At 38.9% G+C, this 62,213-nt stretch overlaps 2 protein-coding genes, 2 long non-coding RNA genes and 2 other non-coding genes across 7 annotated transcripts; 5 read left to right on the plus strand and 1 right to left on the minus strand.

Annotated features, from left to right (window-relative positions):
* Positions 1-9,258: 9,258 nt before the first annotated feature.
* LOC103708297 (putative polyol transporter 1) lies at positions 9,259-11,348 on the plus strand. Its single transcript, XM_008793144.6, has 2 exons — positions 9,259-9,567; positions 9,671-11,348. The coding sequence occupies exons 1-2, from the start codon at positions 9,294-9,296 to the stop codon at positions 11,104-11,106; spliced, it is 1,710 nt and encodes a 569-aa protein (XP_008791366.5). The 5' UTR covers positions 9,259-9,293; the 3' UTR covers positions 11,107-11,348.
* Positions 11,349-14,002: 2,654 nt separating this feature from the next.
* LOC149753126 (uncharacterized) lies at positions 14,003-15,012 on the plus strand. Its single transcript, XR_016395890.1, has 3 exons — positions 14,003-14,162; positions 14,237-14,537; positions 14,647-15,012. It is a non-coding gene; the product is annotated as an uncharacterized LOC149753126 (long non-coding RNA).
* A 30-nt stretch (positions 15,013-15,042) lies between these two features.
* On the plus strand, positions 15,043-41,645 carry LOC149753127 (L10-interacting MYB domain-containing protein-like). Of its 2 annotated transcripts, none has more exons than XM_089924245.1 (7): positions 15,043-15,412; positions 15,698-15,786; positions 15,872-15,945; positions 16,029-16,079; positions 16,171-16,379; positions 40,454-40,818; positions 40,906-41,645. In XM_089924245.1, the coding sequence occupies exons 1-7, from the start codon at positions 15,256-15,258 to the stop codon at positions 41,536-41,538; spliced, it is 1,578 nt and encodes a 525-aa protein (XP_089780371.1). In that variant the 5' UTR covers positions 15,043-15,255; the 3' UTR covers positions 41,539-41,645. The 2 variants fall into 2 exon arrangements, with proteins under 2 accessions (XP_089780371.1, XP_089780372.1); XM_089924246.1 differs by lacking the exon at positions 15,043-15,412 and adding an exon at positions 15,419-15,572.
* Positions 33,423-33,508, plus strand: LOC120111252 (small nucleolar RNA R16). The gene has a single exon (XR_005512328.2). It is a non-coding gene; the product is annotated as a small nucleolar RNA R16 (small nucleolar RNA).
* On the plus strand, positions 33,613-33,694 carry LOC120111253 (small nucleolar RNA R16). The gene has a single exon (XR_005512329.2). It is a non-coding gene; the product is annotated as a small nucleolar RNA R16 (small nucleolar RNA).
* A 6,959-nt stretch (positions 41,646-48,604) lies between the features above and the next one.
* LOC149753128 (uncharacterized) lies at positions 48,605-49,795 on the minus strand. The gene is made up of 3 exons (XR_016395891.1): positions 49,335-49,795; positions 49,026-49,213; positions 48,605-48,889 (listed from the first exon to the last, which is right to left on the minus strand). It is a non-coding gene; the product is annotated as an uncharacterized LOC149753128 (long non-coding RNA).
* Between the last annotated feature and the right edge of the window lie 12,418 nt (positions 49,796-62,213).

Genomic DNA, 62,213 nt, shown 5'->3' on the forward strand with positions numbered 1-62,213 from the left:
TAATCTATCACCATTGTCACGACCCCCGCCCCGCTTCTGGCGGGCCGCCGCGACGGTCCTAGGGTGCGGGTAGGCATAAGGCCACCAGCCACCACGTAGAACCCTACTACCTATCAATCATCAATAAATCCTGAAAATTTTGGCATGATGCATGCACAAAATGATCACCTTTCCTATATTGACCTGTCAGGATTATCTTAATACATACAACAACTCTACCTGTCAGAGCAGCACATATAACCTGCTACAATATAAACCTGGACAAGATATCACAATACATCATCACAGGCACACAACTGATCTGCACATATATATATATATACCTGTTTCCCAATCCATCCATGGTCAAACCCATATCCACAACATGATCTATGACTATAACTATACACTATATACAACAGAATGTTTATAATACACCAAAAGGTATAAACCTCTATCTACATTATACTATGGAGCGGCACAGCTAGCACGTAATCTCTAACCCTGCTCCTCTCTATAACAATACCTGCCCTGCAATCAAAAACACCAAACTGGGGAGTGAATATATGAATACTCAGTGAGTGAAGTAGAGAGTACTATGCATATGAGACAGAATATAATCATGGCTCGAGATGAAATCTCAAGATCAATAACAAGATGAATATGAACTCAACATAGAGAATATGGAGTAAATCATCAATATCACCATAATCAATATCAACTCATCTGAAGCACATATGGAATAATCAAGTAAACATATATGCTACTCATGAATATGCTCGACAGATCATAACACTGAAATGTGTAAATCAGGTTGTCAATATGCGAAGTCATCACTAGACAGCTGTCGGAAGGTGGGTCATACGCCCCAGGCGAACCACAACAATTTCCTACTGTCACATGCATATGCAGGATAAGACATCACACTGATCATATAAATGCTGGTCAGTATCTAGAACAAAAATCCATAAAAATATCTCACATCTGTATACTAAACGGCACCTCGCGGGAATTCTACATCCGCGGAAAGCCATACTGCACCTCGCGGGGTCTTACTATGTCCGGCGGCAAGCAGATATATAAGTCGCAAGATTGGCCGATCCTACGCCTAGGGCCGTGTCCCTCCTATGAAGGGACTGGGTTCCGCCCACCTAGAAGGCTACTATGTGCACACAGGCCGATGTCTAACCCCATCGACTATAGGTGTTCTGTAGATACTGCCAAGCCATGCATAATGCCATAATGCACCCTCCCAATACTCTACTAAAAAGGAGTATAATTAAGATTACCACTCACTCGACCACGATCCAATCATAAACTAACATCAAGGTTACGAATGAGGGTCAAGGAAGTGCAATGCAACTTAATATACCACTGAAAAGGGCTCTACAAATCTTTGAAATAGAGAAAATAAAATCAATTTACAAAAGAAGTCATTTCACAATTCAGATCCAATTTAACTACTCATAAAGGAGTATAATCAAGACTACCGCTCACAAGTCTTTGAAATAAAGAAAATAAAATCAATTTACAAAAGAAGTCATTTCATAATTTGGAACCAATTTAACTACTCATCTACCCCTAGTAATTCCTCTCAATGTTCCCTCAAATGCATGTACAAAATAATCATGCATGGAGAATCAAGATTATAGAGGAATCTACTACAATATCAATTAATATGCTCAAGTGGAATCAATTCACACTTGGCGACATTCATGAAAATGAATTAAGAATGCTCATGGTGCAAAGTACATGATTTCCACTCACCTGTCAATCTGGCACAGCCCTGATACGCCTCCAAAAATTTACAGTAGGCAGTAGGGGACTTCCTCCTCTCGTTCCCTGGCTTCTTGCCCAACTGATACATGCATTTACAATACATTTAGTCTTGTATCAAGGGCCATAATCTACGTGCCAATCATAAATATAGGAAATTTTAATTGATTCAACTCCTCTCTTTTTTAAATCCTTTCCTTTTTCTTTTTTTTCTATCAATTAATCTTTTCCTTATATGTATTACGATGCAAAAGCATCACACACATACCTTAGGCCACTGCTATAGGGTCAAGGTGCGAGAAAGAGTCAAAATCCTCCTTCACTAAAAATTTCACTGAAGCATGAGTCGACCCCGACTACAGAGCTGCAAAACTTCATTTTCTGGACTCTCAGAGAGAGTCGACCCCCAACCTCGTGAGTCGACCCCAATCTGTCCCGAGTCGACTCCAGTTGACCTCGAGTCGACTCCGGCGCGTTTTGAGGCAACTCCCATTATTTTTCTCACCTTCTTCATCTCAGATGAACAGTAATCCGGACTGACAGCGGGTTACTTCATCCCGATTTTGATCCACTTTCCGAACTTCAATTTTTATGAAATTTATACCCAATGTTCTACACTCATAGAAAATTCCAAAGAGGTAAGATGCATTACTATCGGAGGCCGATTGGACCCCAAAACAATTCGCCGAAGTTGGAACTTCGACACAGTTTTTCCGTAGCCTCGGAAAAATTTGTCGAAATCTGATTTCCTCTCCTTTAACCACTTCTAACACTTCTATCTAACCTCTCTAGACCAAATCCACCCTTTATATAGCCTAATTTCATTAGAAGACTAGGTAGAGACAGGTATTTACCTTTTTCATTTTGGAAAATCGAGGTCTTTGTGTAGAGAGACCTACGCTTTTTCCTTCAGCTGGTAGCGCAACCGGGGCTCCCTTCCACTCGAATCCCCTTTTCTTCTTCTTCTTTTTCTTCTTATCCTCTTTTTTTTTTCTTTCTCTCTGTTTGATTCCACCGCCTGAGACTCCCTCTCCTTCTCTGTTTCATTCCACGGACACAGCACCAACCCCCCAATTAAGTCACATCAAGCACTATTCACCCTTTGTTTAATATTATTGAATTTCCATTTTGTCCCTAACACTTCAACACACCTACTGTTATGCCATTAACTTTTGTTTTCTTCCTATTTTGCCCCTAACACTTCAACGCATCTACTGTTATGTCATTAACTTTTGATTCCTTCCAATTTTACCCCTTATATCAATTTTTAAGGACTATTCTATCATTCTTTATATATATTTAAAAAAATTGGGATTATTACAACCATCATCTCTTCCACCTTTGTTGTGGTCGTCGTTACCGTGTCTAAAAGCTTTGAAGACCCCTATTGTTAATCTATCGATCTCTATTCTCGGGTGAATCAGCACCCGAAAATTCTCTATTTTTTGGTAAATATGCAGATCCTCTATTTTCTAATGAATCAATATTGATCTCATTAGTAGATCTACATATCCTCTATTTCTGGTAGATTAATATCCGAAGATTCTTTGTTTTCTATGAATCCGCAGCTTCTCTTCACTGCTTTTCTCCTCAGCTTCAGATTCCTCCAGCTCTTCTTCTTTAAACAAGCCATATTAGTAACCAACTAGAAATTTTTCTTTAAACTTGATCACAAGATTTACATCACCTATCCTTGCTCACGCCTCCTTTCCTGCCAACTGATGGCCCAGAAGAAATTACTTCTTATTCCGCACATGTCAGTTGCTCATAGCTGGTAAATAATATGACTTTACATTATATGATTCAGGCTCGATGCGTAGAGAAATTATATCCTACACATCCTTTCCTATGTGCATAGCTATGCACTCTGTAGCCGTACCCGTAGATAATCACATCCGCTTGTTTCTATAATGATATACTAAGATGAGCAATTGATATATGGATTTTATAGAAATGAGCGATTGTAATTAGTTGCATGCATGACATGGTGCGTCCAGTGTAAGGTATAATCTCTTTAATTTCTAAGGGGCGGCTGAATCTGTGGCCTGTTGTGGCTTTACTTTTTGGGTCAAAGTAGTAGCTATAAGATAACCTACCAAATTAACTAAACCTAACCCAACTGCCCAAAGGTACCGAAGCTCCCAACCCATGTCTCTGACGACGAGCTCGTTTTGCCGAGAAAATTCAAGAGGAGGACCATCTTTATTTAACAATCGCACTTCTGTAGATCTTTTGCCGCCAGGTGTGGCTGTTTTTATCCGGCATGTTCCCATCAGTGAATGAAAGTACGAGCCATTCGACAATGGCATGGGCACTAGGTTCCAATTATGGAGACGCTCTTTGTCGAGTCAACTAAATTTGTGTAGCTAGTCCAATTTGAAATCAATTTGGAGTTGGATTGTAGCCCTAGAGGGTGATGCAAGAGGGCCATAATTTAACATCTAGATAGCGCTGCCTGAGACTATAAACTCTCTCTCTCTTTTTTTATTTAAATAAATTACAAATTTTTTTTTGAGATTAGAGATAAATTACACTTACATTCAATTGTTTAAAAAAGTTTATGCTTATCCCCTTAAAGCTTATTTTTTATGCAACATTTTAATCTATAACTTAATAGAACATTAGTCAAACTGCTAATCTTAAATAAGATCCAAATACCATATTAGAATTTTTTTTAAAATGAACAAAATAACTAACAGTCACCCATAAGAAATATTCATTCATCTCATTTCCATCCAAAAGCAATTTCAATTTTTTACATAAAATAAATAGTTTCATTAATTTTCTTAATTTAACTGGATGTAAGTGTAGGTTTTACAAACTATTGGATGTAATTATAATAAATATAAATCTCAATGAGATTTTTGTAATTTGTTTTTTATTTTATACTTCGGAAGATAAAATAAAAAAGTTTGCTCTCTGAATCCATGTTTGGAGAGGATATACTGATAGAATGATGCAGCATTTTATTGTGTGCGTGCGGTATTGTAACGAGGATAAAATACGTAAAACTTATTATCACGTCTATGTGATTTGAGTATTAGCTAAGTTTACAATTTATTTGGGAGGCTTATAACTAAAAAAATTGGTACGAGATCTTTAATGAAACATATGACTCGTCATCTCTAATCTTTGCTTTCTAGAAGAAACAAATGACTATTATAACTAGGTGCAAGCATGGCATTAATGTAGTGTTTTCCTGACCCTACTCCTTGGTAAAATAGATAGTGATGTCCTGCATTACTAAATGCTTCTCGCTTTCATGGCATTATTGATGTTGAGACCTAGACATGAAAAAAAAAATTGTTGTCCAAATTAGTCGCTATATGGGACCACCAGTGCCGCTATTTTGGACCACCAATATTTCACTTGATTGGCTCACATTGTTATGCCGATTAAAGCTTCTTTTTGGTTAATGAAAGGACAACATGTGATTGCTGGTATCGAAATCCTAAAGACACATAATTTAGACAGAATCAGCTGTAGTTGTATTCCATGATTAATATTCGTAGTGAATATAAGAATTTCGTAAATGCTCTCTTGGCAGCATAAAAATTTTAAAATAAGCTGTTCTGAAAAAGAATTTTGAAATATGGTCTCTTGGAAACTAAGCGGCCAGATTAATTGGATGTAAGTATGAAAAATAGATATCTAAAATAGGTCGTGCATCAGTGCATGGTAGCCTTTCATTCAAGCTTTATGTCATAGCAAAATTAAGCCACATCTTCTCTACAAAAAAAGTGGGAGTGGAAAAGAAAAGGACAGAAAGCCCTACCAGCCTAGTATCTCTTTAATTAACAACACTGGAAAAAAACATGGTACCAGGAGATTCGTTTGTTGTTTGCAATTTTAGGTGATATGCCTAAGATTCTATATTAAAATGAACCAATAGCAGCTTGCCATATGGCCTCCACCGAAGGCACCATAAAGTCATTTAAAACTATTACAATGGATGACTGTTACAGCTTGCCTATCTATGCACGTTAAGCCCAGCGACGTGCATAACTTGCAGATGAATATTGAGCACTTAGCGTGCATGTCTGTCTTACTAGGTAATAGGCATTACTCTCACTCTATATAATATACATTCAAGTATGCTTGTTTTTATACTCCTATACTATTTTATTTTCTTTCAAGCCTCCGCTGTTTCTCTAAATTTCTATCGGTCTTAGACATCAAAGGATTCTCCATCGGGCTTTTATTTTCACGTCGGTCTTCTATCTCCAAATAGATTATTTCGTCTGAGCATAACCGACCACACTCCATTTGCTAGCTCGTCCAGTCCTCTCAGCCCGAATTTTGGCGGAAACATTAGACAGATCCAACTGATATCGGTGCGTTATTTGGCCGTTATGAGTAAGAAAGGTTTTAAAGTAATGGCCGTAATAAAAAAAAGCTGCTACGTACGATGATTTCGCCCCCTTCATTGCATCACATACACAACGAGAGAAAAGGATAGCAGCTATGTTAGAATGGATTATTAAGTATTTCAGTATCCAGGTATAACACAAAAGGTCTTTGTTATTTACATTGATATTATTAAATTAAATATTAGTTAAATTTCAAATTTTTAACAATTTTTCTCTCAATTAAAGCTTATACCTTCTAAGAAAAAAAGAGAAAACATTAAACAAATAGTTATTTGAAAATACCTTTATCGATCTTTCATTATCTGTTGCATATATTTTATTATAATACCATTGTAAAAATTATATTAATAGTAAAATTTTGATATCACACATTGTTAGACAAATAATAGTTATTATATTATATATAACAATTAGTAGTGGTTTTGATATAATACTGTTATAATCTGTATAACAAAGAGTTAATATAATATATATAATTATTGACGCTCTTTCCATTCCATCTGAACGTGTCGTAGGATCTCCTGGCACAGTTCTGTCCAGATATAGTGGAGAAGAATGATGACAAGCCAGATAGTGCGAGTTAGTGTATGCAAGTATACCACCAACACTGGATTAGCCAGAAAATGATCGAAGTTAAGATAGAAAGTAGCATAGGTCCAAATACCTTGATCTGCATAAATTTTTACTACCGTCATACCACCATTCAATGGAGATGGCTAAGGGATGTAGCGCTACGCTACAATTAAGGGACATAATGTTGAGCTACCATATTGAAAGTTAAGTTACTCCTATTCTTAAGGTAGAAAGTACGACAGACTAAGATAAATAAAATGCATTGAATTGATTATCGAAGAGTCCATTGTAAAGGACAATTTTTACTTATTTATATTAGTAGACAATAAATGCATACTCTAACGGTTGCCACCACGTCTAGCCTCCATGCTAGATGGTTTTAATATATGACACTAGTTATTCTCTACTATTTATGTTTGTCAGCACAGTTATCTAGCGACTGTTAGGCTAATAATCATATTTTTTCAGGTTTGGCTTATTCAGATATCTTACATTGGCTGTCTTTCTTCACTTTGACCTATAACATGTTTTTCTATACTTTGGGAATGTCTTAGAGATTGGTTAAATCACTTGACCTACTCCTACCAACTATTCATCTTTATGATGGCTAGTTCTTAAGCTTTCAATCTGCTTATCAACACCAGGACCGAACCCTCTAATTCCTTCGGACTATGCTTTCTCATTAAGTGAAATTTATCACGATTGGAACTCTATCCAATTCAACAAAAGTCATATGACCCTCCTCTACCTGATCCACATAACGGTTGCTCTCAGCCGCCAACTGGATTAAGATGGGACGCAAATAATGCCTTCGATATCTTCTTGGCTTATAATCAAGAGACTAGGAGGATGTCTGTCATCATATGCTCGATATCTGCAGAGTCATAATCCTAATTCGTTGATCGATTATTATTTTCCTTTGAATGAAGTATCGCTTCAATAATCTGCTCATATTTTTCTATTTCCCCCAAGCTTGATACTTTTTTCATGATGTATTTTCATGTACCAAAAAGGTCCGCACATCGCTCAAAAGATCTTCCACATCCATAAGGATCCGACTATCTTTGTATTAATGGCTTGGGCGCCAGATTCTTCATCGTTTGTCCTACCTCTTGGCAGATCAAGCCGACGATCTTCAATATTAGTCAAAAGAGCCGAATCGTGTCCTTGGACTTAGAGTTGATCGACCTTCGTTAAAAAGTACGATTCTTGGAGAAACCTACGAACTAGCATCCAAAGTTCTCCAAGAGGAGTAGAAAAAACTAAAAAATTATAAAAAGGTTGGTAGCATGGAATCCGTCATAGTGAAATATTATCATCTATACCGACTTATTGGTCGAAACTCTTGTGGAACTTCTTACTAGATAATATGTAATACTATTGTTTATTCTGCCTTTATACTATTATTTTTGATCTTTGAACGGCCTTTTTATATAGCATTGAGAGCCATACTATCTGTAATCTTATATGAAGAACTTTATCATTAGTAATGCCGAGTACCAGGCCAAATCAACCCTTGTGTTGTTCCATTGTCTCTCGGCATATGGCAAACGAATCATATAGAAAAACTCTTAAAGCATCCTTCAAGAAAGTTGCCCTCCAATCATTGTGATGCTTACAGCTAGTTCTATAAAACAGTTATATTCTTACCTTTTACTGTTGGGCGAATGACCATGAATTAATGTCAGCAAGTAATTGTTGTCTTCACCAACGGTTTTCTCTAACTCGCTCTGACTAACAATCTCAAACATCAGCCACGCATTGATTCAAATATCCCCTGATATTTCAGTTTGCTACAACCTTGATGGTGTCACTTTTGTAATGCCTCAGTCAATGGATTCCAGAGCTCCATTATATCGTCTTTGGCTGTTATTTCCTAATGAGTTAAAGCTTCAAATTTTGATTCTTCATATGTTGCAGTATTTTCATGTAGAACCAATTCATTCTCTATTAAGACGGGAGTAAGAGGTACCCAATCTAGTTATTTGATTTTTTTATATTCAAATGTTCATTGGAATGTATGGGGTAAAACACTTTTCCAACAAGAAAAATGGATAATTTTGAAAAATTGGTACATATATAATTTCTCACTTTCTAAATTTATTTATTTTATTTAATTTATAAATAAATGATTTCATTATCTAGGATGGGTCAATTTACTCCTATGGAGTAATTTATTTTGGATTAAACACACACAAAAACAAGTAAGTTAACACATTTATTTCGATTAACTCATTTTGCTTCCAAGTATGAGGATAATTTGATATTTAATATGATGCAAGTTGTACATTATTTCTTTGTACAATGCAACCAATTTATGCAACTTGTAAGAACAGTTCTTTGACGATTTATATTGTCGTCCTCTTTTTTAAAGGGTGATCTTTTTGATCTTCTATTTGGAGAAACACAATGTTGCACAAACAAATCCTATATACGAGATTCATACTTCGTCTTAGTTACGTGAGATATTAATTCTACGAACGGCATTTGAATGCTAATACGGTTTTACCACCCATGTTACTAAGTTCTAACCTTGCGCCAAAAAGTCAGGCCCGTGCGACGACTTTGACGAGTCTTCAAGACTCTCAAACTCACATGGCCTCCATATTCAATTATTTAAGCTATCATGCTCTTGACCGCAACTCCAATCCAGTCCCTCGCTCTACTGGCGCAGTATCTCTTCTCCTCCCTCAAAGAACGCATATCGCCAGCACAGAAATGGATAACCAGAAACCTAGAGCACCAGCAAATTCTGATCCTCCTCCCAACCAAACTCTAGCCATGGAAAAGCCAAAGAAGCCTCCAAGAAACAAATACGCCTTGGCCTGTGCCACGCTTGCTTCCATGACCTCAATCCTCTTGGGTTATGGTACAAATACTAACTCTTTAAGTGTCATGCTTATGAAGTCAGCCGCAGTATTTTGCGGTTTCTAGTACTAGTCTTTTCTAATTCTTCTACTACATGTTTACAGATATCGCGGTGATGAGTGGTGCTTCTGTTTTCATTAAAAAAGACCTGAAAATAAATGACACCCAGATCGAAATCCTCGCCGGCATCATCAACATCTTCTCCCTTGTAGGCTCCATCGCCGCAGGCCGGACCTCCGACTGGATTGGCCGCCGCTACACAATTATATTCGCGGCTGCCATCTTCTTCGCCGGGGCCCTCCTGATGGGCTTCGCCACAAACTACGCCTTCCTAATGGTCGGCCGCTTCATCGCCGGCGTCAGCGTCGGCTACGCTCTCATGATCGCCCCCGTCTACACCGCCGAGGTCGCCCCCACCTCGTCCCGCGGCTTCCTCACGTCCTTCCCGGAGGTATTCATCAACTCCGGCGTTCTCCTCGGCTACGTCTCCAACTTCGCCTTCGCAAAGCTGCCGTATCACCTCAACTGGCGCATTATGTTCTGGGTCGGGGCGGTGCCGCCGATCTTCCTAGCCATCGCTGTCCTCGCCATGCCCGAGTCGCCTCGGTGGCTCGTCATGCAGGGCCGGCTTGGCGCGGCCAAACGTGTCCTCGCCAAGACCTCGGACGCGCCGGAGGAAGCCCAACTCCGGCTCTTGGAGATCAAAGAGGCCGCTGGAATACCCGAAAACTGCAACGACGAAGTCGTCGCAGTATCGAAGAAAAGCCATGGGGAGGGCGTGTGGAAAGAGCTTTTACTCAGACCGACACCGTCGGTGCGCCGTATACTGATCGCCGCAATCGGTCTACAGTTCTTCCAGCAGGCTTCAGGCATCGACTCGGTGGTGTTGTACAGTCCTCGAGTGTTTGAGAAGGCCGGGATCAAGTCGGATTCCAATTCCTTAGGCGCCACGGTGGCCGTCGGGTTCATGAAGACGGCGTCGGTCTTGGTGGCGACATTCTTACTGGACCGTGTCGGGCGGCGGCCGTTGCTCCTAAGCAGCGCCGGAGGGATGGTTATTTCTCTCGTGATTCTTGCTTCCTGTTTGTCAGTTATCGAACATCATCCTCACGAGAAGCTGACATGGGCGGCGGCGATGTCGATCGCGACTGTGCTGACCTTCGTCGGCTCGTTCTCCATCGGCCTCGGGCCGATCGCGTGGGTGTACACCTCGGAGATCTTTCCGCTGAGGCTGAGGGCGCAGGGGGTGAGCTTGGGGACGGGCACCAACAGGATTCTGAGCGGGGTGGTCACCATGACGTTTATATCGCTCTACAAGGCGATTACCATAGCTGGGAGCTTCTTTCTTTACGCCGGGATTGCGGCGGCCGGGTGGCTCTTCTTTTATTTCTTCTTGCCGGAGACGAGAGGAAGGAGTCTGGAGGACATGGGGGCGCTCTTCGGTAAGAAGCCGGAGGGCGGAGAAGAAGAGAAGAAGAAGGGGGAGGCGGAAGGAGTGCACGGAGGTGGAGAAGATAGCAAGGCGAAGACTGAGGTTTAACGCGACTACTCTCTAGTTACTTTGTTACTTGAACATTGTGAACAAGAATCACTAAAGAAAAACAAAATCGTAAAGCACTTGATGCAGGGTGCTTTATGTTCTCGCTTATTAGTTTCCTTTCAGCTGAGGCTAGAAAATGATTGTATAATTAGCTCATCAGGTTCGGCTTGTTTGTTATTGAGCCGAGCTCACAGCAACTCATATAATTATGATAATTAAAATGAAATAATTGCATATACATACATAGCATGCTGAATCTGAGTAAGTTAAATCTAGCTAGTTCCAACTTGGGTCATTTGTTAATTGATCGAGATAAACGTGAGCCATATTTCATGGTGAAGATGAGCTAAGGATCGAGTGGCTTCCTCTGTTTGACGGTGTTCTAGCAAAGGAGCCAAGCATGTGAAGGAGAGATTAGTAAGGAGTCAGCGAAGAAAGAGGACGGTGGTCGATGGGCAGGTTTAGGCTGGCGTGGTTGGGCTTGCAAGTTGATGTGACTTCTGGACAGAGAGACTCGTTGATCATTTAGAGTACTGGACTCACCAAAAAATATGAAACAACAGTGGGAGCACTGGACCATTGATGTTCTTGAACATTTTCCTAATGATTGTGGGCCCTTTTTTTGTCACGTCCTTGGACGCTTTCCTTAACCATAGGGGCGCCTTTTTTCATATCAAAAACGTTGAAAAAATAATAAAAGAACGCCCCCTTCTCTAGAGTAAATCATGTGGCTGGTGGATCCTAGGGAGGGCCGTCCAACCGTCTTGATTTTTTTTTTCGAGTATTGGCCCATGGCCTGACCCCAGATGGTATTCGATATTGTCAATGAGCCAGCGCAATCCCCAAACCTGATTAATAATATTGGCTTAAATAACATATCTTTACCTCATATTAGTGTATATTTCACTGATTTTAAGCTAATTATCTGCGGGAAATATTGAGTTTGAGTAATCTGATGGACGCTTAAGATATTGAGTAATTTGTGTTAATGGAGCAGAATGAGATTGTTTGACTTATGTTTAGGCTAGAGGCGAGTCATCTTTTTTTCATGTAATGCAGGTGCAGGACTAAGATCTTGTTTGGCATTATCATAAGTAGTAGAGCTTTTGTCTCTAGGATTTTAGATAGCGGAGCATTTAATAAAAAGTTATTTATTATTTGGCAACTATATTCGTTAAGTATTATGGAATTTTAATACATATTTGGGTATTCTAAAATTTTGGAATGATTTGAAAATTTGAAGGATTATTTTGAAAATTATTAAAGATGAGAAGATGTATGTGAGAATCTTCCAAACTTAAGGGGTCAAAATATATTTTTTTCTTTTTTTTCTGTTGCAAGATTATTTGCCTGTAACATTTGGTTTCCATGTGATTTTGCCACGTTCCTGAAAGTATCAAAAGATTAGGCCTCCATATTGACAAGAAGATATTAAAAAAAAAAACCGACTCCTAACACTTTGATATCCATTCCTTATTTCCTTCTCAATCTAGCCAACCACGGTTATCATCCTCGACCTTTCCCTTCTTTATCTAATCTTATTCTCACATTATTCCCTTTCAGCTACTCCTGTTCCCAAACCTCCGCTCTATCTTCTTCTACTTCCCTCAATTCCTCGAATGGTCGTGTATCGATCTATCCTTTTTCCCCTAGGATTCTTTGTTTTATCAAGTCTTGCTTTAGTAAAAACTTTGCTAACTAGGATTTCTAAGCTCTAGTAAGAGTTGTGATAGCATAATTTTAGGAATCACGTAACAACCTGCATTGCCCATCATATTTTTTTTATTAACATAATTCTGTATCAACCTATATTATTTTTTTTATTAGCATAAGTTGTTAGAGTGATTTTATGGATCACATAGCAACTTGTATCAGTCAATAATATTTTTCATTGTTAGTGTGATTCTATATCAGTTTATATTATTTTTCTTGTATGGAGTCTATACACAAATATGTATAACCTCGAGATGTACCAAATATGACGGAACAGAAAAATAAAATCACTTTTCTCTCTCATTTTTTCTTTTTTTTTTGTAAATATTTTAATATGGTATCAGAGACACCAATCACCTAATCTATCACCATCATCTCTTTCACCTTTGTTGTGGTCGTCGTTATTGTGTCTAGAAGCTTTGAAGACCCCTATTGTCAATCTATCGATCTCTATTCTTGGATGAATCAACATCCAAAAATTCTCTATTTTTTGGTAAATCTGCAGATCCTCTATTTTCTAATGAATCAATATTGATCTTATTAGTAGATCTGCATATACTCTATTTCTGGTAGATTAATATCCGAAGATCCTTTGTTTTCTATGAATCCGCAGCTCCTCTTCACTGCTTTTCTTCTCAGCTTCAGATCTTTAGTTATCTCTCCTCACCATTGCTCAGCTCCTATCTCTTTATGTCCGATTTTATTTGCTGCCTCCAGTGCCTTCATCATCCAGTTCGGGTCTCTTGCTCCTCTTCCATGGTGCCTCCGTCTACGAGAATCATCGACCTTCGGTTGCTTCTCTCCAAGCTCTGTTCTTGATGCAACTGTCATCTTCTATATGTCTTATTCTGTAATATTATCAGACAAGTCAATCAACTACATCGACAGACATATCAATCTGTTGCCCAAGGTGACAACCCAAGAGGGAGGGTGAGTTGGGTTTTCTAAAAAATTATGTTTCCTATTTAACTTTGAATCACTACAACAATAAAGGGTTTTGGCGACTCTATATTTAACTTTGTAGCGTCGGCAAATTTTTTTCTTGCAACAGTAACTGCCGACGCTTGTAGAAAGCGTGGGTAAAAAACGTTCCGCCGACGCTTTTAAGCGTCGGCGTAGGAAAAAAATACGACGACGCTTATAAGCGTCGTCGGACTTCACTCCTCCCCTCCACAAAACCCCGTCGGATGGAGGTGGGCTGCCTTCTTCTCTTTCGAACCCTCTCCTCTCCTCTCATTCGCCCTCCTCTCCGTCGCCATTCCTGGCCAGTCCCGTCCTCGCCTCTCCTTAGGGCCTCCTCTTCCCCTCCGCCTATTCCCTCTCCTCCCTCGGCTTATCCTCAGGTACGCAGCCGTACCCTCCTCTCTTCTCCTCTCTCATCTCTCTTCTTCTATAACTTGGTTTCTTTGGTGCGAAGGGGGCTTACAGAGGCCCGAAACCCCGGCGGGATTTGGTAGGCGACTGGGTCTCCAACAACGATGGGTTCGTCCGGAGCTTGCCCATCTTCGTGGGCGGCCTCTCCTTGCTCGCTGTCCTCCTTAACCGCGCCTTCTCCGGCATCGCCCCCGAGTTCTTGAACGACGACGGCGACGAGACGAGGGTTCTGAGCTCCACCGCCCCATCCTCCACTCCCTTCCTTCATCGCCGTCTTTTTTCTAGAATCGAATCGAAGCTGCACACGGTCTCTCTTGGCCTCTCTTTCCCCATCTGTTCTTGTTGTAAGTACTCCAGCTCTAATTTCCCTTCCCCTAGTCGCCACGCTTGATTTTTCTCTCGATCTGTTTGCAATGGAAAGAAAACCTGATGCTCGTTTCCTTCTAATCTCAGGGTTTCTCTCTCTCCTTCGGAGGGAAATTACATGTGCCGAATTGTGGTTTTCGTTCGTTCGGGAGTGATTTCTCTGGAGATGGTTCCGTCTATCATCCGGAAAGGTATATCTCAGCAGCCCCCTCCTCCTTACTTCCAGCCATTGCAGGAAGGGATGTGCTCTGTGCTCACAGGCCATGAGATGTATCAACCACCACTGGAAGAGGAACAAATGGGAGGTGGTGGGATTCCGGGATTGAAGAACTGGGTCACCAGGAGCTTCGGCGCTGGCAACAACGGGCTGGGTGAGGAAGGGGGTGTGGGATCTGGTGGTCCTCTTGGTGCAATGGGGTATGGGGACTTGCAGAGATCCATCGATACATTTGGCCAGAGAACATCACAAGGTCAGTATGTAGGAGCTCTTAGTTTCTTCTACAGCTGATGGCTTGTTTTCTTATTGGATCTTGTTCTTTCTTCTATATATTGTTTATTGCTCTAGTACAGTCCTACTTCCTTTGTTCATCTCTCTTCATATTTTTAATGCTCTGTTTATATATAAAAACTCTTGCGTAGCTGTTGTTTATTTCCTATATATGTTTGTAAGTTTTTTGTGCTTATGTGTGATGTGGGATGGCTCTAACCATTTTGTTTTCTTTTAGAAAATTTTTCTATGATCATATAAAGACTCTGGTTTTGTGCATCAGGCATAGGTGGACTGGTAGGTATGAAGCCCATCTGTGGGACAATAGTTGCAAGAAGGAAGGCCAAACAAGGAAAGGAAGACAAGGTTTTTTTTTTCAAACAAACTATATCCACTACCATCTTATGATTTCAACTATCATATTCAGTCTATGGTACAAACTGACTATTTAATCATATTTGGTTTGCCATGTTCTTTCCTGGGAATGTCATGAATGAAATCTATGTTTCTTGTGCAGTTTACTTGGGTGAGCCCCCGCTCTCTTTATCTACCTCTTTTATCTATTTTAATCTTCTTCTTCTTCTTTAGGATATTCTTGTTGTCTCCAAGACATGAAAAATTTTACTCAGCTCTCTCTTCTCTGGATTCCAGGGGGGTATGACATGGAAGAGAAAGCTGCAAGAGCCTATGACTTGGCTGCCCTCAAATACTGGGGACCTTCCACACATATCAACTTCCCGGTATGATTGAATCAGTACAGGCTTTTAGTTACTGAAATTTAAACTCCTTTTTGCTGGAAACACGTCTGAAATCGTTTTCATTCAGTTGGAAGATTATCAACAAGAACTCGAGGAAATGAAGAACATGAGTCGACAAGAATATGTTGCTCATTTGAGAAGGTAAATGTTCTTTCCTTATGTTGTAGGCCACTTCCAATGCTTGGTGCTTGTAATATTTTATTTCATGTTCATCTCTGTTGCAGAAAAAGTAGTGGGTTCTCACGAGGAGCTTCTATGTACCGAGGCGTGACGAGGTTAGTCTTGCCGCTATTCATGATTAAACGACATCATTTTCTTATTTGTTCAAGAATTTTTTATACACTTGCTGCTTCTATTCATCTCCAGGCACCACCAGCATGGAAGATGGCAAGCTCGAATTGGGAGGGTTTCAGGAAACAAAGATCTTTATCTTGGAACCTTCAGTAAGTTTTTGAGGTTAGAAGTCCAACCGCTATGCTGCACCCAATCTAAGATGCTGAAATTTCAGAGGTCCTGTCGAAGAATGTGGTTACTGGCAATGACTCTGGTTTTGTGCATCAGGCATAGGTGGATTGGTAGGTATGAAGCCCATCTGTTCGGGAGTGATTTCTCTGAAAATTTTTTTTAAAAAAAAATAATATTCTAACGACGCTTTAAAGCGTCGTTAAAATCACGAAATTTTTTTTAAAAAAAATAATATTCTAACGACGCTTTAAAGCGTCGTTAAAATCACGAATTTTTTTTAAAAAAAATAATATTCTACGTCGTTAAAATCACGAAATTTTTTTAAAAAAAATAATATTCTAACGACGCTTTAAAGCGTCGTTAAAATCACATTTAACGACGCTTTAAAGCGTCGCTAAAAAGCGTCGCTAATTTCCGACGCTTTTGAAAGCGTCGGAAAATATTTTTCCCACTGTAGCATAGGCGACGCGTCGGGATGGTTTTTACCGACGCTTAAAAGCGTCGCTAAAGGCCAAAAAAAGCGTCGCTAATGCCCAATTTTGTTGTAGTGAATTAAATGCAGCGGAATGATAAGATGTTATCTTTCTTAAGCTCTAGACAATTGCAAGTAAAGCAGTGAAAAATTAAGCATGAGCAACTATACTATGGCTTTAAGGTGCAATTGATCTAAAATTAACTTATAGTTGTATGATCAATTTTTAACTATGTGAATGGTATGAATGGAGTGGAAGCTAAGCAGGCTCTAAACATGTTGGGAACCCTGGTGGTCGCATGCATATATTTTTTAAAAATTTTACAGCGGAAGTATAAATTAAACTATTTAATTCCTATACATGCTAGAGATCATATCTTTACAACAAAAATAGATCCAAGACTTTAAACATTTATCCTAAACAAGTAGATATGATTCTATATCTAACATGTAGTCATGCAGAATTTTAGCAACTTTCTAATCTTAATTTTTAATGAGATCAGATCTCATATCTTTTTGCTTTGAGAACTTTGATGATGCCTTGGTCACCTTGTATAGCCGCACACGCGTCCGTCCTCTACGGATAGTCCACGTGAAGCTCTAGGAAGATCCACAACTGCAGGAGTGCTAGCTCATGCAGAGGTGCTGCAGTGGCTGAACTTTTCTCCCTCGAAGCACTCAACTTTTGATTCTTCTTTGAGAGGATGAAGGATGGAGATGAAGGAGGAGAAGGAGGAGAGAAGATGGCTAGCTCTCATAATTTTTTCAGAATTTAGAACCCTTTCTAAAGACCATCTTATTTGCAAACCCGAGGCATGGGGGTCTTTTTATAGCCAAAAGACCCCCCACGCCTCACACCTCTTTTGATCAACGAATTTGGCTGATAAATTTTTTAAAAAATTTTGATGAATCGGCAGCTAAGAGATGAACAAATTCTCTTTTAATCTTGCGCCAAGAATCCCTAAAAATCAAAGAGTTTTTGCACCCCAAACATCAGCTGCACGCCACCCTGCTTGATGCATCAAGCAGTCCATACAAATTAGGGATTTGATTCCTATCATTTTAGGAAGATTTGAGGCGCCATATTTTTCTGGAAAATAGCCCCACGCCTCCTCTTTCCTCATGCCAAAAATTGGCCAAAAATAAAGAGGATAGGCACCATTACTTTTAGGGATAAGGATGAGGTATCTTTCTTCTCCAAGAAAGAAAGCTAGGATCCTAAATTTTAGAAATTCTTCTCCATAATAAATTCTGATTATTTGGACTCTTAAGCCTCATCAAATAAGGACTCTTAATTGACTTGAGTCAATCCCAATATAATTGGATCAAGTTCGATCAATTAGGTTATGCCCAATCGGCTCGGGTCGAACTCGATTGAATTAGGTCAAACCCTAATTTAGCCCAAATTGAATCTAATTCAATTTGGCTTAATTAAAGTCCAATAATTCAATCAAATTGAATTTATTAGTAATCCAATTACTAATTAACCCTCCAATAATTCAATAATTATTTTAATGCAACTTTTGCTTAGGATAATTTGTCAATCGAATTGACCAAATTACCCCTGAATGATTGTTAATCATCAATCAGCCATTTGATCAACCTAGAAACTTCTATGCGTGTGACCCCATAGGTTCGAACCTAAACCGGTAGCACAAGAATAACTTCTTCTACTAATCGAAATGACCATCTAGCAATGGTATCCGACGTCCGGATAGGCCAAATATATGCGAAGCAAATATTCTGAAACCCTGGACTATGGTTACTGTATAATTCATCCCTTTGATTCCTAATGCCAGGATGACTTCAGAGTTCTGTCAACTCTGTAATAAGTACATCCTCTATATGATCAACTTTAGAAATCCTGTGACTCCTCACAAGGATTACCCTGGCTAAGGTTTTGCTAAATTGAACACAAAGCATTATCTCTTGTTTCCAGGAGGGGTCAATTCCATCTTAACTCACGTACTGATTTCGCAAGTACTTGACTGCACCTAGTAACCTTCCGTCCCAGAATTAGAAATTCTGCTAGTCCGGTACCAAAGTACAATGAGTTACTTGTTAGTCACCGTGGTGATCTCAGGTTTGAGGGATACTTATACCCATATCCACTCGGAACATCTCTCGATAGTAGAGTGTTCCGAAATTGATCACGTTCAGTGAAATATACTCCTACACTTCACCTGTGCGACATATCAGTGTCTCCACACTCCTTAGTAAGAGGACAGCCAACATATATGTCTCACAACGACCTAATCTCGACAATGCTATCGTCCTATTAACAGCAAACCATTTGGTCGCGAACAAGTTTAAGGACTTGAAGATAAATCATTCTTTATTATAAAACAAGTCCTAAGGACTTCATCATATAAGAGTTCATTTGAAGATGTACAATGAAATGATGAACAATGCCAAATAACACTCTATTAATTTGTCAATTCATTTATAAAATTCAATCATCAGCACACTGACGATTGACTCTTAGGATACAATTTTCAATAACTTTCACTTAGCCTAAAGCCAATCGGCACAGTATCTAATTGATAGTTAACTTTAAAGACCACGCAATAGCACGTATCTGGTAGGATAGTGATTACGGATATCGATCCACAAGGATTGGGGTACAGTTATTTTTTTTAAAAAAAATATTTGAAAAAGAGAATTTGTGAAGACTATTGAACTAAATAATTTAATAGGAAATGCAATTAAAATGATATCAGTTGAGAGAACCTTGGGTAAGAAAATCACCACTAACAGAGGGACAAGGATTATTTGTATTTTAATTCGTTCTTGGATTAACATGCAAATTGGCTACAAGCCTTATAAGCATTCAAATAAAATTTCACAAAAGTAATTTAGGAACATCCATCTTTAGTTAGCATGAAATATCTATCCTAAACTAATGTGGCAGGACACTGCATCTTTTCTAAGCATGGATGATCTTATATTAACTTAGTGATCATGAAGAACAATTATATAAATATCATACTTAAAATCACAGAATCTAAATATGAGATGAAAAGATATTCATTATGATCAAAGAAGTTTATACAATTTCAAGAACAGAAGTAAATAAATACAAAAACCGTTGTCGCCTGTGTCAGGGCTTCATCCTGCCCTAGTGAAGAGATCAGCTTTCCATGGTGTCGTGGGTGATAGCAGCAGTGGAGAGTGCTTCAATTTGCATCATGATCGGCTTCTTCCCGTCCTCCCTCCTTCCTTCTGTGACTTCCATGGAAAACTCCCTCCCAGCACTTCATTATTTTTTTTCTATGGGAAGTCATTTCCAAAATACCCAAAGTATTCTCTCCCTCCTTTTACTTCTGTGGGAACTCCACCTGAGAAGAGATGCTCTCCATGGTAGAGGAGTCTTCTCCTTCTATAGCTTCACCAGACCCTCCCCCTGTTTCGTGGCTGTTCCAAATGGGAGGATCATGCGGAAGGATGAAGCTCACTTGTGGATGGAGTCGGATCGCGGAGTACTCGGACGTGTTATAGGTGCTGGCTTCGTTGGGATTTGGAGCTATCCGTGGATACTGGACTCAATCTGGAAGAAAGGAAGCTTGGGAACGGCTGGATCTGTGGACATGAAATGATCCGAAAGTTGTTGGGATTTTGCTGGCTTTGGAAGTTTGAATCATGGAACATCCGGATGCTAGAGACTTGGGAATTGGAAGTAATCCGTGGATGAAGGCTGATCTTGATCGTATCCCGAAATGGTTGCGGCTGCAGCTGGAAGAAGTCGATGCTGCTTCAACGCGGAGGAAGCCATGGATGTTGAGAGGATTTCGGAGGCTGGGAGGAGCTGGACACAGTGGACGATTGTTCCGCTAAGCAGGGGATTCATCCGTGGTCGATGGAGTTAATCGCGAACGGGATGAAGATGCAAGGGATTCTGAGAAGAGGATGGGTTGGTTCAGAAGATGGCTGGGACGTGATCCACGGAATGGGGAGGATGAAGCTGAAATGGAGACGTGAGAGGATCTCGGCTGATGGCTGGGAGGAATCCGTGGGTTTGTTCTGTTCTTTGGACACGGGAGGAGATAATCACGTGGAGGATCATACACTAGGAAGAAGACGAAATGAAGGAGCTTTGGATGCGAAACTGTGAACGACATGCAAACGGGATGGAGATACAATGGGAAGATGAACATGAGATGCTTGATTTTTGGAGAAGATAGACTCTGTTCTGGGATGCAGGGAATCCGGAAGAAGATTGTGAGAATCTTGGTTTGGGATGCAAGGGATGGCATTTGAGAAGAAATCTGGAAAGTTTGAACATGTGGAAAGACCTATTTTTGATGGATGAATCGTGTGAAGAAATTGGATGTGAATGGCTGAGATGTGATGCCGAGGAGTTAGGATGAATGGCTGAATCAGAATCTGAGAGGATCTAATTCGCGGGATGCATGTGATTTGGGTCCAGGGATTATCCTAAATGAGTTTGACTTGACCTGCATAGATTAGACTCGACCTGCATAGATTGGACTCGACCAATAAAATCAATCAAACTTGAATTACTTTTAGTAATTTATTAAAATGTAGTGATAAAGGGGAATGCATTTTCTTATGTTTAAATTTAAAATATGTGCGTAAAAATAATGATAAGTGCTATGAGTAGGAAGTTAATTTATGCATTATTTAGCACTTATCACTAATACCCATCTTCGATTTGTGTTCGTTGAACTCTTTGATGCCGAGGACTTTGGTAAATGGGTCAACCAGATTTTCTTTTATGTCAATCTTCTGAAAATCAATATTACCTCGTTCGACGATCTCACAAACCAGGTGGTAGCGACGTAGAATATGCTTGGTCTGCTGATGTGCTTTGGGTTCTCTTGCTTGAGCTATGGCTCCAGTGTTGTCACAAAATACAGGCACTGGACCATTAATGGAGAGTGTCACTCCAAGCTCGTTGATGAACTTCTACAACTATACAGCTTCCTTGGCGGCATCAGATGCTGCGATGTATTCTGCTTCACATGTAGAATCTGCTACTATATGCTGCTTGGAACTCTTTCAGCAGATGGCCTCACCTTTAAGATTAAAGATATATCCTGACACGCTCTTGCTATCATTTTGATCTGACTGAAAACTTAAATCAATATATCCCTCAAGTTTTAAGTCAGAATCACCGTAGACAAGCCACTAGTCTTTAGTATTTCTCAAAAACTTAAGGATGATTTTTACAACCTTCCAGTGGTTGCTACCTGGATCAGACTGGTATCTGCTCACTACTCCTAGTGAGTATGCCACGTCTGGTCTAGTACATGTCATGGCATACTTATAGATCCCACTGCCGAAGCATATGAAATTCTATTCATACTCTCTCTTTCTTGAGGGGTTGTCGGACAATCCCTCTTAGAGAGGTTAATTTCATGGCCCATCGGAAGATAGCCTTTTTTGGAATTAATCATACTGAACCTCTTCAGTATAGTATCAATGTATGTGGATTGGGATAATTCAAGCAATCTTCTAGATCTATCTCTATAGATCTTCATTCCTAGGATGTAAGATGCTTCTTCCAAATTCTTCATGGCAAATTGAGATGATAGCCAAACCTTTATTCCTTGTAATGCAGGAATGTCGTTCCCGATTAAAAGAATGTCATCCACATACAAAATAAGAAATATAATAACTGAACAATTTGCCCTTTTATAAATGCAAGGTTTCTCTTCATTCTTAATGAAGCCATATGTTTTGATTACCTTATCAAAGCGTATGTTCCAACTCTGTGAAGCTTGCTTTAATCCATAAATGAATTTTTGAAGCTTGCACACCTTAGACTCATCTGCAGATATAAAACCTTCAGGTTGTATCATATACACCTCCTCTTCTAAATCTCTATTTAGAAAAGCGGTCTTTACATCCATTTGTCAGATTTCATAATCTAAATGTGCTGCTATCGCAAGCACAATCCGAATGAAGTTGAGCATTGCCACGGAAGAAAACGTCTCGTCATAGTCAATACCATAACGTTGGTGATATTCCTTGGCAACCAGACGGGCTTTATAGGTCTCAACCTGACCGTCTGCTCCCCATTTTTTTTTGAAAATCCACTTACACCCTATGGGTTTAATCCTTTCGGATGGGTCAACTAATGTCCATACATCATTGACCTTCATGGATTCCATTTCGGATTGCATAGCTCCAAGCCATTTACCAGAGTCATACCTCTGCATTGCATCCATATAGGTGATCGGATCCTCATCATTTTCATCAAGTTCGATAGGATCTCCGTTCTGGACTAAGAAACCGTAGTATCTGTCTGATTGACGTGGTACTCTACCTGATCGTCTTAATGGTGCATCTAAAATAGGTTTTGGATTTGATCTAATCAATTCAGACTCAACTGGTTCAGTGGATGGTGTCGGGTCTTCTACATGTTGAACTTTTCTAAGCTCAACATTAGAGCTTCTACTTCCTTCTCCAAGGAATTTCTTCTCTAAGAATATAGCTCTATTGCTTACGAACAATTTTGTTCTTCAACAAGGTAGAAATAATATCCTTTAGTTTCTTTAGAATAACCGACAAAGAAATATTTGTCGGACTTGGATTCAAGTTTGTCTATTTTTAAACGTTTGACGTACACCGGACACCCCCAAATCCTAAGGTGAGAGAGCATCGGCTTACGTCCAGTCCACATCTTATGTGGTGTTTTATTTACCGACTTATTTGAAACCTTATTTAGAATGTAGCAGGCTGACTCAAGTGCATATCCCCAAAAGAATATGGGCAGACTCGTAAACTCCATCATGGATCGAACCATGTCTAATAGGGTTCGATTTCTCCTTTCTGATACATCGTTATACTGCAGTGTACCAGGAGGAGTCCATTGGGAAAGAATCTCATTCTCTCCCAGATATGTCAAAAACTCATTGGAAAGGTATTCACCCCCTCGATCTGATCGAAGGGTTTTAATACTCTTTTCAGTTTGTTTTTTTACTTCATTACGATACAATTTGAACATTTCAAATGCTTCAAATTTATGTCTCATTGAATAGACATAACCATACATCGAAAGATCGTCTGTAAACGTAATGAAATATGAATACCCACCTCTAGCATCTGTGCTCATTGGCCCACATACATCAGAATGTACAAGGGTCAATAAGTCACTGGCACGTTCACCTTTTTCGGTAAAAGATGATTTGGTCATCTTACCAAGAAGACATGACTCGCAGGTTGTCAATGATTCACAATCATTAACATTGAGGATTCCCTCTTTATTTAATCTGTTCATTCTGTTCTTTTTAATATGACCTAGCCTATGATGCCAAAGGTAGACATCTGTGACATTATCTATTCTAGGGCGCTTGCTTGACTTGTACATTACATTAACACGCTGTGATAATATGTAAATCCCATTACTCAATTGTCCATGCATTACAGTAACACCATTCATAACGATATTACAATAATTTCTTTTTATTGAAATCTCATAACCGTTCATGGCCTACAGAAATTACATTCAATAGAAAAGAAAGATAAAAGTGACAGTCACTTAAGACTATTATTTGAGAATTGAATACAAGTTTCAAAATTCCTAAAGCTAGAACTGGAACTGATCTTCCATCTCCAACAATTAAGAACCTTTCGCTTTCTTCAAATCTCTCACTGACCTGTAATCCCTACAACGAATTACAAATATTAAAAGAACTTCCGATATCCAATATCCAGGTCGAATTATCACAAATTGAGAAATTACAAGGTATTATTATATAAGTACCTTGATCTGCAACTGATTGCATCTTTTTCTTTGGCCTATTCGGATCAGGAGAGGCAATGTACTGAGGACAGATCCTTTTTCAATACCCTTGCTTCTTACAGTAGAAGCGCTCTGCCTTACTCTGATCAGCCTTCTTCTTCTTAGTATGACTTTGCTCAGCACGATGCACCTTTTTCTTTTGATTTTTGTTTTTCTTCTTCCCTTTCTTAAAGGGACCACGATCCTTGGACGAACCTCCCACTAAATTCACCGACCCTTTTAGGAGTTGGTGATCCTTCTCAAAAGTTTGTAGTAAATCCAACAATTGGTGATAATTTACTACAGGTTTCGTCATACGAAAGTTGGTGAGAAATGGGCAGTACGAACCAGGAAGAGAGTTCAGTATAGCATCTTTCCCCAATTGATCATGAAGGGAAAAACCGAGAGTGCTCAGACGCTCGATCAACTCAATCATGTACAATACATGATCAGTCACGGATGCCCCATCTTTCATTCGTGCGCTGAAAATAGCACAACTAGTCTTGTGCCTTTCAACGTCGTCGGGAGTGCCAAAAGATTCGTTCAACACTTGAACAGTTTCTTCGGGCTGGGCATTCTCGAACCGGCGACTGAACTCATCGCTTATTACAGCAAGCATAATGCATCCGATAGTGTTACGGTCACTGAGCCACTTCTGATAAGTTTCTCTGACCGCACCCCGTGCATTAGCAGCAGGCTGCTCAAGTGCTGGATTCGTTATCACATAAAGGATCCGTTCATACTCTAACACAATCTTAAGTTTCTTAAGCCAGTTGTTGAAATTGGGTCCAGTCAACTTGTCATTATCCAACAATGAACAAAGTGACAAACTAGTGGCCATTTCTGCATAAAAAGAAAATCGGCTATCAGTATATGAATTGACAATACCCTTAAGACTGTGACTTTAGTCCAAAGGTCCTTCCACTATTTTATACAAATTTATAGCCTCTACCTCAAATTCGAAGAATTACACTTAACTTTTTAGTGGGTACTAGAACCCAATAGATCGCATATGGACCCAAGTGTGGCTCGGCCAACCCATATGTACCTATTGGTAGGTACACTCAACTCATCATATATTGAATGATAATTCCAATGTCCGATAAGCACCAGGCGTGTGGCGCCTCCAATGATTATTGAAACATTGGATTCATTATCATCCAACTTAACGGAAGGCTATGACCTAGTTAGCCCCATAACTATTTCATTTTAGGAACCTAATAAATTTAGAGATTTTGATTTAATTGAGAATATATGAGAAGAACCAGTTAATCTAGATCCTCCCACTGACTTCATCAAGTCAGATTAATAAGAACTAGATTCAATCCGGTTAAGAAGACACCTAAATCAGTCATACTGATTTTTCTTAAGATATGGGTCAACTCGAATCATTAAGTGATCCAATCAAAATGTGATTGACCATGTCAGCCAAGTAAGTGAGATCGGTGGAAGGGATATGCCATTAACTCGACAAAGATGAATCAGTGCGAGTAGCTCCCAATTAAAAACCACCAGTCAAAACTGCCAAACTTACCTTAGACACCGATTGGTTAATCAATTTTGATTTGATTACTCAAATGACTCGGGCTCTACCTCTGAGCATCAATCAAGTTCCATCTTGGTCTAATCAAAGACATGCAATTGATCAATCAACAAGTATTGTATTTGACCTAGAGTTTTCTTGACCTAATCTAGTTACTATTTAATTAGATTTGATCAATTAACTCTAATTGGACCATGTTTGATTCTAACCCTAGGTCTAACCCAATCTTAAGAACTTGATTTGAGCTAAGCCAAATGCTCCATGAATTATGCAATGTCATTGAATTGAGTTACAATTCTAGATCTAGGTTTTCATATCACTTAATTCTCCATTAAGTGTAAGCTTATGAAAATTCAGATCATTGCATTATTCTTAATGACATAATAATTACAAAGTTTCAGTTCTTAAAACTTATTTTTCAGATCTGAGATTTGTAATTAATCATGTTTAAAATTTGGATTTAATTCATGTTTAAATCTTAGATGATTTATGTTCATATATCACATATACAAACTAATATGAATTAACTTAAACAACATACATCATATGCATTTATTTTCAGATTTGATTTGTCATACAAAATCAGAAAATAAATGAATCATAAATTTTATTTAGATATAATCTAAACAAGTTTATGATTTCAGATTTATTCATGTTCTTTATATTATATATACATCGACATGAATTTACCTAGATCTCATGCATCACATGCAACTAATTTTCAGATCTGATTAATCATGTAAAAACAGCAATTAAATCAATCATAAATCTCTTTTAAATCTGATCTAAACATATCTATGATTTTAGATTTAATTACAAAGATTAAAACTACTTTTAATCTTCGTTTTATGGTCATCTTCAAGGATTGAATAGCAAAAGAGGGTTATAAGCCCTTCTTTCTCCTATGACCAGATGGCCTGGTGATCATTCCAATCAGATTACTTGATTACTAGGATTAGAAAACTTGTTTCAGGCATAAATGTTTAAACTACTTTGAACCTATGACTCTGATACTACTGTTGGGAACCCTGGTGGTCGCATGCATATATTTTTTTAAAATTTTACAGCGGAAGCATGAATTAAACTATTTAATTTCTATACATGCTAGAGATCATATCTTTACAACAAAAATAGATCCAGGACTTTAAACATTTATTCTAAATAAGTAGGCATGATTTTATGTCTAACATGTAGTCATGCAGAATTTCAGCAACCTAGTTGATTTCTAATCTTAATTTTTAATGAGATCAGATCTCATACCTTTTTGCTTTGAGAACTTTGATGATACCTTGATCACCTTGTATAGCCGCACACGCGTCCGGCCTCTACGGATAGTCCACGCGAAGCTCTAGGAAGATCCATAACTGCAGGAGTGCTAGCTCATGCAGAGGTGCTGCAGTGACTGAACTTTTCTCCCTCGAAGCACTCAACTTTTGATTCTTCTTCGAGAGGATGAAGGATGGAGATGAAGCAGAAGAAGGAGTAGAGAAGGTGGCTGGCTCTCAGAATTTTTTCAGAATTTATAACCCTTTCTAAAGACCATCTTATTTGCAAACCCTAGGCATGGGGGTCTTTTTATAGCCAAAAGTAAAAAGACCCCCCACGCCTCACACCTCTTTTGGCCAACGAATTTGGCTGATAAAATTTCCAAAAAATTTTGGTAAATCGGAAGCTAAGAGATGAACAAATTCTATTTTAATCTTGTGCCAAGAATCCCTAAAAATCATAGGGTTTTTGCACCCCAAACTTCAGCTTAATGCCACCCTGCTTGATGCGTCATGCAGTCCCTACAAATTAGGGATTTGATTTCTATCTTTTTAGGAAGATTTGAGGTGCCATATTTTTCTGAAAAATAGCCCCACAGCCTCCTCTTTCCTCATGCCAAAAATTGACCAAAAATAAAGAGGATAGACACCATTGCTTTTAGGGATAAGGATGAGGTGTCTTTCATCTCCAAGAAAGAAAGCTAGGGTCCTAAATTTTAGGAATTCTTCTTCATAATAAATTTTGATTATTTGGACTCTTAATCCTCATAAAATAAGAACTTTTAATTGACTTGAGTCAATTTCAATCCAATTGGGTCAAGTCCGATCAATTAGGTTATGCCCAATCGGCTTGGGTCGAATCCGATCAAATTAGGTCAAACCCTAATTTAGCTCAAATTGAATCTAATTCAATTTGGCTTAATTAAAGTCCAATAATTCAATCAAATTGAATTTATTAGTAATCCAATTACTAATTAACCCTTCAATAATTCAATAATTATTTTAATGCAACTTTTGCTTAGGATAATTTGTCAATCGAATTAACCAAATTATCCCTGAATGATTCTTAATCATCAATCAGCCATTTGATCAATCTAGAAACTTCTATATGTGTGACTCCATAGGTTCGAACCTAAGTCGGTAGCACTAGAACAACTTATTTTACTAATCGAAATGATCATCTAGCAATGGTACCCGACGTCCGGATAGGCGGAATATATGTGAAGCAAATATTCTGGAATCCTGGACTATAATTACTGTATAATTCATCCCTTTGATTCCTAATGCCAGGATGACTTCAGAGTTTTGTCAATGTTATTGACCTAGTCAAAGTTTATCCAAACCGCCTTGCCTATATCTATAACTATTTTTGTTAGAAAATAGTTCACTTGATGTAAAACTGTCTCCTCATTGTGCTTCCATTCTAACCACATGCGGATTGCACGAAAAATTCCATTTTGTGCTTATCTTTTTATATAAGGCATCTATAAATTCTCCTTTTTAATATGGAGAGATTTAAATCCCATCGCTGACATAGTATCAGAATCACGACTAATCCGATTTTGCTCCTATGGCTCTTTTGCGTCTATTCCTTTCTTTTTTCTCCTCAATATATATTCTCATTCTTTGTTGTTTTTGCAATTCTACATGTTTTGCTACTTTTATAGACTACTACATCTGCTTCTCGTGCTCTGCCGTGAGTTCGACTTCTTATCCAAAATAGTGCATCAGCTTCTTTGACTAGATAGATAATGTTGGAACTCCATTGCTTGTCCTACTTATACTAGAATTTATTTCTAGTTTGTATTTATTTCTTGTTCTAATTTTCTAGTTGGAATAGTTTGTCTTTTAGTGCTGTTCTATTTTAGTTAAGTTGAGCCTTAGGCAAAATATTCTTGAGTTTGTTTTTTAGTTGAAGTGGGATAGTGATGTTTTCGAGATCTAATGGGAGATGGTGACGTAGTTGAGGGAGAGTTTAGTGAGATGTCTTTTGTGGTAAGGAAGAGGTTATGAGATCCAAGGCTTGAGGGTCCTTTGCAAGAGTAGCCAAACTCATTGTTTCGGCATTTATTTCTTTTTGAATAAATTTATTTTTTCACTCTATAATTTTTTTTTACTATTGCTGCTTATTTTTTTAGTAATTTTTTCAGATCTTAGGCCGGCATGGCCAACCTACTCCGGATAGCATACTGTTCTATATGGTATCAATAGAAAGAATATGATTTTTTTGAATAAACCAACATGCTTTACACATGCCAATAAAAACCCATATCTGGCTTTAAGCCTGTGTCCATGCCTATTGCTACAAGCTCCCATTTGGCCCTCTATGATGGTGATCCTATAGGTAATCCTATTCGATATTGTAGCACTGTCATAGTACTTTAGTATCTTACGTTAACGCAACGTAACAATATCTTTTCTGTTAATCATATCTATCAATTTATGTATTGCCCTACTACTCTTCACTGAAAAGCTATAAAACATATTCGCCGTTACTTGAAACACGCTATTCACCATGAACTCTTGACCGCTAAGTCTTCTTTCTTACAACTTCATTCCTTTCATCCCAATTGGGCTAGGAACCCAAATGATCGTCACTCTATCAGTGGATTTTCTATGTTTCTTGGTCCTAATCTCATTTTTTGGATTGCCAAGAAATAACACATTATTGCTCGCTCTAATGTTGAATCTAAATACAAAAGGTTAGTCAATGCTACCACCGATCTCATCTAGATCCATCATTTGCTTCCTTAACTTGGTGTCTACTGCCATGATTCGCTATTTCTCTGGTGTGACAATCTTAGTGCCATATTTCTCACCGCTAATCCAACATTCCATGCCTGCAACAAGCATATGAAGATTGATTTTCACTTTGTTCATGAATGTGTGGCTTGCTGACAATTTCGAATTTGTTTCATTTCCAATGCAGATTAGGTTGCTGATATTTTTACATAGGGTCTCTCCGCTTAACGCTTCACTTTTCTTCGATCCAAGCTCCTGGTTCATGAGTTGGCCCATTGACTTGCAAGAGCGTATTAACCTAGTCAAAGTTTATCCCAACAGCGTGTCCCATGCTTGCAACTTTTTTTTGTTGTGAAAAAGCTTACTTATTGTAAACTATCTGGTCATTGTGTTTTCATTTTAACCACATGTAGATTGCACGAGCAATTTCATTTTGTACTTATCTTTTTATATAAGCATCTACAAACTCTCTTTCAATATGGAGAGACTCAAGTCCCATCGTTGTGCAATGTTTTAAAAACTAGACCAATCGGGTTGAACCGGTAGAATTGTCAACCGATTGGCATCTGGCCTAGATAACCACCTAAATCTGGATTGTCATAAAAATCGGTGCATTTTATAATATTTGTTTTAGACCGCCATTGAACCAACGGCTTGTTCAAATCATTTGGGTTCAAGTGAATCAGCCAGTTTCAAACCGAATAAAACTTTATCATATTAGGTAATTAGCATTTGATTGAATACTTTCTGTTTGTCACTTCTCTTTGCCTCTTTCCTCTTTGAACAAGACTCTTCTCTCTAGCGTCGACATGAATTTTTGAATGGTTGATGGTAAGCAACAAGAACCTTGCTTCAATAAACATCACACCTTGAACTAAGGCTTGAACCCACTCTCTTATCCTCTCTTCTCCCTCACTTTCTCTTCCCATCCCCCTTTTCCTTGGTAGATCCTCAAGGATGGCCGATGGCAAGTAGCCACTCCCTTGCTTTCTCTCTTTCTCTCCCTTCATCGTGCTCACCTTGAACCTTAGTGATAGGCAAAAGATAGCAGCAACAGAACCCTCTCTTTTCCTCTTCCCTCGCCTTACTCACCCTCGCCAAACCTTGTGGTATGTCGGCAGGCATCAACAAGTAGGTCTTGCTTGCTCTCTCCTCTCTCTCAGCCCCTCTTACTCCACCATGCTTACTAGATCATGGTAGCAGGCCAACAATCACCAATAATTTGTCCCTTCTCTCCCCCTTTTTCTTTCTCTCTCTCCCTCCCCCCACCTGTCCTTCCTTCTCCTTCCCCACTAGCCACCCTAACTCTCCTCTCAGCCTCCAGCCCCACACAATCAGGGTAGTAACAACCTGATAACTGTAACGATGCAGTCCGCTATCCCTCTTCCCACTCTTTATTTTCAAAGTTTCTCACATCAAAATGAAAGTCTAATTCTCACACTCCCAATGCCCTCCTCTTCCCGAACTCCCTTGCCAATGACGGTGGTAGCGTCATCTCCCACCACTCTTCGCCGCAAGAGGCCTCCCCTCCTTACTCTCATACCTTCTGTCATCAAATGCCAAAAGCCTCTTCCCTCTACTTCCTACTAATCTTCTGTTTGATATTTTGCAATAGGACTGCAGTTTTATGGTGTTTCACTGAACATTATGGTTTGCCTAAAAAGGTCCAATTTTACTCTATAAGAGATTGAGAAGAAGAGGAATCCTAAAACTTTTAGAGTCTATGAGTTGTCTATGAGCAACTAAGTATTTCTAAAAATGACACTAACAAATTCTAATTTATGTAAGACAAGTTTTATGAAAAACTTGAGAAGGTTCCCTTTTACATTACATGAAATATCAATTTTCCAAAATTCATTTGTTAAACAACCTAAAACTATTTCAACAAAGCATGCATATTTTATTTCATATTTTTCTAAAAAATCTATATATATTTATGATTTTAATATTTTACATATAAGTAATTAATAATTAATATATTAGATGGAATGGGTTGACTTAGATTGATCCAACGGTTGATTTAATGATCCTTGACCAAACTTTTTTTCCAAGTTACTGGTCGATCCAATTTTTAAAGTAGTGTGTCAAATATAATAAAAAATATCATAAATGGCTCGAATTGAGTCTTTATTTTTTTTATTAAGACAGTTAACATAAACATATCAATTTTATTCGTCAAGCAATATATGCTGCAGAGACAGAATGATATCTACAGAAAGGCAAAACTAGCTTCCCAATATGTGCAGTGTATGATCTTGTCTCATAAGTAACTAGACGGAGCCTTCTTGAATGATTTTTCTTGTAACTATTTTTATTCACAATGTCTTATCCTATTATTTTTAAGCTTCATATATCGCTAACAATACAATTACCAATTATTTATTTTACAATTTAAAAATTATTTTGCTTGAAATATTTTAGTATAGGTTATTTAGAAGTGTAAAACTTTTTAAAAAATAAAATAAAAAGCTAAACTAAAACCAACCCTACCCAACAAAATTTGGAAATTAAAAAAAAAATCAAAATTGACTTCTGCCCAAGGGGAGAAGGATCATGTGCGCCTTTGGGTGTCGATAAGGCAATACAATCTGGCCCGTTTTGAGCCCAAAAATTTGGAGCATCATACTACAGCCCAGTACTTCTGGTCTTCAGAATGCGGCTGGATACCCTTGCATCGAAACCCTTGTTCGTGTTTTAGGGCTCAAAGGGGGAAGCCCTTTTTAAACCCCTGCCGGACGTTGCAGCCTCCCATTCCTCTCCCTCTCGTTCTTCCTGTGGCTCTTTTTCTTCATCAAAAATCTCTATTCTTCTTTTGTGTATCTATTTCTCTTTCTTCTTCTTCTTCTCCTTCTAATCTTTTGAACTCTCGATGATGAGATTCGAAGCAGACGGGCGGTCAGAAACTGATGCCATGTTGAATGTCTGCAATCTCTGCCTTCCTTGTTTCAAGGAACGCATCTGAGAGATCGGTATTTCCTTATTGTTTCTCTTAACTTATCTTATTTAATTTCATATAAAGTGTTTGTTGATATGGTATGATGAAGATGCCGAAAATTTTCTATGTCTGGACATCTGAGATCTATTTTGTGTCTTTGATTAAATACGCATCTACTGAGCTATCGACTGACCCCACTTTTTAATCTTGTGATAGTTTTTTTTTTTTTTTTTTGGTTATATAAGCTTTGTAGCAAAGGAATTGCACCACTTACTCTCTTCTCAGATGGTTTATTCTTTGTCTGGGGAGATATAACGGGTGCAGAGAGCTAAATGGTTGGCTTACCAGCCCAATGCATAAGACTCGGTTGCTTTGGTGTCAAATGGTCCACTCGAAATTCCTATTTTTTGCAGCAAAAAATTCATGTATTAAGAACAAAAATTTGTTAAGTTGGCAAGTGATGTGATTGTGAAATCTTATCCTACACACCGAAATGTTGTGTGGACTAAAACTCCGCTTATTAGCTGATGCCCCTCTTCTTACTACTGCACTCTTGAGTCATGTTTTCATTAGTTTTACTCGATATGCTAACATTTTTACAAGATTGCAAGCTTTGAAATTTGTTTAGAATTCTGGAGGAATGGCAATTGATGCAATTATCTTATCCTACACACTGAAGTGGTTGTGTGGATTTACACTCCGCTTATTATCTGATGCCATACATGATTGTCCATTTGGACTATTGGATCAAAAGTTCTCTTCTATATTTGTTTTTGCAACGGATTATTCTTTTTTTTTTTTAATTTTTATCGATTTTAGCCTTGTCTTGTTCATTCTCTTGAGTCTTGTTGAGTGTTGCAGAACTGTGTTTCTCCAGAAACAGTCTCCGATGATTAAATTGTTCATTAATGCAGACTTGCGGTTTAGTTATTAGTTGATAAGCATCTCTTGGTTGGCAGATCCTAGCCGCAAGAAAAGGTCCTTTCTCTGCTAAAGATAGAGAGAGATTTGAAGAAAAATTAGTTAGCAGATACCTCTTAGCATCATTTCTACTCTCCTTGTTTAACTATCTAAATTAGACACTGCGACTCTCTCCTTTCTCTGCTAAGGCTTTGGTTCTTGAAGTCTTTCTTGAGGTACCTTGGGGGGACTATGGAGCTCGACCCTGAGGTTGAGGTTGTGTCGCCAATGAGATCGGCTCCTCCGGAAGGGGTTGTCCTCACCCAACCTTCTGCTACCGCTATATCTCCACGCTGGTCTCCCCCCAAGGCTCGTGGCTTGGCTTGGTCAAGTCCGAGCTTGTTAGCTTCCGAGTAGGGCCCTTCAACTCCTGCTCGCTCCTCTAAGACCTACTTTCCAGGATGGTCAATCCAAGAGTCCAATTCAGCTTTGACGACCCTTGGGAGACCTTGTAGAACGTGACCGATGCCTTCAATAAGGGCTTCAACAAATGCTGAGCTCGAGCTCAATGGCTCGTCTCGAGGATGGACTACTACAGCCTCGACGACGACGTCGTCGGCAAAGGCGAGGGCGGGGAAGGCCGCGAAGAAGGCGGGGCTAACAGCAACGGCAACAATAGCTATGGAGATGGCGACGACCTTGAGGAGGGTGAGATCGGCGGTGGCGATGGCAACCTTGGCAGCGGCGAAGGTTGGGAAGGCGAGGAGTGAAATCCTGCCTTTCCATCTTTTTTGTTTTTTCTTCTTTTTGCTTAGGTAAACAAAGCTTAATGTACTCTCTTTTTCGACTTTTGTTGAGATAAGTGTAAAAACTCAAAATTAATGAAAGTAAAGAATTTTTTTAAAGAACATGACTTCAGTTTTTGTTCTTGTTGTTTGTTTTCTTTACTTGAGTTTAGGTCATCGCCCCAAGTTTCGATCTTTTCTTGTAGCTCTTTTTGCTCGCCTTCTAATAAGGTAAATATATATACCAAAAGACAATAAAAGTAAAGAAAATTTTCAAAGTCCCTGACTATCCTTACTTGTTCATTTCTTGGTTTTAGTTCGGGTTGTTGCACTGAACTCTTTCCCTTACGTTTAATTTCATCTAGGAAGGAGCGGTGTAGAGCTCAGCTTCTCAGTCAATCTTCCTGGAGTTCGGCTCCCAAGAAATTGGGAGTTAACTCAGCTTGAGGAGGTCCCAGGTCGGCTCAGATTGTCTCCTCTATTGATATTCTCCGGACTTATGTTTCAAAGGAATTCTGAGTGAGCTCGGCTTGAGGAGGTTTCAGGTCGGCCTGGATTGTCTTTTTTGTTGGTCATACCTGGAGTCTTGCTTTAGAGGGATTCCGAGTGAGCTCGGCTTGAGGACGTCCCAGGTCATCCTGGGGTGTCTCCTTTATTGGTCATTTCTAGAGTCTTGCTCCAGAGGGATTCTGAGTGAGTTCGGCTTCAAGAGGTCCCAGGTCAGCCAAGGGTGTCCCCTTTGTTGGTCATCTATGGAGTTTTGCTCTGGAGAGATTCTGAGTGAGCTTGACTTGAGAAGGTCCTAGGTTGGCTTAGGGTGTCTCTTTTGTTGGTCATATATGGAGCAAGAGAGAGATTCTAAATGAACTCGGCTTGAGGAGGTCCTTGGTCGGCATGGGTTGTCTCCTTTGTTGTTCATCTCTAGACTATGGTCCTAGAGAAATTTCGAGTGGGCTCGGTTGAAAAAAGTTCCGAGTCAGCTCCGGGTGGCCCCTTAGTTGTTCATCTCTGGACTATGAGCCTAGAAGAATTTTGAATAGGCTCGGTCTTAAGAAGGCCCCTGGCGTCCCTGGGGTGTCTCCTTTGGTGGGGCTTAAGCATTCCCGGGGTGTCCCAAGTCGAGTACAGTTGCAATAGTCATCCGATTTCAAAGACAAAGAGAATAAGTGGATTTTTATTAGAAATAAGCTTAGACTACAATGAACCTTACTGATAATAGATGTAAAGGTTGTCGAGTTCGAAGTCTATGGGATCAGAATGCTGTTGAGCTGCTCTAGTCTATACGCTCCCGATCGCATAGCTTCGGCTATTCAGTATGGGTCTTCCCAATTTGGGCTCAACTTTTCAAGCTCTCCTGGTTGGAACGCTTCAGTCTTTCTTAAGACGAGATCACTAGGTTGGAATAGCTTGCCTTTGAGCCTTGAGTTGTAGTACTGAGCTGTTTTTTGCCGGTACACCGCCACATGGATTTGAGCTCATTCTCTAGTTTCTTCCAATATGTCGAGGTTGACCCGGAGCTGATCTAAATTTGTCTAGTCGTCAAAACTTTCTATCCGAAACGATGAAAGTCTGATCTCAAGTGTGATTATTGCCTTTGTTCCAATGGCAAGGTTAAAGGGCATCTCCCTAGTATGAACTTGAGACGTTGTTCGATATGCCAACAAAACATTGTAGAGCTCTTCAGCCCATAACCCTTTCGCTCGATCCAGCCTCACCTTTAGTTCCTGTAGGGTTGTTCGGTTAGTCACTTCGGCCTCTCCATTAAACTGGGGGTGCGCCACCAAAGTAAATCGGTGGTTGATTCCGAGCTCGGTACATTACTTTTTGAATTTAGCATTGTCGAACCAACGCCCGTTATCTGTGATGATTGCCCAGGTGAGCCCGAACCTGCAAATAATGGTCTGCCAGATGAAGTCTCGTGCTTTCACCTAGGTAGTCCGAGCCACTAGTTCAGCTTCTGCCTATTTGGTGAAGTAGTCTACCGTTACAAAGAGGAACTTGTGCTGCCCAATTGCCACCAAAAAAAGTTTAAGGATGTTGGTCCCCCATTGCGCGAACAGGCAAGGGGCGTTGATCGGCGTCAGTGGCACCGCTGGTCATTGTTGGGTATTTGAATGGCGTTGACATTGGTCACACCACTTGATGAACTGACCACGTCCTTTCGCAAGATCGGCCAATAGTATTCCTGCCCTCTTAACAGTTCAACTTCTGCCCATTTGAGTTGGCCATGAGTTGATAGTGGTGTTTGTGATTGGATTTGTCGTACTTGTGAATAGATTTGGACTTTTAGCTTGGTAAGGTTGTTAGCTTAAATGGGGGAAGTATGTAAGGATCTATGCGATCATGTATTTACTCTCTCATCGGCTATGCATTTGGTAAATTTTGAATATTTATATGGGGCCAAAGAACCAAATAATATATTTCGACTAGCTTTTTTGAGTAAGGACCTGTGCTGTTACAGCATTTCAAGGGCAAAGATACAAAAAACTTTGGTGGATTGTAACTTTTTGTGGTACAATAAAAATTGCATCCAGTGCCTTTCAAAAACACAATCTAGTTTCAAAGTTTCTTCTAACTTGTTATAGAGGATTATGTTAAAAGCATCATGAACTCCCAAGATATTAATTAAATAATTCTAACTAATGATCATATTGGTTCATGTTAGTTAGGTTGAGCCTTAGGTTCAATAGACAATCAAACTACAATGGGAAGACTCTTGGATGTCAGCTTTTTTTAATTCAACTTTTGTAAGGGGATAGTAATGTGAGGCTTTTTGTTGAGGAAAATTTCTTGTGTGAGGTGTATTAGAGGGAATCTATATTTTGGTTTTCAAATATTTTCTTTGAATAAAAAATTCTTTCTCCTCTCTCTAATATTTTTTATATTTTTCTTCTATTGTTGTTGGTTCATTTAATTTATCCTTGTTTTGGATCTAGGACCAACATGTCGATTTATATCAAAAAGTATGCAATTCTATATGGTATTAGAGCTATATCCTTTATGACTAGTGATTCGTATATTCGTAGCTCGATATAGTTAAAGAGCTTCTAGTAGTTCACTATACATCAATGTTAGTGTGTACTATCATGTCTCTCATTAGGATCGAAAAATTGAATAGCACGAATTATATCTATTAAAAGTCTTGCATCAAGTATTATATGATTGAGGAAGATTTTTAGGAGATCATGAACAGGAAGACAGTGTGATACAACTAGAAACTCTTAGCAGAGAAAGTGGATATCTTCTCCAAATCAATGTGGACAAAAATAATGATCAGCATATTCAAGATTTAGAGGAGCCAAAAAAAGTATTGAATATTCTTACAGCTATGCACTTAGGCCCTGTTTGGGGGAGCTTTTGGAGGGCCAAAAAGCACTTTCTGGCCCTCCAAAAGTACTTTTAGGGAAAAAAGTGTATTTGGTAAAATTTCCAAGAAGCTGTTTCAGCTTTTGCGGGAAGCTGAAAACAGCTTTTTGGCAGAAGCTCCAATTTGGAGCTTTTGGGAGGAAGCTGTTTCAGCTTTTTCGGAAAGCTCTATTTTTGACAAAAATGCCCACATTAAAATATAATAATTACATAGCTTGCCCCTTTATAAACCTAAAAAATCTGCTTGAGCCAAGAACCCTAGCCGTCAGACTCCTTTCCGTAAGAGAAGGTATTTTTTTTTCAATTTTTGTATGCATCCCTTGAACTACATTTTAGAATAAAAAAAATTTAATCCTTCTCTGCACCTTCCAAAATCAATGTATTGTTTTTTTTTTTTTTTAATCATCAACCTCGCGGCCAGTCCTCCTCGAGCATGGACCACGAAGAACCACCCCTGGACCACGGCATCGCGGTCCAGGCTGTAGCCGCGACACCGTGGACCGCAGCATTGCGGTCCACGATGCCTCCTCTCTCGCGGTCCACGGGTGACCATGATCGCATGTTACAGAGGGAGGATCTCTCTCTGTTACAGAGAGATCCTCGGTCCATGCTCAAGCCGCGACACCGTGGACCGCACCACCACGGTCCACGGTGCCTCCCCTTACAGAGAGAGAGGATCTCTCTCTGTTACAGAGAGAGAGGATCTCTCTCTGTTACAGAGAGAGAGGATCTCTCTCTATAACACAGAGAGATCCTCTCTCTGTACGCTTAATGATCTCGCGGTCCACGGTGGACCGCGAGATCCTCTCTCTGTTGCAGGGAGGGAGTTCTGGTGGACGGCGAGCTCTTTTCCCTCTCTGTTACAAAGGGAGAGAGAGAGAACAGAGAGAGAAATCTCTGTTACAGAGAGAGAGATTTTCCTCTGTGGTTCGGGTGGACCAAATTTTTCCTCTCTCTTCGGGTGGACCAAGTTTTTCCTCTCTCTGTTACAGAGAGAAAGATAGATTTGTATTTAGAATTTTAATGGAGTTTGATAATATTATTGTTGCCTTCTAACTTATGATTGGATCATTTTCTGTCAGGTACTATCACCTAGTGGCTCAGAAATTTGCAATCTCCATTGCACTTTGAAGCTTTAAGAAGTAAGAATACTCCTTTTTATTCTTAATTAGCCAAAATATTTTATGCTTATACTTTTGACTTAAAGTCCAAATTACTACTTACATTGTCATTCTTCAACAAAATTCACTGCTAGTGATTCCAAGAATGGACATTTGATGAATATTGAAGCATGTTTTAATTAAAAGATCTTACACCTTATTGTCATTTTAGTGGTGCATACTATTGTTACTAATACTTCCAATATTGCCAAGAAGATATTGGGTACTCAACATCGTATTTGGCTAATATTGGGAACTTGACAATGTAATATGTTTTGGCCTGAGCGTAGTTAGTGCAAGCAACAAAGTGCAGTTAGGCACAGGTTTATAGTGCAGTTAGGCACAGGTTTTCTAATTTAGTGAAATAGTTTACTGATGCCATCCCTCTCATTCATCTCGATCGTAATTACGAGACATGCCCCCTGGACCTTATTAATCTGACAAATAATGTGCATACAACGTAACCATTACATGATTCAAACTTTAGTCTTCATGATCCGAGCATTGGGAATTTCCAAACAATCTCACAATTTTTTTAAGAGAAATCTCGGTGCGCTATTACTTTTATTCCTTTAGAAATAATCAATTTTCATATTTATTACAGAATCATATGAGCATGTTCTGAGAGCTAAAAGGAAAGAACCTGTAGGTGCTAATGGATTTACAATATAAAATCGAGATACTGGAGATAAATAAGGTAATAAATGTTCCTATTAATCTGATCTTATTTCCAATAGAAAGAGAGTCCTACAAGATCTGGAAGTTGAAATTTAAAAAGAAAGGAGATCATGGTACGTAGGCAAATTTTTCCTGAGATCATGGCAAAAATGCTGCTACCTAGGTAGGAATGGGAAGAGTAAGTTTATACATGGTAATGGCAATTTCTTTATTTAGTATCATAATAGCCATCCATCAAATCCTTGATTCTATCAAATAATTGACATTCATTAGACATAGAGTTCTATTAAGAAGACTAGCTTGACCAAATACAGAGAAAGTATACAATAAAGAGTACATGGGTCTTCTAAGACTAGCCTAAAAATGGTCAAGAACATAGACGAAACCAGTAAAGCCTGAGATCCATTTAAGAACTGTGCAAGCTGGTGAAAATGCTTATAGTTCTATCAAATAATTGCCTCTTATTGCATGCCTTGTCTAATATCTCATTGTTTTTCTAATATGCTTTACAAGGTGTTTTATTCATATGGTTGAAATCATGACTTATGATTGACAAAATGTTTCATGTCTTTGTTGTTGCATTGTAAGAAGAACAAATGTCTAAGAAGAGCCAACATACCCTTGCTGGTCCATCAACCCAAGATGAGAAGAAGAGGAAGGCCATTTGGAATGAAAAATTGATAGAGGAGTTTATCGATATATGTATTAGTAAAGTTGAAGCTGGTAATCGCCCAGGAACACATTTCAATAGGTTAGGGTGGGCCAATATAATTAAGAAATTCAATGAGAAGACTGGAAATCAATATGACTACAAAAAATTTAAAAATAAGTGGGATAACCTGAAAGCAAATTGGAGCATTTGGATGAAATTGGTGGGAAAGGAAACAGGACTTGGATGGGATCCTGTTAGAAATACAATAGATGCACCAGATGCATGGTGGGAAAAAAAATTGCAGGTACACGTGCCACTAGTTTAATATTTGTAAGATTTTTTATACTAACCTATAAACTACTATTGACAACTATATATTGTTAACTTGCAGGAGATTCCTGATGCAGCTAAGTTTCGAGAACGTGGTCTACAACATGCAATAAAATTGGATAGGTTATTTAGAGGTACTAGTGCCACTGGGGAGGGGGCCTGGGCACCAGCTTTACTGGTGCAGGAGGATGTTGAGGACACAATTGAAGTATATGAGAGGTTGGATGGGGTTAATAATGATACATTTGAGGGCTTAGGTGACTCAGATGAGGACCATCATATGATTGCATATAAAATTGATGATGTTCCCACTGATAATTTTAATGTTAACCTTACTCTTGCATCTGATGCTATCCAAGAGAGAGGAAAGAAAAGAGTTAGCTCTACTTTGCATGATAAGAAATGCAAGAAGGTTGGGGGTGCTGCACAACTATCTCAGCAATTGAGTCGTCTTATTGATGCAGTGGAGAAGAAAAGTACAGTGCCATCCAAGATGATTGATAAACCTGGACGTAGTATCGATGAGGTGATGGACGTAGTGCATATGATGCCTGAGATGGTAGCACAACCTGAACTGCTTTTGATTGCTGCTGAGGTGCTCCTTAAAAGAGAACATCGAGAGATGTTTATGGCACTCCGAGATACCAATCTTCGAATTGAATGGCTCAAGCGAATGTCAAACTTACATAAGTAGTTGTTGACGTACTATTATGGCAATATGTTTTGTAGTTTTAATTATGAACTTCTATTATAGAATGATGATGGACTATATGTATTTGTGGTATCTCTTGGATAATGTATCGTGGATTGTATTGATTTTATGGATATTATAGATGTTATGATTTTGTGATATAATATGTATTTGCATTATATGTTTATATATCATTTGTTTTATTTGCTACAGATGTTTTATTTTTTGCATAATATGTTTTCTACAGGTATGGGCAGCATTGACAATAGTTCTGAGGAGAATTATTCTAGTGAAGATGAGATAGTTGATGATGATAATTATAATATTCTACTAACTGCAACTGTTGGTATGGTTACTGAATATTACACAAAATATATTGAAAAGGAGCCTTGTAGGACCTCTTATCAAACCGGATACAAGTTTGTATCAGAAATTTTAGATGGCAATCCATATAGATGCCAACAACAATTTCGAATGGAAAAACATGTATTTATTAATCTGTGCATGGAATTGAAAATCAAATATGGTTTAAAGGCTTCTAGATATATTCCTGTTGAGGAGCTGGTGTCTATGTTTTTGATGATTCTAGGACATGGGTTTGGGAATAGGATGGTTCAAGAAAGATTTCAACATTCCGGAGAAACAGTTAGTAGATATTTCACCCATGTTTTAAATGCTGTTTTAAGGATGTCCAAGGATATTATTAGCCCGCTGGATAAAGAGTTCAAAAATATTCCAAGTAAAATCCGCAATGATCATCGTTGGTGGCCTTATTTTAAGGACTGCATTGGAGCAATTGATGGCACCCATATACCAGTGAAAATTTCTCCATCCAAACAAGTACCATATATTGGCCGAAAAGGGATTCCTACACAAAATGTTATGGCTTGTTGTGATTTTGATATGCGTTTCACTTTTGTTTGTGCTGGATGGAAAGGTACTGCTCATGATACTCGTATTTTTTTAGATGCTATACACAGAAAAGAGCTCCAATTTCCACACCCACCTAGAGGTATGCATTTTAATTAAATATATTATAATATAGACGTATGCATATTAATTAAATATATTATGATCGCAAGTATACTTTTTTAACTTTCATTAAATATATTAAAATACTAACTCATATATATATATATATGCAGGTAAATATTATTTGGTGGATGCAGGATATCCTCACATGTTGGGATATATGGGGCCTTACAAAGGGGAGAGGTATCATTTACCAGATTTTCGACGTGGAAGTCAACCAAAGGGTATGCATGAAATCTTTAATCATGCACATTCCTCCCTGAGATACACTATTGAGAGGACATTCGGATGCTGGAAAAGTAGATGGAGAATGTTGAGTACCATGCCCAACTTTTCTTATCATAAACAAGTCCAAATTGTGGTGGCTTCCATGGCTATTCATAATTTTATTAGAAATCGTGCAATCAAAGATTTGGAGTTTCAGCCTTATGATGATAATGAGGATCTACTCCCTTCTGATTGTTTAGAGATTAATGAACCACAGGAAGAACTGAGTGCAGAGCAAAGCCAAATATTGGGTAACCGTGAGATGGATATTCTGCATGATCATATTGCTTCTCAACTTATAGCTCGTTGACTTCTGAGTGCAGTGCAATTCTACATGTTGTTTTATTTTGTATTTGACCAAACATGAATGTTCGTTGTATTTTTGTTGCTACTACGTCAACAATGTAAAAAAGTATGAACAAGGTAAAGTTAGAGAGGATGGATATTAACTATGTGCAATCCTTGATTAACTATGTGCTAAGATATATGTATACCATGCTAGATTAATTGTGTCCAATCCTTAATTGTGTATTAGAAAGGCTAAACTGTGTGCCAGGCTATATGAAGTATATTCCAAGCCTTATTGAAGTACGCACGTAGAATATGCTAAATAATTTTTCATCTATGTGATTCTCGTCTAAACATCTAGTAATCATTTAATCAATTTTATCACCTAACTAGAAAAATTGTTAGAGAGATACCATAATACATTATCACCTACTATAAATATAATATTATAATACGTTATATCATAATACATTAATATGTTATGTTAAATAATTAAATATTATGTTATATTATGAAAAATTAATTTATACTAATAATTATAATATTTTATACCTTTATTATTGTATTATACTATAAATATTATATTATATTACATTACATTATAATACATTAATATGTTATTTTAAATAATTTAATATTATGTTATATTATGAAAAATTAATTTATACTAATAATTATAATATTTTATACCTTTATTATTGTATTATACTATAAATATTATATTATATTACATTACATTATAATACATTAATATGTTATTTTAAATAATTTAATATTATGTTATATTATGGAAAATTAATTAATACTAATAATTATAATATTTTATACCTTTATTATTGTATTATACTATAAATATTATATTATATTATATTACATTACATTATAATACATTAATATGTTATTTTAAATAATTTAATATAATGTTATATTATGAGAAATTAATTTATACTAATAATTATAATATTTTATACTTTTATTATTGTATTATACTATAAATATAATATATATTACATTATATCATAATACATTAATATGTTATGTTAAATAATTTAATATTATGTTATATTACCAAATATTAATTTACTCTAATAATTATATTACTATTATGCTATATTAACATAACATTATTTTATATTACAATAATATTATACTATATCGTATATTTATGTATTAATTTATGTTATGTTTTATTATGTTCTGTTGTATAATACTATGCAATGTCCTTTATGGTAATTTTGTCATACAAAAGTACTTTCTCAGTTTGTTTACCAAACACAAAACAAAGTACCACAGCACTTTACGAATGTAGTTACCAAACAGCAAACAGCTTTTTATAACAGCTCTACTTCAGACAGCTCTACTTCCAACAGCTCTACTTCCAACAGCTCCCCAAACAGGGCCTTAATATCTAATGAGGTTTGGATTCAATTTTTTGGAGATTGAGATTGATGATCTCAATCAAGGTTAGCATGCTTGATGAAAACTCTTGCTATGATAAACAAATAAATGGGATAGACTGTCAGTTCATGGTTTGAATAAAAATTATAGTTCTTATATGTTTGCTATTTATGGATGGACTAAACAACTTGCATTAGCATAACTTAAAAATACACGTATTAATTCGGAAGAACTTAATACTCAGATGCATCGTTTGACTATGTTGGATTGGGCTTCACAATGCCCATCTTAAGCATTGTAGCCATTGGATTGCCTTGATCAGATGCATAACATTGGTGCTTTAATTGAGTTGGAGTTTGCATTTCAAGTGATTGATATGATTAGCCCTTCAACTGGAGTAGGTTCCCAAGGAATGGTGAAGCTGAAGCATGAAGTTTGTTCATGCAGAGCCCGTATATAGATCGTGGTGAGCTAGTATTACCAAGTTCAATGGGAACAACAAGAGTACAAACCGGGGCTTGGAATGGTGGACAGGATGTATGGGCTACCACCGTCCTGGAATATCAGCTACAACATCGATCTCAAAGATCGAAAGGTACCCGACCTTTGAGTCTCTCAAGGAAGATAAATTTTGACTGGGGAGTGAATCCGATCAAAAGAGCCCGATCTTCTGAAAATTTGGCCTGCAGTGATGTCAGGTGATTTATCTTTCAAGTTTTTGCTAATGCCCAATACCACAAACTTGGAATATGTGGCCCCTTTGTCTTTATGGGCTTCCTCACTCTACCACTGTCCAAAAGGAGCAGGTTTGGACTTGTGAACCATAACTTTTATTCTTTTAGAGTCGGAAACTTTAGTCTTTGAAACCAATCGAATAGAAGAAACCATCAATAGAGCTACAAGGTTAAGGATCGATCAAAAAATGATCAGAACCATGCATTGAAATAAATCAACTTAGTTTGCTCAAAAGAATACTTTTGCCTTTGACTAGAACCACAATTTTCTTACAAATGCTAGAGATTTACTGCCAATCGACTATGAATTAGAGAGAGTAAAAGGTACCGAGTCAAGAGGACAATTGATATCAATACAGTCTAAGATGGAGATGGTATTTTTGTGCCGAATATTAGTAATTTGAAAAATTCCACCAACTCATAAACTCTTCGGTCATAGCAGGCCAAAGGTTAAGAGGGACAAAATGGTAGTCCAAATATAATTGCTCAGAATATGAGCAATGTGAGCAATAAATGAAGCCCATAGAAATGTAACGGTACACCACGACCATATGGTATGTTCAGTGTAAGGTATAATTTTTTTGATTCCTAACTAAGGGGTGTCTGAATCTGTGGCCCATTTGAGGCTTTACCTTTTAGTTTTTAGGTCCAATCAAAGTAGTAGCTATAAGAAAACCTGCCAAATTAACCAAACCTAGCCGGACTGCCCAAAGGAACCGTAGCTTCCAACCCAAGTATCTGACGTCGAGCTCCTTTTGCCGAGAAAATTCAAGAGGGGGACCATCTTTATTCAACAATCGCGCTTATGTGGATCTTTCGGCGCCACGCGTGGCTGTTTTTATCGGGCACGTTCCCATCAGTGAATGAAACCACGAGCCATTCGACAATGGCATGGACACTAGGTTCCAATTATATGGACGCTCGAGTCAACTAAATTTGTGCAGCTGGTCCAATTTGAAATCAATTTGGAGTTGGATTTAGCACTAGGGAGTAACGCAAGACGGTCATGACTTGGCATCTAGATAGCATTGCGTAAGACTATAAACTCTTTTTTATTTGAATAAATTACAAAAATTCTTTCTAGATTAGAGATAAATTATACTTACATCTAATAGTTTAAAAAAAATATATGCTTATCCTCCTAAAATTTATTTTTTTATGCAACACTTAAACTTATAACTTCATAGAACAATGGTCAAACTGCGAATCTTAAATAGGATCCATATACTACAACAGAAAAAATTTTAAAATGACTAAAATAACTTTAAATGACATAATAGCCACCTAAAGGGTATAAGAAAAATGCATGCATCCCCTTTCCATCTAAGGGTAATTTCAACTTTTTTATATGAGGTAAACAGTTTTACTAATTTTTTTTAATTTAACTAGATGTAAGTGTAAATTTTATAAATTATTGGATTGAATTGTAATAAACAAAAATCTCAATGAGATTTTTGTAATTTACTTTTTTATTTTATCCTTTGAAAGATAAAATAAAAAAGTTTGCTATCTGAATTTACCACAAGATTGATGCTAACTAAATGAGGTAGGGCTCATTAGCCATGTTTGGAGAGGATATACTGATAGACATATGATTCAGCATTTTCTTGTGCGGGAGGTTATTGCGATGAGGATAAAATTCATAAGACTTATTATCACGTCTATGAGATCTGAATATTAGCTAAGTCTTCAATTTATTTGGGTGGCTTATAACTAAAATAATTGGTACGAGGTTTTCAATGAAACATATTTTATGACTCGTCATCTATAATATTTGCTATCTAGAAGAAACATGGCATTGTAGTGTTTTCCTAATCCTACTCCTTGGTAAAATAGATAATGATGTCCTGCATTTCTAATGCTTCTCGCCCTCATGGCGCATTATTGATGTTGGGACCTAGACATCAAAAAAAATTGTTGTCCAAATCAATGGCCCTACGGGACCGCCAGTGCTGCTATTTTGGACCACCAATATTGCACTTGATTGATTCACATTGTTATGCTGATTAAAGCTTCTTTTTGGTTAATGCAAGGACTAAACATGTGATTGCTGATATGCAAATCCTCAAGACACATAATTTATACAGAATCAGCTGTAGTTATATTGCATGACTAAAATTCGTAGTGAATATAAAAATTTCATAAATGCTCCCTTGGCAGCACAAAAATTTAGAATATGCTGTTCTGAAAAAGAATTTTGAAATATGCTCTCTTGGGAACTAAGCTGCCAGCCTACTTGGATGCAAATAGATATCTAAAACGGGTCGTGTGTCAGTGCATGTAGCCTTTCATTCAAGCTTTATGTCCAAGCAAAAATAAGCCACATCTTCTCCACGAATAGTGGGAGCGGAAAAGAAAAGGACAGAAAGCACTACGACTGGTAGCTCTTTAATTAACAACATGGAATCAGACAGGGCACCGGGAGATTCGTTTGTTGTTTGCAATTCTAGATGATATGCCTAAGATTTCACGGTTGCTAGATAATAAAGTTGACCAATAGCAGCTTGCCATAGGGCCCAACTATGCAGTTAAACCCAATGACGTGCATAACTTGCAGATAGATATTGAGAAGCTAATAGGCACGACTCTCGTTCTATATAATTTATATTTAGGAACCTTCAAGTATGCTTGCTTTTACAATTTTATGCAGGTTTTTTTTTATTATTATTTTTTGAAGCTTTTGTTGTTTCTCTAAATTTCTACCTGACTTAGATATCGAAAGATTCATAAAATTCGACGAGCTTCGATCTTTTCACTCTTATTTTTAGGTCGGTCTCCTAGACCCAAATTGATCTTTTCGTCCGAGTCCTACCGACCATATTCTATTCGCCAGCTCGTCCACTACTCCCGGCCTGGATTTTGACAGGCAATATCAGACATGCTACTAGTATCGATGCATTATTTGGCTGTTATTAGTAACCAAGGTTTTGAAGTAATGGCCATAATAAAAAAGCTGCCGCAATGATTTCGCCCCCTCCGTTGCATCGCATATTCAAAGAGAGAAAAAGAAAATAGCTGGTAGAATAGAATATTTAGTATTTCAATGTTCTTGTATAACACAAAAGACTTTTATTATTTATATTTATACTATTACTATAAAAAATTTTATTTTTTTGGGTATTTTTTAAAACTTATAAGCGTCGGTAATTTTTCAGCCGGCATTTTTTAAAGCATCACAAAAGCGTCGAATAGGTAGGAGTTAAAAAAATATTTGTCAACATTTTTGTAAAGCATCGTTGGAAGTCAGTTTTTAGTGACACGCTTTTTTAGCGATGCTTAAATATGTCGGTTTTTGGCTCTTATTTTTAATAGCTGATATTTTTTTATAGCAACATTTTAACGCGATATAATTATTTTTAATTTTTTTTGAAATATATACATAATTTTTGTTGGACAGTTCTAAAAAAAAAATTATTTGTTTCTGACCCTCTGTCTCCATGAGGTACAGAATTCTACAAAAAATTTTAAAAGTAGTCCAACTCCATTTAATTACATCCACTGTATCATGAGAATCGAAAGTGGCGTACCATTCTGGAGGGCTGCTGGAGGTTGATGGAGACGTGGACGCCCCTGGATCTCGGCTTTGGAGGTGAGGTTGATGAGGCTATTCATTCCCATTTTCTCCAAACCCTTATCTTGGCAGCCAAACGGCAGGAAACAAACATGAAAACTTAAAAGCAATACTAAGCAGATCTCAAGCAAAACTTCGTCTATAACAGATCCAAGAACAGGTAAAACAAAAAGAAAAGGAAAAGGGGCACAAGACCCAACCTGAGACCAGGGAGGGCACGGCATCCTTCTTCGCTGCCTTCTTATCGCGGCGGTCGGATCCACCAAGCGCCGGTCCTCGCCGCGTGTTGCCGCAATGCTAGAGGAGGAGGAAGACAGAGCCGATGGAGGGGTTGGAGAGCTCATCAAGCTCAAGATCCAAGTCAAGAAAAGCCGAAGACGGCGTGAACCTGGAAAGCAGGGAGAGCGATCGAAGAAGAAAAGGAAGGAGAGAGGCAGATCTGGCAGTTGTAATTCTGGGAAGCAGGGTTGAGCATTCAAAACAGAGAAAGAACCAACCCCAAACAATACCTCATCGGACATTAATGGCGCGAGATCCGGCGCATAAGCGGCCAGAACGCTGGAGCCGTCTTCGAGCGCACCCCTTTCAATACTGTCAGCTCTGACTCGGAGAAGAAGGGGTGGGGTTCCTGGCGGCGTAGGAGGAGGGGGAGCTCGGTGCGGTTGAGGAATTGGAGAAGGGATTCGGACTTGGGACGTGCTTCTCGGGCGCCAGCGGTGCCTCAGTGTCCGCCATTGCCGAGCATTGCTCGCTGGGATGCTTTGCTGGGGAGGGGGAGAGAGGGGTTAGGGATTGGGAGAGGTTAGGGATTTATTGGGGTGGGGGTTGGGGGTTGGGGGTTGGGGGTTGGGGCGGGGCTGGTTGGAAGTGGCTTCCAATGACGCTTTCTAAAGCGTCGTCGCACTTCGGCGGGAGGGTAGATGTCTGTGGTACCTCCGATCGTCTTAGCGTAGCATAGTCGAATGGCCTGTGCCGACGTTTTCAGGAAGCATCGTGTCGTCGTAGCCTAGGCTTTTGACGATGCTTTAGGATTTCCACGACGCTCAAAAGCATCACGTAATCTGGATTCATCCTGGTGTTAGTCGGTAAATTTTGGTACAGTGACTAAATTATCGAAACTTTTCTTTTACATCGAAAGTTAAGAGTCGAAAAAAATTATTTTGCTGTAGTGTATTTAAATTAAATATTAGTTAAAATTTCAAATTTTTAATACTTTTTTCTTTATCAAAGCTCATACCTTCTGAGAAAAAAAAAGAAAACATTAAACAAATAGTTATTTGAAATTACCAGAATTATTCTTTCATTATTTTATGTACATATTTTATTACACTACCATTGTAAAAATTATATTAATAGCAAAACTTTGATGTCACACATTGTTAGACAAATAATAGTTATTATATTATATATACAATCAATAACAGTTTTAACATAATGACTATTATAATATGCATAACAAAAAGTTAATATAATATATATAATTGTTGGTGCTCTTTACAATCTATCTAGACATGTTGCAGGATCCACCGATGAAGTTCCATCTAGATATAGTAGAAAAGAATGGTGACAAGCCAAGTAGTGCGAGTTGGTGCAAGCAAGCATACCACCAATGTCGGATCAGCTGAAAACTGATCAAAGTTAGGATGCTAGAGAGTAGCGTAGGTCCATATGTTTGACCTTCATAGATTTTTGCCACTTTCACACCACCATTCAATGTTGATAGATAAGGGATATAGTGCTAGGCTACAATAGAGAGGCATAGCGACGGGCTACGATAAGGATGTAGCTCTGGGCTACTATATTGAAAGTTAAGTTACTCTTACTCCTAAGGTAGAAAATACGGCAGACTAAAATAAGATAAAATGCATTAAATTGATTGTCGAAGGTCTATTACAAAGTACAATTTCTACTTATTTATACTAATAGATAATAATTGCACACTCTGATGGTTTTAATATATGACACCAGTTATCCATTACTATTCATGTTTGCCAGCATGGTTGCCTGACAATTGTTAGGCTAATAATCATATTTTTTCAAGTTTAGCTTATTCAAATATCTTACATTGGTCGTCCTTCTTCACTTCGGCCTATAATATGGTCTTCTATACTTTAGGAATATCTTGGAGACCGATTAAATCACTTGACCTACTCTTGCCAACTATTCATCTTGTGTGATGGTCAGGTCCTAAGCTTTTAGCCTGCTTATCAACACCATGACCGAACCCTCTTACTTCAAACTATGCTTTCTCACTAGATGAAATTTATCACGGCCAGAACTCTATCCAATTCAGCAAAAGTCCCATGACCCTCCTCTGCATGATCCATGCGACACTTGTTCTTAGCCGCTTGCTGGATTGCTGAGATGAGATGTACATAATGCCCTCGACATCTTGTTGGTGTATAATCAAGAGGCCAAGGGGATGTCTGTCATCATACTATCAGTATCTGCGGAGTCATAATCCCAATTTGCCGATCGATTATTATTCCCTTTTTATTGAAGTATTGCTTTGGTAATCTACTCATATCTTTTCTATTTTTTTCAAGCTTAATACTTCTTCCATGTTTCCTTTCATTGAATACTCCTGTGTACTGAAATGGTCCGCATATCACTCAAAGGATCTTCGGCATCTATAGAGATCCGACTATCTTTATATTAATGGGTTCGACACCATCATTCTTCATCATTCGACCTATCCCTTGGCAGATTAGGCTCACAATCCTCAATGCTAGTCAGAGGGAACCAAATCGAGTCCTTCGATATAGAGTTGACTGACATTTGCTGAAAGGTACGATTCTTGGAGAAACCTGTGAACTAGAATCCAAAGTTCTCCAAGAAGAGTGGAAAAAACTAAAAAATTATGAAAAGGTTGGTAGAATGGAATCCATCATAGTGAAATATCATTATCTATATCGGCTTACTGGTTAAAACTCTTATGAAACTTCTTACTAGATAATATATAATATTATTAGTTGTTTCATTTTTATATTAAATTCACCACTTCTTTGATTTTTTAGCCATTTTTTTGTATAGCATTGAGACGTATACTATTCATAATCTACATGAGAATCTTTGATCATTCATAATGTTGGTTACTAAGCTGAATTGGCCCTTGCATTATCATGTTGTCTCCCGACATATGGTATACGAATCAAATAGGAAAACTTTGAAAGCATGCTTCAAGAAAGTTGCCCTCCAACTCTTGTCATAATACGACTAGTTCTATAAAGTTGTTATATTTTCACCCTGTACTCCTGCAAAAATGATCAGGAATTAATATCAGTAGGAATTAATATAAGTAAGTATTTGCCAATCTCACTAGCAATTTTCTCTAGCTCGCTCTAATCGACAATCTCAAACATCGACTAGGTATCGATTGAAACATCCCTCGATAATTTAGTTTGCTGCAACCTTACCAGTGTCACTATTATAATGCCTCAGTCAATGAATTCTAGGGCTCCATTATATCGTCTTTGGCGAAAAAACCGGCTACGGAACTACCGAGCAGAGGCAAAAAGACAATAAGTAGATACATAATTTCGTTATTTCCTGATGAGCTAAAGCTTCAAATTCTAATTCCTCATACATTACAGTACTTTCAAGTAGAACAAATTCATTCTCCATTAGGATAGGATTAGTTTCCTTTTACATAAGATATGCGTAAATATATTATGGCTGAATGTATCAACCTTCAATCATGGAAATAAGTATTTCAACTCGTTTCGTTTGCAAAGCTGAAAATTCATTGGTATGCGCATCTCATCCTTGGTCAATCCACTCTTGCCTCGCCTGTATATCGATCCAAAAGTGGCCATAGTATTGCGGTTGCTTTCTCTACAGCTACTTTCTTGAATTCTTTCTGTAGTGGCATGATGGAAACCACACAGCTATCTCACTGAAACTAGTTTGACGATGACTACACAATGTCTCACTAGGCGTACCATAAGGCTTATTGGTGCTCCTTCATCCCATCCGGATGTATTGTGGGGCCCGCTAATAGAGTCCTATTTAGATGTGGTGGAGAAGAGTGGTGTCAAACTACATGGCATGGGTTGTTGCATGTAGACATGCCACTAGAGTTGGATCTATCATTGCCCAATGTAGTTGTTACTTTATCTTTATCTTAATAGTTTACATGGCATAGGTTGGTGTTGCTAGCTTTCTCCAATTCTGACCAGAGCAGCTGGCCACCGAGCTCTCTAGCATCGTCGCACTTCTCGCTGCGGTGCCTAGGGCTAGTTAGTTCTCAGTGACAACAGATTGGTGCTAGAGGATGGGTCCAGACCCCATCACTATGAAGTCTTAAAGGGCGCAACTAACACCTTCTAATCCCCAGCCAAGCATACTGGAGGGTTCTAGTAGCTCTTACAGAGCACGCGGAGGGCCCACCCCCAGTAGAGCCACAGACAGTTCTGGTGGTGATATCTGAATAATTTCAAGCACTTCTTCAATAGATCCAAGCGTCGACTACTGTGATTTAGCACATGCAGTAGCCAACCATCCTCCGGCGGCCACAGCTACAAGAGGCCCACAAATAGGATCACCGAAAGGACCTTGAATGCTCGAGTTGACGCTCCTCACCTTAGAGTGGGGGGAAGGTGCCTCCCGACCAGCCTTCCTGTCGTTACAGCTCCGGCATGGCTCCACGTAGCCCCAAAACTAGCCATGGAGTCATGTGCAGGAGGACCCATCTCGATCCACCAACTCTCCCTCTTGGGAGGAGTCGGCCAATATGCATTCCTCCTCTCACCAACCTAACGGGGCTTCTAGGAGAGAGGCCAACCTCAACCATAAGATCGAGAAGATGTGCTAGCACCTCAAAGACCTGTGACAACATCAGGATAATCAAGACCAAGATGTGGAGTTCACCACTGAAACCCTATTATCGATGAAGATAATGGAAGAGCTTGTTCCCCCTCTTCTCAAGATGCTGCAGTTGAAGAAGTGTGATGGCACCTCGGACCCTCTAGATCACCTAGTAAGCTTCAAAGATCTCATAATACTCCAGGGTTCCTCTGATGTGGTGTCGTGTAGAGCTTTTCCAACTACCCTTCAGAAGATAGCTCGGTTGTGGTACACCGGGCTATAGACAGGCTCGGTCCATTCATTTGAGCAGTTCGATCGGATGTTCACTGCCCACTTCATGAACAACAAGAGGCCAAAGAGGAGTTCAGACACCCTTTTCGCCATCAAGTAGTAAAATGATGACTCATTATGAGATTACATCAGCCGTTTTAATGCAGCCACCCTAGAAGTACGGGGCCTAAATTATTCAATTGTAATGTCTGCCATGAGGAGTGGATTGAGGACTTCTTAGTTCATTTTTTTTTCAGAAAAAAGGTTCCCAAGAGACTATGCCAAGCTATTGGCCCAGGCAGACAAGTACATCAACACCGAGGAGGCCATGACGACACAACAAGAATTAACTAGGGGCGGACTCGGCCAAAAAAATAATAATAAGCGGGCCCAGGACAACTTTACACCCTATGCTAAGAAATCCAGAAGGGATGAAGATGCCTCCCGCCGATCGAGAAGCCCTACTTAGAGGTTTGGAAGATATACACCCTTGAACACTCCATGCCAGTAGATTCTTATGGAAATCCGCAACGGCAACTATGGGCTCGTTTGGTTCGCGGGAAGTATTTTCCCTCCTAGGAATATGATTCCTGGGAATCAGATTCCTAGGAAGAGGATACCTAGGAAAGTACTTTTGACATGTTTGGTTAACCATGGGAAAGTGACTAATTTCCAAAGTGCTTATGTTTGGTTAACCATCCACTTTCCTAGGAAAGTTATGTATAATTCCTATTATGCCCTTAATAAAAATTAGGTCTTTAATGCCTCTTTAATGCTTCTTTAATGCTGAAGGGTCTTTTTGGGAAAAAATAAAAAAGGAGTGATTCCCACCTCATGGGAAAGTAACTTTCCCATGTTTCTCATGGGAAAGACTTTCCCATGAAATGTGGGAATCATATTCCCATGGGAATACAACTTTCCCATCTCTCTCCTTTGAAAACTCCAACCAAACAAGAGGCATTTCATTACTTTCCCGTTGACCACACTTTCCCCCCTCCTTTTCCTGCGAACCAAACGAGCCCTATGTGAGTAGCCGTAGAAGATGAAGTCTATGGCTCCTAAGGACGTGATGTGGTATTGCTAGTTCCTCCGCGACCATAGGCATGACACCGAGGACTGCTTCCAACTAAAAAATGAGAATGAGGTCTTAGTCGGAAGCCACCCTCTTCTAAGGCAAAGTTCGATAACCAACAGACGAATGGAGTCATTAGCACCATAGCCAGCAGAACAGCTGCTAGTGAAACTAATTCGTCTGTTCGAAGAGCCTACGCATGAGCCGTTTATATAGAGAGCTCGTTGATGAAGAGATCGAGGGCAGAGGAAGTCATTTTCTTCTTGGATGCCGATGGAGAAGGGGTATAAATCTCTCATGATGATGTTGTTATAATTTTCATTACTATTGCAAATTATGATGTAAAAAGAATTCAAGTAAATAATGGAGCTCGACAGACATCTTGTTTTACGAGGCCTTTTCTAGAATGAATCAACCAGTTGATAGGCTTTGGAGGATCACCTTACCCCTGGTTAGCTTTTCTGGAGACTTAGTTCTCGTGGAAGAGGTCATCACTCTCCCTGTCAAATAGCAGGGCAAGCCCCATAATAAACCACATCATGATAGATTTTTTGGTCGTTAAAGTCCCATCAGCCTACAATGCCATTTTGGGATGGCTAGGCTTAAACGTCTTGCATGCTGTGGTCTCTACCTACCACATACTGATGAAGTTCTCAACTAGAAGTGGTGTAAGATAGGCCCGAGGTGACCAAGCACTTGCTCAAAGATGCTATCTGGATACGCTCAAGGAAAAGAAGCCGAAGGAGATGCTTCTCGTTGAAAGCATAAATTCTTGAGATAGCCAAGGGCAACAGCGTAGGGAGCCATTCGAAGACCTTTGTTCTGTGCCTCTTGATGTGGTGGTGCCAGACAAAATAGTACAAATTGGAGCCCATCTTGATGGCATCATCTGAGTGCATCTCCTAGAATTCCTCCATGGTAATGCTAATGTCTTTGCCTGGTCAGCATCTAATATATCAGGTATAGACTCGGAGGTTATCACCCACAAGCTGAGTGTGGACCCTACTCACCGACCGATTCGGCAAAAGAAAATAAGCTTCACCCCAAAAAGGCAGAGGATGATTGAGGAGGAAGTAAAAAAGCTTCTCCACCCCGATTTCATTCGGGAGGTAGACTATCCTTACTGCCTGGCCAATGTCGTGCTAGTCAAGAAGCCGAACAGGATGTGGTGAATGTTCGTCTGACTTCACCTACCTCAACAAAGCCTACGCGAAGGATAATTTTTCTATACCAAAAATTGATCAACTGGTCGATGCCACCTCAGACCATCAACTCCTCAGCTTTATGGATGATTTCTCGGGCTATAATCAAATCCAGATGGGACCGTAGCACCCCACTTGAAATCTAGAGTCACAGGTTTTCGATTCTCTACTAGAAGAGTGTAGGAGATCCGAGAAAATAGTGAAAGATGTTGGTTTTAAAAGATTTCTAAAACAAATAGAAATTTAAATTCAAGTACAAAAATCTAACTAGAATCTTTACTCTCTGTAAATAAAATGTCAATCTCTAATCCCTTGACTCGCATCCTTGAGAACAACCGATTGACCGGACCTTATAAAGATTGGCTCCGCAACTTGAAAATTGTTTTAAGTTGTGAGAAATTAGGGTATGTACTGGACCATGACGTCCCAGTGTTACCAAATCGTTCGAATGCTGAGCAGCGTGAGACACATGCTAGGTGGATGGATGATGACAATAAAGTTAGGTGTTATATTTTGGCATCCATGTCCAATGAACTACAATGCCAACATGAGAACATAAGGACTGCCAGGGACATATTGAATCACCTGCAAGAGTTGTATAGTGAATTGCACAGCTCGGTTTGAAGTATCCAAGAGGCTCTTCAAGGCCAAAATGCGCGAAGGGTAATCTGTCCATGATCATGGTCTGACCATGATAAAGGACTTGGAGGAGCTTGAGAAGCTTGGCATGAACATGCATAATGAATTGCAAACTGATTTGATCCCGCAATCCCTTCCTTCTTCATATAGACAGTTTATTGTAAACTACCACATGAACAAGATTGAATGCACCAAACTTGAATTGTTAAATATTTTAGTAACAACTGAGGGAGACTTGAAGAGTTCAAGGGGCACAGTTCTCGCTACCGAGTTGACTTCTACTTCTAAGAGAAAGTCTACCTGGAAGAAGAAGAGTTTGCAAAGAAGCAGAAGACCGAGAAGAAGCCAAAGAAGGATGTTCCAAAGAAAAAGGCCGTAGACAAGAAAAAATGTTTCCATTGCAACGAAGACGGCCATTGGAAGAGGAATTGTCCAATCTACATGGGGGGTATAAAGAGCAAGAAGGGTGACACGCCTTCTAAAGGTATGTCAGATATGCTCATTATTGAAACTAATCTAACGGTTTCTTATACTTCCAGTTGGGTTATAGATTTTGGTTCTAGTACTCACTTGTGCACTACCATACAGGATCTAAAGAAAAGTAGAAGGCTTACGAAAGGTGCGGTAACCCTTCGGGTTGGCAATGAAGCAAGAATTGCTGCTGTTACTGTGGGCACCTACCCTCAGCGATTGCCGTCTGGATTTAGTTTGATACTTAGGGACTGTTCTTATGTACCTACTGCTAGAAGAAACTTGATTTTTGTATCTTGTCTAGCATAGAAAGATTTTGAATTCAATTTCAATAAAGACTACTGCTCCGTTTATTTGAGAAATAAAATGGTTGCACGTGATTTTATGATTGACAGTCTCTATCACTTACATTTGGATCTAAAAGATCTAGAGATGAGATAAATCAAAAGTGTTTGTGGCACCTCAGGCTTGGTCATATAGGAGAAGATAGAATAAACAAATTGAAGAAACATGGGCTTCTAGGCTCATTGACTTCCGAGTTATATCCGATTTGTGAATCCTGCCTTCAAGAAAAAATGGCCAAATTATCCTTTGTAGGACACGGAAAGAGGTCCACTGAAATACTTACCCTATTACACACTGATGTGTGTGGCTTATTCGATGTGCAAGTTAGAGGAGGTTATTCTTACTTCATAACATTTACGGATGATTGTTCTCGGTATGGGTATGTGTATCTTATGAGATACAAGTCTGAAGCTTTTGAAAAGTTTATGGAATTTAGATATGAAGTAGAAAAATAAATAGAAAACTCATTAAGGTTCTTCGATCAAATCGATGAGGCGAATACCTTAATGGAGAATTCCGTAATTATCTTAAAGAAAATGGTATAGTTTCACAATAGATCCCTCCTAGAATACCTCAGCTCAACGGAGTGTCAGAGAGGAGGAATCGGATCCTATTAGATATGGTCAGGTCCATGATGAGCTTCATTGATTTACCCTTATTCCTTTGGAGAGATGTCCTACTTTCAGCAATTTATATATTGAATAGAGTTCCTTCTAAGTCTGTTCCTACCACACCGTATGAGATATGGTATGGTAAGAAACCAAGTCTTGCTTATCTCAAGATTTGGGGATGTTTGGCCCACGTCAAACGATAACAGGCGGACAAGTTAGAGGCTAGGACAGTGCTCGTTTTATAGAATATCCTAAGAAGTCATTAAGATACAATTTTTACGTCCCAGCGGATCATAAAGTGTTTGTGAGCCGACATGCTGTCTTTCTAGAAAAACAGTTTATCCTTGATAAAGGTAGTGAGAGGAAAATTGAGCTCGAAGAGAAAGTTTCTAAAGAGCAACGAGACATTGTGCCTATATAACCTATTCATATTGAGCCAATACACGTAGAACCTTCTCCACCTCGTAGATCTAATAGGATTTTCTATTCTCCTGAAAGGTATTTAGGTATGCTTACAGAGGAAGTAGGAAAAGTGTTCCTCGTGGAAAATAGAGATCATTCTAAGGATCTCAATAGCTACAACGAGGCGATGTTAGACATCGATTCCGAAAAATGGTTGGAAGCGATGAAGTCAGAGATGGACTCCATGCATACCAACCAAGTCTGGACCTTAGTAGATCCACCAGAAGGTATAGTACCTATTGGATATAAATGGATCTATAAGAGAAAATTAAGTTCGGATGGCAAGGTAGAGACCTATAAGGCAAGGTAGAGACTATAAGGTAAGGCTAGTGGCGAAAGGTTATAGTCACCACGAAGGCATTGACTATCAGAAAACTTTTTCACCTGTAGCCATACTGAAGTCCATTCAAACATTGCTTGCCATTGCAGCATATCATGAGATATGGCAGATGAATGTGAAAACTGCTTTTTTGAATGGATATCTTGAAGAATATATCTATATGAAGCAGCCTTTAGGTTTCACTTCTAGCGATGGTGATCACAAGGTCTGCAAACTACAAAGGTCCATCTATGGACTAAAGCAAGCATCTCGGAGTTGGAACACTCGTTTCAACGATGTAATCAAATCGTTTGATTTCATCAAGAACTAAGAGGAACCATGTGTTAGTGGAAGGGCTATTGTATTCCTCGTATTGTATGTGGATGATATCCTCCTAATTGGAAATGATATTTCCATGCTTACTTCGGTCAAGGTATGGTTGTCTAAGAAATTCTCCATGAAAGATCTTGGGGAAGCATACTACATTTTGGAAATTAAGGTCTATAGAGATAGATCTAAAAAGATGCTTGGCCTATCACAGAAAATGTATATAGAGGAAGTGTTGAAGAGGTTCAGAATGGAAAACTCTAAAAGGGGATTGCTACCCCATAGGCATGGGATTCATCTCTCCAAGAAAATGTGCCCCAACACATCTGAAGAAATTCAACGCATGAGCAAGATCCCTTATGCTTCGGCTTTAGGGAGCCTCATGTATGCCATGCTATGTACACGGCCTGATATAGCACATGTTGTGAGTATCACGAGCAAATATCAGTCGAATCCAAATGAAGAGCACTGGACAGCTGTGAAGAACATTCTTAAATACTTGAGAAGAACTAAGGATATGTTATTAGTCTTTGAAGGAGGATCAGAATTAAAGGTAGAAAGATACACAGATTCAGACTTTATAACTGACATTGATGATAGAAAGTCTACATCAGGGTATGTGTTCTTGTGCAATGGTGGTTCGGTAAATCGGAAGAGTTCCAAACAACCAATTATTGCAGATTCTACCATGGAAGTTGAGTACATTGCCGCCTCTAAAGCTGCAAAGAAAGCATTCTAGTACAAAAAGTTTGTTGAAGAGTTAGGCATGATGTCATTAGATGCCATCACACTCTACTGCAACAATAATGGCGCCATAGCACTGGCTAAGGAGCCGAGGTTGTTGGCGCTGTGCAGAAGCGTGTGGATCCCTAATATTCGCTAACCTAGGGCGTCCCCTAGGGCGTTAGGCCGCGTGGGGAAAGAAGGAAGAAGAGATGAAGAATCACAATCACAAACTAGGGTTTTCGTGGAGAAGAAGAGGAAGAGAAGAGAGAATGTGGGAGAAAGTTTTCTGGCGGCTCCTTTATTGCTCAAGCAATAATCCAAGTGATAACCCTAAAACTGATTATATCAAGCCTTTATATAGGCACCTGATAGCCTTTATATAACTTCTCCTCCTTGATCTCTGGACGCGGTGGATGAAGATTTGAGTCTATCGGTGACTGCTGGGAAGCTTGAACTCGGTTGTATCTTGGATGATGGAAGGATGTGGACGCTGGGATTTGAGGTTGAGCTGGGAGCTGATCACGGACGTTGAGAAGATCCCGGCTCTGTTCTGAAGCAATGGAAGACCGTGGACGTTGGGAGAATCTCATGCGAAGGGGCGGACGTGGGAGGATTTTGTTTGATCCGATTGGTAGGTGCAAGGATGAGAGTTGGTTCCGAAACAGGGAATAAGCTTGTAATCCGAGATGCAGGGGATTTGATTTGTGGACGTGATCCGGAGAAGATGATGATGGGAGCAATCCGGAACGAGAGGAAGCTCGGGAAGGAGGATGAACTCTGTTCTGTTTCCGAAACAGGGGAGGATGTGGATTGTGTGAAGCTTGGGAGGAGCTGGAACTTATCCGTGGGAATGGAAGCTTAGGAACGGCTGGGCACGGGATAAGGATAAGAAAACTCGGCCTCTGTTCCGCTGGAAGGATGATCCGGAATCATGGGATGATTGCGGTTGAGCAGCTGAACGATGGATGCGATCGTGGACGGGAAGCAAGGGGGATGATGATCTGGTGACGTTGTTGAGAGTTTATCCGTGGAGGGGATCTAGCGGGAGATGCTGGGATGGACTCGGTTCTGGATGACAGGGATTTGCTGGAAGACATATGTGCGGATGACTACGAATTAGAGGGAGTTCGGGACTTAACCGTAGATGGTGAAGTTAATCCGGAACGTTGGGAGGAAGCGTGGAATAGGGGAGACGTTGGGAAGATGAACTTGCTCGCGGGTGATTCGAAAAATTCAGTGGTGTGATCCAGAGAATAGGATGAAGATGGAGGAGATAATATGTTTTGCTAAGCTGAGGAGCCTGATCTGCGGATGCGACGTTTGAGTTTATCCCGTGAAGATGGAGGAGATGAACTGGGATGCAGGGGATTCGGAAGTCATGGGAAGAAGAAATGATTCGTGGGATATTTGGAGAAGGAAAGATGAGCTGGGAGTAAATCCGGATGGGGTTGATCCGGCTGAGATGCGGCTGGGAAGAAGATCTTGCTGGTTTGGATTTGTGAGAGGAAAGATTTTTAGTTGGGGATGATATGGAAGAAGAGAATATGGCGGAGGCTGGGAAGTCTTTGTTTTATTCTTTGGACATGGGAGAGATTCTGGATTCGTGAGGTGCGGGGGATCACAAATGGTCGCTGGGAACATGTCCATTTGGGTTAGTTCGGAAGAGGGAAGACACTAGATTTAAGGGGACTTGGAATTCGGAAGAGATAGAATTTGGGTCGGCTAGGAAATAATCCGGAAAGATGTTGTAATGTGGTAAAGTAATGAAACGGATCTGTGAGTTGGGATATTGAGAGATCAACATGGGACGGCTGAGATCAAACTTGAAGCATTAATCGCTAAGCACTTAGAGGGTGATGTGGACACGGGTTCAGCTGCAAATGCGACCTACACACATTAGTTCAAACATCATCCCAATTAGTTCGACTTGACCTGCACGCATTAGACTCGACCAATAAAATTAGGCAAACTCGAATTATTTTTAATAATGCCATGATGAAGGGGAACATATTTTCTTATGTTTAAAAATTAAGATGTGTACATAAAAATAATGATAAGTGCTATGAGTAAGATATTAATTTATGCATTATTTAGCACTTATCACACCCCCAAACCTACATTTTGCTAGTCCTCGAGCA

This window comes from Phoenix dactylifera, chromosome 7, assembly GCF_051530095.1.
Source record: "Phoenix dactylifera cultivar Ajwa chromosome 7, Ajwa_hap1_PhDact_Kaust_v1.1, whole genome shotgun sequence".
NCBI classification, from domain to species: Eukaryota; Viridiplantae; Streptophyta; class Magnoliopsida; order Arecales; family Arecaceae; genus Phoenix; species Phoenix dactylifera.

What these genes read in the sequence shown, in the direction of transcription:
- LOC149753127 (XM_089924245.1), top strand. Translation starts at nt 15,256, where the DNA reads ATGGCTCTAACCATTTTGTTTTCTTTTAGAAAATTTTTCTATGATCAT. An exon ending in AACAAGGAAAGGAAGACAAG is followed by an intron (nt 15,413 to 15,697) that starts GTTTTTTTTTTC and finishes TCTGGATTCCAG; the next exon opens with GGGGGTATGACATGGAAGAG. An exon ending in CCACACATATCAACTTCCCG is followed by an intron (nt 15,787 to 15,871) that starts GTATGATTGAAT and finishes GTTTTCATTCAG; the next exon opens with TTGGAAGATTATCAACAAGA.
- LOC103708297 (XM_008793144.6), top strand. Translation starts at nt 9,294, where the DNA reads ATGGCCTCCATATTCAATTATTTAAGCTATCATGCTCTTGACCGCAAC. An exon ending in CTCAATCCTCTTGGGTTATG is followed by an intron (nt 9,568 to 9,670) that starts GTACAAATACTA and finishes ACATGTTTACAG; the next exon opens with ATATCGCGGTGATGAGTGGT.